Genomic DNA, 69000 nt, shown 5'->3' on the forward strand with positions numbered 1-69000 from the left:
GGCTTCTCTCTGTGGTTGCGTGGTTGCCTCCTTGGGGTGTCTCCATGTCTTTACATGGCCTTCACATAGGGACAAGGGCCCAAGCCCACTTCATTATTAAAGGTCACATCTTAACTAATTCCATCCACAAAGACCCTCTTTCCCAACAAGGACTGGCTCCAAAGGTGCAAGGGCCACGCACAAATGGGAGGGCACTGGTCAACTGGCTCCTCCATCGGGAATCCGCAGTGACAGAAGAGGGGGCTGCAACTGGGCCCCACCTCTTTGGGCATCCTTGCTCTGCTGTTGCAAGTGTGCGTGCCCAGCTCTGCTCCGTCCACCTGGACCGACGGGGGCCAGTGAGGGGAGCCATCCCCTGGCTACAAGGAGCAGCCCCTGGGGCAGGTGCAGCCACCTGACATTTCCACCCGGCCTGGCCTCACGCTGACGCTGTCTCCCCTAGCAGGACTGACTTTAGGCAAATCCGGGATCAGATCCCTTCCAGGTGCCTGGAGCTCTGCGTGGGCTCGGCAAATCCCGAAGCCCCGCTCAGGCCCGGCCGCGGAGGAAGCCGCTCTTGAGCGCATGAGGCATCTGCTGAGCCGGCTGGGCTGGAGGCTGCGTGGCTGAGGCTGGGGAAGTCAGCGTGAGGAGGGCGGCGGCAGGGCCTCAGCGGCTCTCGGCACAGATGGGCCAGGCTGCTGTTGTTTTTTTCAATGCACGCTGATTTCTCCCCACTTAAAAGCTAGCTCTTCCAGTGCATACCCTCCATGGAAGATCCCAGAATCCAAGGAAGCAAATGAGGTCAGACCCCGCCAGCCTCCTGGCCCCATCCCGCCCCCCCCCCACCACCTGCAAAGCACTGTGCCTGTTTCATTGGATCAGGTTCCACACCCTTTTCTCTGCCAGGCTGTTTATTTTCACATTACTGTAATTATGCCGTGCACACAAGTGTGTCATCTTTTTTTTCTTTTTTTACGGAACATAAGCATTTTCTTTATTAATGTAATCTTGTCCTAATGTTGTTTTTTCTCTTCAAGATAGATAAGGTTTCATTTTCTTAAACTCATGAAAGCACTAAGTTTTGCTTCTGGCAAAAAACAAATTTGAACTAGGAGAAGAAGAACCAACCTGGCGGGGCTCATTGATTCATTCATTCGCTCACTCCACAGCTATTTGATCAGCCCCAGCTCAGTGCGGTAATTATAATTTTTAATGGCTGACTAATATTCTCTCCAGAGAGTGTAATTCACTTAATGATTCGGCTATTTTTGGCGGATGTGTACGGGAGGCTGGGAGGAGGTCTGAGTACAGAAGGCTGCCCTGAACCCAAGACAGACCCTGCCCCAGGGGTCACCCAAAGGCGCTTTCCAGCACCCTGTCCCCCACCTTCCGCCCGTGGTCCACCATCTGAAGGTCTTCCACTCAAGCAGACTCTTTGAATTCTGTGGATGAATGTGAGCTGGCTTACAATTCTATTTCTTTAGTTACTGGCAAGGTTGAGCATTTAAGCATTTTCTAGTTCAGCTCTGTGTGTGTGTGTGCATGTGTGATTATTTGTTTTAATTCTTTCTAGGCTAACAAAATCTCCTACAGATATTTGAAAACTATTCACTTCTGGGGTTTTTCTGTGTGGGCGGCTGCATTTTAAAGAGCTTTAATCTTGAATCCAGGAACCGGTGATCTTTTCCTGTGAAAGGCCAGGTCACGCAGTCCCTCTCCTGATTATTCAGCATGAATGGGAGTGGCTGTGTTCCAATAAAACTTTATTCACAAGAATACAGAAGCTGCCAGGTGGCCCCTGCCTCCCTTGCCAGGCAGGAGTGTGTTGAACTCTGTCTAATCCTTAGGAAATCTGTCTTGGGGAGGGTGTGCGGAGGCAGTCAGGTACTCATCTTACTGCATGGCCATGAGACCATTTGGACTCATACAAAAACTAAACTCATGGCCATTGACGTGATGCTGCCTCGTAGGGACCCTATAGGACAGAGTAAAACTGTCCCTGTGGGTTTCTAAGAGTGCAGCTCCTTAGGGGAGTAGAAAGCCTCATCTTTCTCCCAAGGAGCGGCTGGTGGCTTCAGAGTGCTGACTTGGTGGCAAGTAGCTGAAAGTGTAACCACTACATCACCGACCTGTAGGGCTGCCCTGAGTTACCATCTACTGACAGCAATGGGTTGGGTTCTTTGCTTCAGGGTCATTCTACTGCTTTGCCGGTCTGCCCTTCCTGGTGCCCCTGCAGTGTCCCCTAGGCACTCCTGTGGTTTTAACTCTCCTAGTTTACAGTATGGGAGTCCTGGTGGCCTAGAGGGCTACTCGCTTACCTGCGAACCATCAGGTCAGTGGCTCGCACTCACCAGCTGCCCTGGGGGAGAAAGAGAAGGCTGTCTGCCCCTGTGAAGATATACACCCTCTGCGACTGAAGGGGGCAGTTCCACTCTGTCCTATAGTGTCACTAGAAGGCTGCCTGGACTCAATGGCAGTACATTGGAGTCTTGAGCTTGAAGCTTTCCCAGTCTGAAGGTCATTTGAGCTAACGTGTAGAGAGCAGGGCGCTGGGGCCAGTGTGTGCTTCCCTCCACCCGGCTCCTGGCTCTTCGGTTTTCCTTGCAAAGTCACGGCTTTTGACTTCCCCAAATGAACGTGTATTAAAAATAACCACTACGGTCACTTTTCCTGGCCCTGCCTGGGAAACCCATCCCCCTGGCAGGTTCACACAGGAGTTGAGATGAAGCCCTGAACCCAGGCACAGAAAGCTGGAGCAATATATCGTATAGTCCACGGCTCGCTGACCAAGGGGCGTGACAGAGGTGGCCCAGGAGCCAGGTTCCTCCAAAGGGACAGATGGTGGAGGGCGGTGGACAGCTCCGTTAGAACTGCCTGGCACCCATTTCCTGAGTCACTAGGCTGGGCCCTTCCTGCTCCCACAAGTGCCCTTCCCCCCCCCCCCCCGCCCAGTGTCAGGAGAGCTTTGTCCTGGGAGGGGTGGTCTGGGAGTCAGGGGGAACTTCAACCTGAGGAATGCAGGTGGAAACACTTCCACCTGCGTCTCAGCTCCTTTCGGGGCACCCCTCGCCGGGGTTTTACCCCTCAAGGGTGGATGGAGCCCGGGACTTCATCTACCCACTAGGGTGGCGGTTCTAAGTCACTGGCTGGCAGAAAGTAGTATTCTCTGGGGGTAGGTGTTATGGTTGGGGAGAAGGCAGAAGTGCGATGGCCCAAGAAATCCCCAGAGCCTGGGTGCTTTGAGAGGGCCTGACCAGTGTCCCTCTTTGGTCTTACTCACCTTGGACTGGCTCTGTGGGTGACTCTGCCAGGAAGAAAATGACAGTAGCTCCTCCAGGGTGGGTGCTCGGCCCTTTGCCAGGGGTCTCTGTCCCTAATGGTCCCCTGCCCCCTGATCTTGACCCCAAAGAGTGCCCCATCTCAGCCTGTTTGTCCAGAAACTGATTTGTCCGTCCTCCCCCCACCCACCCACCCCTGCCGCCCGTCAGAGCCTGTTCCCAGGAAGTTGAAGCTTGGGCATGTCCCAGTGGCTGGTCTCCTGCCGTTGCTGCCCGCCTGCGGCATCCAGCTGTCTGTAATTTCCTTAATTACCTGTTTAGGCCTGGGCCACAGCCAGTGCTCGGGGCTGGCACGGGGATTAGGAGCTGGCAGGGTACCATGGACAGGGCTGGGAGGCTGGGGGAGCTGGGCCCCCAGCTCAACTCACTGGGAGCCATTCGTCTGGCCACTAAAAATCTCATTCGAGATCTCCACTCCTTCAGGTAGGGCCATGGCCTTCGTGGGCTCCCCTGTCACACCCTGAGACCACAGGCCCGGCCCCACTTTGTGCCGCGGCTGGAGTCCCACTGCCAACTACCTGCTCTCTGGGACTTGGCACAGTCCCTTGGGTCGCCAGGATAAAGCTGTATGTGTGCAGGTGTGCTTGTGTGTATGCAGTTGGGTTGGGTGCATGTACACATGAGCATGCGTCCTGAGCGTGTGACGCTTGGGTGAGTGTGTGCGGGCGCCTGTGGGGGGGGGGAGGTGGGGGGCACCAAGGGGGGGGTGTCACGGTACCTCTGGCTCCCTGCTGCAATGCAGCTCTGCCCTCATCAGCTCGCCTCTAATTGGATAATTAGTGTCATTACGCTCCCGCTCTTCGCTCCTCGCTCGTTCCTCGTGTGCTTGCCCGCTGGAGCGTGCAGCCCTTCAGCAGCTCACGCCTGCGAGGGTGGCAAGCCCACGGCTGTTCCCCCTTCCTCAGTGTGGGCGCTGACTTTTCTCAGGGATCAAGGTCACCAAGGCTGGGAGGGCCACCTGTGTGGGAGTCGACTGCTCTCCAGCAACATCCTGTCGTGGGCTTGACGCACCTGAAGAGAGGTCTGCCCCAGGCAGAGTGGAATGTTCTGGCCTCCTGACCTGTGAACTCTGAGGGCCAGATGGAGTTGGAGGGGGGCTCAGGGACTCTTGCTATAGGCGGACTGCGCCGCCCAACTTCAAGGGGGAAGCTAATTTTAGTCAGAGGCCACCTGGTGGGTATGTGACCGCCACTTCTTCCTGCTTTGGTGCCACTGATTCCGGGGCAATGGGCAGCCATGGAACTGTCACCACATTTGCGGAGCAGCCATGTGTCTCCGTGGCAGAGGGGGATGTGGGAAGCTCTGCAGCCAGACCGCCTGACCTTCCTTCTACCTCTGCGCCGTGCTGGCCGGCTGCCTTTAAGTAAGCTTCTGAACCTCTCTGTGCCTCACCCGCTCCTCCTTCCGACAGTTGGCTTCTCTCTCCGGTTTCAGCTAGAACGTAGAGGACCGTGTCAAATGGTCCAGGTGAGGAGACCACTTCACAGCACCACAGGCTCCATCGAGGCTATGGAAACTTCCAGAAGGCCTCCTCGCTCTCCCAGAAGCAAAGTTGGCTCTTGGCAGACAGGGAAGCTTTTGTACCGAGGGCCCCAGCTCCATCTGGAGTTCTCAGGATGTGGGTTTGGCTTGCTCAACATAAAAGTGCCTTCCATAAGTGAGAAGGTGACTTCTCTCTTCCACAAAAGCCTAGATATCGCAGTCATCAGGGACCCAGTGCCATCGTCAATGCATGGAGTGCCCTGAACGATGCCTCCAGAATAGCACGCCCTCAGAAGTTGTCCCTATGTCCCCTTCGCTCTCACTCCATTAGCCAGAACTTCGTCACATGGTCATGCCTAGCTGCAAGGGAACTGGTGTGTGTGTGTGGGGGGGGGGAGTACTGTCAGCATTAGCTGAATGACAAGACAGCTAGCTGAACACCCCAGGGTGCCAGAGCAGTCAGCCAGCCTTGGCACCACGGCTGTGAGGGTGACGAAGGGACCGCTGCAATTGCTATTTCAAGTCAGGGTGTCACGCTGGGCCCAGCATCAACTGCAATCACTGGCTTGTGAACTGGAGGACTTTGGGAGCTGCCCTGGAGACCCCAATGGCAGAGAAATGTGCCCCACATGCTTGCCGTTTCCAAAGCCAACTCTCAACATCCAGTGCCCGGGCAGGGAGGGCCGCCCGCCCTCCTGAACCCAAAGCACTCACCCCGGGACCCTGCCATTTAGAAGTGACTGGTAGACTGGAGCATGGGCTTCCAGTGGCTGGCGATGGGCACGCCTCTGCTCTTCCCTTGGCTTTAGAGGGATCCTGGCCTGTGCCCTATGGCCTTGCAGACAACCCATGGGTCCTGGGGGTGGCCCTGTTCCCTCATCACCATGCAGCGGGGCGGGGGGGGAGGTGGAGAGGACTGACCCTTTCCCTCCCTCTTGTTTGTGCCCAAAGCTGCTCTGATGTGTGTATAGGCTGTACCTGTGGGGGGCGGGGGCATGGGGAGGGAGAGTGAGTAGTCCAGGTAGAGGGGGTGCCTGTCCCTTTAAATCTGTTTTCTCCGGTTTTATTTCCTTCTTTTTTCCCCATTCTCCTCCCTCTACTAGCACAAGTGGTGGAGCTGCAGTGAGGGTGCCTCTGAAATATTAATGAGGCTGCTTTCCGCTCCTTCGCCCCCCAGGCGCCCTCCTGCCCTCCCCCTATGGGTGGTCACCAAGGTGCATCAAACCGGGTGGGGAAGGGCCTGGTACTGGGGCGGGGCGGGAGATAGTGGGTGCAACAAAGGGTTAATGGGTCTCCAAGGTGGCCAAGGCAGTTGCAGGCCAGGGGCCCCACCTCCCTCTGCCTGTCCCACCTGCTCCCAGCTGGTCAGGTTGCTGGTCCCTATCAAGCAGCCAGCCAGGCGGCCCCACCAGTGTCTGCAGGTGTGTGCTGGGCCCCAGGTCGCTTTCCCCTCTGGCTGCCTGTGGTGGTGCGAAGGGGGGATGTTACTTTAAGAAACCCCACCTGAGCCCTGCTGGGTGAGTCGGCTGGAGAGATGCTGTTGGGTGGTTGGCCTCCAAAAGGGCGAGTGGCTCAGGTGGACCCTCCCCTCTGCCACCACCTCCTACTCTTCCTCCAATAGGGAACTAGGGGTTGCTCTTCTTGCTCGGGGGTACTCGGCCCTCTGGGAATCCTCCCCCACTACACAGAGAGGTGGGCAGAGGACCCATGATAGGGATGACATGGGGGCTAGGACTTGGACTGTCACCATCTACCTGGGGGCAGAAACCTGTGGGACAACATGTCTGTCCAGAGCCCAGCCCGTAGACCCCACCCGCTGATCACTCCACAGAGGGCAGGGGGGCGCAGCCATGGGTCCTGCTGCGAGAGTGAAGGACTGAGTCTCGGCCTGGCATCACCGAACCTCCTGAACCCTTAGTGAGAGAACCACCTGAAGGACATTCCATTGGAGCCACAACTCAAACCCAGCCGATTCCAAGAGCCTCCTTCCCTCTGGCTACACTGGAGTAGTGTTCATCCCGGGGGCTGGGAAAACCCCCTCAGAGGCAGCGGGAGGCAGATCATGAGGGAGCAGGCTGTGTTGGGCTGAATAGGGGGTGGAAGGAGCCAGGAGTACTGGTGGAGCTGCTGCTGTGCAAAGGAGAGCTACCAGCAGACGGCAGAATACGGGAGACAGCTCCCAGCAACCTCTGGGTGATGGCAGCTTCTCCATGCGTGCGGGCATGGTGACCGAGTGAGGTGGACAGGGAATCCAGCCTCCGACTCTGCTTTCCCCTCCCCTCCACCAGCCCCCTCGGTGGTGGTTTTCAATTATATGAAGCCAATTAAGGTCTGAAAGAGGAGTGAGCACAGAAATGATGCTACACGCCGCTCTAGGCAGCCAGCCCAGGCCTGCAGGACAGATAAAGCTGTGACATTGGGAGTGGTGGCTGAGAGGGAGAGTCACCCAGAGAGACTATCTCACAGCAAGCATGCCCCCACCACTCCCCACCACCCACCACTGCCCTAAATCTGACAGGTCCTGAGGCTGGATATGCATCCCTTGGGCCAGTGCCCTCTGAGGCGGATCCCCCGGGAGACTTCCTATCTGTCAAGGGAGGGGATGTGTAGGCCTTGCCCGGTGTACAGTAGGGCTGAATGGCGAGGCCTCAGAGGCTGAGATCCTTGGGGAAGGGTTCTGTTCTCTTGATGTGGGGCTGAAAGGGCAGTGGGTGGTCGGCCGCAATCTAGGGAACCTAGCACCTGTTGGGCAAGAGGTAGGGTGCAGGACCTGCATGGCAGGCAGCAAGGGAGAGGTAGTCTGAATTCTAAGGGATAGTGAGGCAGTGGTACCGGAGCTGGGAAGGAATGCAGCTGGGCTCTGCTGATCTACCTAGTTGCTGTACCATGAGTCAAGTTCAAGTCATAGGCCACATACATGGGGCAGGGGAACCCATCCTGGGTCAGGGTGGAGGGGCGTGGGATCCACCGACCTCGCCCAGGCCCCGGGCCAGGAGGGAGGAAACCAGCTGCCTTGGTCCTAGCCAGAGCCAGCCAGCATCACCCAACCCGTGTTTCCTCCTCCAGGAAGGTGTCGACTAGATTACAAATGAGCCAAAGTCATCCCGTGGCCGATGGAAAGGATCACGGGATGTGGGCCCCTCTGCTTAGCCTCAGCAACTGTTGTGCTGGCCGGTTCAATCCCGTTCTCTCCGGAGAGCTCTGTGCTCAGTCCTGGAGTCAGAGAGGCGGTCCTGAGGATGTGGGGGCACCTGGACGGGCTGAAGCACAGGGAGAGGGAGTCCAGATACTGGCTGTTTCAAGTGATTTTGCCACTTCCCCCGTTTGCCCTTCAAAAGGAATCTTGCCCAGTACCCCCACCCTTCTCTCCTCACTTCTTACTCCCTGACACCCTCATCTGACCATCCCAGGTGGCCCGCTTGTCGGCTGCCTCCCTCCCACATTCAGAGCCCCCCCCACTCCCCCCCCCAGGGGTGCCGACCAAGGCTCCGTCTGCAGAGCACATGGAGGCCTTTTGCCTTGCTTCTGGGCGCTTCTAGTTCCACACCCTTCTCTCTCTCTTCCTCACACCCGCCTCTCCCGGCCCCTGGGCCCACCCCAGGTCCCCTCAGGGCCGAAGAGACACTCAGCGTGCTAAGCCGTGACCCGGAGCCCAGCTGGCCCTGTCCATGGCTTGGCGCACTCCCTGGGCCCACTAGCCCTGAGGCCGCGCCCGAAGACTGCCAGGCTCTGTAGCATGCCCACAGCAGCACGGACTGAGCCTTGAGCAGGCAAGTGTGGGGCTGCGGGAGGGATGGAGCATGGGTCCTCACTCATGGGGGCCCCAGCCCAAGGGTTCAGTGGGTGCAGATGTGGACTGAGCTTTGGTTTGCCTGCTTCTCCCCCCTTCTCCACAGGGGTTCACACGCCGGCCACTCCATCACTGGCCTCTCTCAGCGGGGTGCTGGGACCTCAGGGGGTCGCCTGTCTCTAGTGGCTTGGACAGGCAGGATGGGTGACATGGCCAACAGTGCCATTGAGTTCTACCCCAAGCCCCAGCAGCAGCGGGAAGCCCCCCATGCTGGTGGCTTTGGGTGCACGCTGGCTGAGCTGCGCTCCCTCATGGAGCTGCGAGGGGCTGAAGCCCTGCAGAAGGTTCAGGAAGCCTATGGGGATGTTGGCGGGCTCTGCCGGAGGCTGAAGACCTCCCCCACAGAGGGTAAGTCTGTTGGTCAATCCTCAGCACTGAGGGTGTGTGTGTGTGTGTGTGTGTGTGTGTGTGTGTGTGTGTGTGTGTGTGTGTGTGTCAGGCCCGACCCTTGGCGTACAGTTAGCAGGCTCCTGATCCTCCCACCCTCGTCACTGGTCCCCTCCTGTAGTAGCTTCTCCAGGGTACATCCACTTGGAGAGAAAGTGAAAGATTCCACCAGCCTTGACTGTTCACTTGCAAATTCCTGGCCTGGGGACTCCATGGTCTCCTCAGCTCTCGCCTCAGCTGGTACCTCCACTCTTGGCAGCCCTTGCCCCATCCGTCACCATCACCGTCACCAAGGCTTGTGCGTCTCCCGCTGTTACTGGCCTGAGCCTGGCCCACAACAACATAGCCTCCTTCCCAACCTCCCACGCTCATCCTTGAAAACTCTCCTCACCAGGCTGGGTTCCAGAAAGTCCCTCTGTGGGGGGTGGGGAGAGTGCAGAGGGCCCAGGTGATGGGAAGGGCGAGTGCCCTTGCTGGGACCCACCCTGGTGTCCTCAGTCTGGGCAGGGGGCAGGTGGGGGGCAGCCAGATGGCTCTTCTGCCTCCTTCTCCCTCCCCCAACAGGATTGGGGACTGGGACAGGGGATGGGGAGGAGGGCCGAGAACAACAAGGGCGCTGACCTCTCCCAGATAAAAGGAAGCAGATGGTCTTTAGCTGGCTGCACTTCCCTCTGCCTGTCAGGCCTTGTTAAATATTGAAAATGTCAAGGCCCCTGGGAGCCCGCCACAGTGGCTGGGGCGCAAGCCTGCTGCCTGGCCCAGGTGGGTGGCCTGGCCTCTGACTGATGGGGTTCCCCTGCCCCAGAAAAGGGAGCCGGCCGGGTGACACAGGCCAGCTCTACAGCATCCAGAAAGCAGGCCCGGGCTAACGGGAAGAGATAGTAAGGTGGGGGTGCCCAGGAGAATGGGAGGACCTGGGATGGGGAAGACATTCCTAAAGGGAAGGCCTAGAGTGGCAGGGAGCTGAGTTTTTGAGACAGACTTGTTCAGGGACCTGGTCCAACCCTGTCCCCTCCCTGGTCTCATTGGGAACACTAGCTGAAAGCTGACATGATGTGGCCCTAATCCAATTCCAGTGGCATCTGTGTCCATGCCAGCCAACCAGCCCTGCCCCCAAGCCTTGGAACTGGGCTGCCCTGCTGGGCTTAGGAGAGCTCAACCAACAAGGGTGGATTTGGGGGCCGCGCAGACCCCTGACCACAGGCCCAGCTGAGAGTCACTGCCTGTCTAAGGCCAGGAAGGGGACGCATTGCAGGTCCCTCAGCCTGGTTTTGCCCTTGATTCTGCAGCTGGATAGATGGGAGGCAAGCTCGAGCAGGTCCTCTCCCCTCTGTTCCTGGGCTCCCTGCCCCCACCTGGGGAAGCTGCGGGCATCAGATAGAGGAAACCCGAGCCGGTGCCCAAGGGAGAGAGGCAGGGACAGCTGCTGCCCTTCTGGGTGGGGGCGGGAGGACACTATGTGGTCCAGTCTCAGCAGAGCCTCTACCCAACCCAGAAGCCTCCAGCCCCTTTAGGCACCAGTGTGGGCAGGGATCTGCCCCTTTGCCTGGTGTACTGTCCCTGTGAGGAGCTTCAGGAGTGGGCCCAGTACTCCAGTGGAAGCGGCTAGCTGCCAGCCATCCACTAGAGGCCAGTGTGGGGCTGTATGCACTCGGGCCTGAAGGGAAACAGATGCGGGAGGCCTGAAAAAGGGCCTGGTGGGACAGGGGGGGGAGGGATGCTGGGGGCAGGGCCAGGGGATGGTTGGGCATCAGGAGGAAAGCAATCAGATGAGGGAGGTTGAAGGCCTGGATGCCATTCCCAGCTGGGGAACCTTGAGTGAGCTTCGGCAGCTTCCAGAGACCATTGCTGCTTTAGCCCTGAAATGGAGCGTGGGATTCAAAGAGACTGGGAGGGGTGTGATCATCCTCAGGGCCATCTCTGTCTGGGGTTCCTTACTGGCTCCCACCTGGACCCTACAGGCCCCCAACCTCTCATCCACAGGGATTTCATGTGAGGTCACATGCTTGGATGAGGATAGGTGACTGGTGGCAGGGTAGGGAGGGTGAAACCACTTCCTGAGTTTGGCTGAATGTCTGCGGGTGTCATGCTGGTGGTCACCTACGGAATCGGGGCTCAGTGCCCCGTCCAGCTAAAGCTCCGCTGGAGATGGGAGAGGCCATGGCCAAGTCGAGGGGTTCCAGCATCTAGATTTCCCTCGGACAAAGCCAGAGAATCCCAACAGAGGCAGCGAGAGAAACCTTCCCACAGTTGCCCTGGCCTCCAGGAGCATGGCGGGCCATGCTCTCTCTTGAGTTCCAATCTCACTGGGCACACGATCTCTGGGCTCTAAGCCCCACTTTAGAGGTAGCCCTGGGTAGACTGGGCTTCCACAAGTAGACTCAGACAACCACCTTCTCAGAGCTCATGGTCCCCTTGCCCCTGTTCTGTGCTTCCCGCCCGCCTCCCCATCTGAGCAGGCCTGGCGGACAACGCCACTGACCTGGACAAGCGCCGGCAGATCTACGGGCAGAACTTCATCCCCCCAAAGCAGCCCAAGACTTTCCTGCAGCTGGTGTGGGAGGCCCTGCAGGATGTGACCCTCATCATCCTGGAGGTGGCCGCCATTGTCTCCTTGGGCCTTTCATTCTACGCACCACCCGGAGAGGAGAGCGAGGGTGAGGGGTAGTGCCAGAGGGGCAGTGCGGGTCAGGGGTAGGGAGCGGGCTGCCGGGTGGGCAGGTGTCATGGAGGGAGGGCAGGGCTTGAGGGGGTCCTCTCGACCTGGGCACAGCCTGCGGGAACGTGGCGGCCGGGGCCGAAGACGAGGGCGAGGCAGAAGCCGGCTGGATCGAGGGCGCGGCCATTCTGCTGTCCGTCATCTGCGTGGTGCTGGTCACGGCCTTCAACGACTGGAGCAAGGAGAAGCAATTCCGAGGCCTGCAGAGCCGCATCGAACAGGAGCAGAAGTTCACGGTCATCCGCAATGGGCAGCTCCTGCAGGTGCCCGTGGCTACGCTGGTGGTGGGAGACATCGCCCAGGTCAAGTATGGTGAGTGCTGGGCCCATCTGCCCCGTGGCAGCTGAACTCCAGCTGGCCAGGAGTGAGTTCAGTTAGGTGGGGTAGGGCGACAAAAGAAGGACACTGGGTGACAGGGTGCTCTGCTCGACCTCTAGGGGACCTACTGCCCGCCGACGGGGTGCTCATCCAGGGAAACGACCTGAAGATTGACGAGAGCTCACTGACCGGGGAGTCAGACCACGTGCGAAAGGCAGCGGACAAGGACCCCATGCTGCTTTCAGGTGTGGTGCCCGTGGCCCCACCGGTTTTGCTTGGCCTCAATCTCGCGGGGACCCTGGCTGCTAAATCCTGTTTCTGAGCTGCCTGGGATGGACGTTCCATGCGAACCTCCATCTCAGTCGCTCTCTGTTGTTGGGCCAGGCACCCATGTCATGGAAGGTTCTGGAAGAATGGTGGTGACGGCTGTGGGGGTGAACTCGCAGACAGGCATCATCTTCACCTTGCTCGGTGCTGGCGGAGAGGAGGAGGAGAAGAAGGAGAAGAAAGGTCAGCCAGTTTCTGGAGAGCCAGCAGCTCCCACTTGGTCTTTGCCGCAGGGTTCCTCCACTTCTCTAAGCTCCCCTTAGGCTTTGCCGTTGGAGAGGATCATGGCCCGCCTGGGGTCGAGAAGATAGTAGATTCCAGACCCACAGCAGCCAGGAAGATGGGACGGAGCAGCAGGCAGTGGGGAGGATGGCTCCCGAGTGAGGCCTGGACAGAGGCGGCAAGGACAGATGTCTTCCAAAAGCCCCGTGTCCCCCTCCAGCCTCCACAATGAGGGGAGCCCAGCTGGCTCTTCGGGGGCCTTCCTCGGATGAGAGGAGACCTTGTCCGCAACTAGCGTTTACCCGGCCACACTTCTGTGGGGGGCTGTGTAGACAAAGGTTCCAACAAATCATATGTCACCTTTGAAGGTGATGGGGGTGCTGGCTGCCACAAGGAAGGGTGCCCCAGATGGTCAGGGGTAGAAGACACGGAGTGTGACATTGGCATGTTCCCCCCGCCTCCCAATCAACCCAGGGAAAGTGGAGCCACACTGAACTTAGTTTATGCAGGGACTCAGTGTCCCAGCTCTGGGCCCTAGAAGCTTCCTGAGGCACTGTCCTAGAGTCGCCAGGGACCTGTGTCACTTTGTCTTAGCCACACCAAGCCCCCTCCCATTGAGTGACTCAGTATAGAGTCTCTCTGCCTGAGACCCTCCACTGGTCCCCGAACAGCTCCCCAGGAAGGCGAGGACAGCGACCAAGGGTCAGAATTCCTTTCAGTGACTCTTAGAGATGGAGATGTCCCACTTGGGCAGGGTTCCCCACCCCCACCCCAGAGCTCCTCCAGAATCCCACATAGAAGTGAACATCCTGCCCTTGGAGGTGAGTCTACCCATGGGGATCCCCAGCTTCACTGCCATCCTCCCATCAGGCCGCCCGGCCCCGAGGATGGCATTCAAGCCTTTCTCCTCCCTTTTCCATTGAACACTGGCTCTACCTTCTGTCCTCTGTCGTGTGTGCGTGTGCATGTGTATGTGCGTGTGCCTGAGCGCACGCCCTGTCGATGTTCTCAAGTCTCTGCGTCTGTCGTTCCTCTTCCGTTGTAGGCAAGCAACAGGATGGGGCCATGGAGAGTAGCCAGACCAAAGGTAATGCGGGGCAGCGGTGCAGAGGCCCAGTGGGGTGTGGGGTCACAGGGGCGGGCACCACTGTGGCCCAGGGACGCACACACGTCGAGAGCAGGATAGCTGGTGGCCCCCCAGGCTTAACATCGAAAGTTGGCACGTGAAGGGACAGTCTGGGCCAGTTCCCAAGTCAGCTTTTAACAAGTAGGGGGGGGGGCATTCACAGATGACTGGACTGTTTGCTGACATGGTCTCAGCCTTCCAAGAAAAACTCTATCCAGCCAGAGTGAGTCAGATGCAGGGACCCAGGAACACGTGGGGAAGCGGCAGTGGGAAGGAGTCGGGGAGACAGAGCTCAGCAGGCAAAAGGGGTCTGGACAGATGGACAGATAAAACAGGGAGGGCTGTGAGGCTGGCCCAGCAGCAGCCCGTTTCCCTGGCAATAGCCACCTGTAGTAGCAAGGACGTCCAGGAGAGAGCCTGCCCGGTGGGCGGCGGGCGGGTGAGAATGTGTCCAGCCCCTTGCTCTCAGGATTGGCCACTCTGTGCTGTGTGCCAAAGTGACTTGTGCTGTCTCTGTCCTTCCACCCCTGTGGCACCTGCCTGCCCCCTGGGGCTCTGGGCTGACCGGGGCAGAAAAGGGAGGTGGAGAGGCTGACTGGGTCCTAACCTAGGCTTGGGGCTTCCTCTTTGTGCAGCTAAGAAGCAGGATGGGGCTGTTGCCATGGAGATGCAGCCCCTGAAGAGCGCCGAGGGTGGGGAGCTGGAGGAACGGGAGAAGAAGAAGGCCAGCGTGCCCAAGAAGGAGAAGTCAGTCCTGCAGGGCAAGCTTACCAAGCTGGCTGTGCAGATCGGGAAGGCAGGTGCGTGCCACCTGGGCAGGGCACCCTTTCAAAGCTTCCACTCAGGCCTGGCCAAAACTGGGCGCTTCCAAGCTCCACTCATGGGCCTGCAGACTTGTCCCCACCCCCCGCCCCCACCAGTGCCACAGCCCTTCCCAGCGTCCAAGGAGGCCCCACCGTCACCCCATCATGCCCCACTGGAAGAGGCTTGTCCTGAACCTTGACCCCGACTCCCCTGCCCCCCCCCCAGGGCTGGTGATGTCCGCCATCACTGTGATCATCCTGGTCCTCTACTTCGTCATCGAGACCTTCGTTGTCCAGGGCCGGCTGTGGCTGGCCGAGTGCACGCCGGTCTATGTGCAGTACTTCGTGAAGTTCTTCATCATTGGCGTCACCGTGCTGGTCGTGGCCGTCCCGGAGGGCCTGCCTCTGGCCGTCACCATCTCCTTAGCTTACTCTGTCAAGGTAACGACGCTGATAGTGATGAGGCCAACGAGGTCACCAGTGTCGTATGTAGCCCCGACCACAACAAGAACAAAGAAACAAGAGCCCACGGAGGCTCTGCCGGGAAACCTAGGGTTGGAATGATGGAAGCAAAGCTAGGCCCACCAGATGTTTGGGATTTGGTGTCAGGTCATGGAGCCTCGCTAGTGTTGTGGGGTAAGCGCAGGGCTGGTAGCCTCAAAGTTGGTAATTCAAACCCCCCAGCAGCTCTGCGGGATTAAGATGACTCTGCCTGCTTTCGCAAAGATTGGTAGTCTTGGATACCTGCGGGAACAGTTCCCCCCTACCCCGAAAAGGGTCATTAGGAGTCCAAATGACCTCACTGCCATGGCGCCAATTCTGACTTCTAGTGGCCCTCTAGGACAGAGTAGAACTGGCCCTGTGGGGTTCTAAAAATGAAACTCTTTGTGGGAGCAGACAGCCTCGTCTTTCTCCCACAGAGCCACTGGTGGCTTTGAACTGCTAGCATTGCTGTTAGCTGCTCAACGTGCCAAGGAATTCCAGCAGGCCCCTCCCTTGTTATAAGTGGCGGTTAACTGGCCATCTGGCCAGGTGGCACTGTGGGAACAGCAGGGTTTCCCCACCCAGCATCCTGGACCCTCTGTTAAGCCCGAGAAAATGGGACTCTCTGGGCTGGCCCTTAGCAGGATGGAGGGAGGGCTCTGGGGTACATGTAGTATGGACAAGGGTGCTCTGGTGGCTTGGATTCTGTGGATCGGGTAGGCACCCACCTGGCATTGGCTGGGTCAGCCAGAAGGGTGGGTGGAACTGGCCAAGCAGGGGACAAGAAGTTGCACTGAGACCTGCATACATCGTGGCCACCAAAGCCCCCGTCTGTGCCTCTCACAGAAAATGATGAAAGACAACAATCTGGTACGTCACCTGGATGCCTGTGAGACCATGGGCAATGCCACGGCCATTTGCTCAGACAAGACTGGCACGCTGACCACCAACCGCATGACCGTGGTCCAGTCCTACCTGGGGGACACCCACTACAAGGAGGTCCCGGCCCCCACCGCCCTCACCCCCAAGATACTCGACCTCCTGGTCCACGCCATCTCCATCAACAGTGCCTACACCACCAAAATCCTAGTGAGCCAGCCGCCAGGACGGGCAGGCGGGTGGGCTGGGTCTTTGGCTTCACCAGAGGTGGGGGGGGGGGGCCTGGGGCCACTAATGGCCCTCTGTCCAGCCTGAGCCTGACTGGGTGCTCTTGATCCAGGCCTCCTGCCCTCTCAAGGTGAGAGGATGATGGGAATGTTGGTGGGATGTGGCTGGGCTGATGCCAGGGTCACAGGGCATAGGGGACCATGGCCACGGGCCCCAAACGCCATGAGTGCTCTTGGCTTGGCAGCCTCCAGAGAAGGAAGGAGGCCTTCCACGCCAAGTGGGCAATAAAACGGAGTGTGCTCTGCTGGGCTTCATCCTGGACCTCCAGAGGGACTTCCAGCCTGTGCGCGAGCAGATGCCAGAAGACAAGCTTTACAAAGTATACACTTTCAACTCTGTCCGCAAGTCCATGAGCACCGTCATCCGCATGCCTGATGGCAGCTTCCGCCTCTTCAGCAAGGGTGCCTCGGAGATCCTCCTTAAAAAGTGAGTGGAGCCATGGCGAGAGGAGACAGGCTTTCTTGCGGGGGGGGGGGGGGCTGGGGTTCTGAGGCATGGCCACCTGATGTGTCAACACCGATCCTCCAATGTGCCCCTTTGGAATGCACAAGTAAGCTATGCACAACTGCACTACGATAGAAAACTCCAAAACATTTCCACCAGCCTTTGCCCCCTGCCAAATTCTGCCAAGTTACAGCCTCCCCAGCCTGGCACAAAGACCATCCCTCTCTGGCCTAAATCCTACCAGCACTCATGGTCCCTTATGAGAGAAGCTACCAGAAGCTTCCAGGGTTAGCAGAATTTCTATCTCCTTGGTCACATTCCCAGATGAGACTAAGGTATGCCCACCCTGGGGACCCTCTTGATCTCAGTAGGGTTGTCCCCTGTTCTAGGTGCTCCAACATTCTAAACAGCAATGGGGAGCTGCGCATCTTCCGTCCAAGGGACCGGGATGAGATGGTGAAAAAGATCATCGAGCCGATGGCCTGCGATGGCCTCCGCACCATCTGCATTGCCTACCGGGACTTCCCTGCTGGCCAGGAGCCGGCATGGGACCACGAGAATGTGATCGTGGGCGACCTCACCTGCATCGCTGTGGTGGGCATCGAGGACCCTGTGCGGCCCGAGGTGGGCATGTTCTCCTCTGTGTGTACCACTGGGGACTTATCTGCCAGGGTCGCAAACTTGCCTGCTCAACAGAGGGTGGACACAAAGGGGCTCAGGAGGCGGGGGCTTGAGAAAGGAAGGAGTCAGAGCAGACTGGGGAAGGGGGTTAGCTCGGGGAGGCTGATTGAGGAACCGGTGAGAGACTTTAGTTGCAGTTGAAGCTTACAAAGCTCAGAGTAAAGGTTCTAGCCTGAGAAATTCTAGAATCATCTACCTCTTGGTGATGCCACTGGGGCAGGAGCAGACTCTCTAAAGAAGGGGCAGAGAGGGGACCAAGCCCAGAGCAGAGGAAGTGGAGTGAAGGGAGGGAAGGGGAGGGGAGAGGAGGGCTGGTTGGGTTTTACCAGTGGGAGAGCCTGGTCTAGATTGAGGCAACCACCAAGTATGGTGGCCAAGGGGAAGAGGCTCCAAGAGGGTCACATGATGGACAAGGTTCTACACGGCCACCTCAGGAAGACCCAGGTTGGGCTGTGCAGCTGAGCACTGGGGTGTGGAGTCCCAAGGCCACCAGCCTGCCTTCCCCTCCTTCGCTCTGCTGAGAGCCTTGCAACCCTATAGGAGAGGGTCGAACTGTCCCTGTGGGTTTCTGAGACTGGAACTCTTTACAAGAGCAGAGCAGCCCGTCTTCTGATCCAAGTCACTCATTTACAGAGTCCAGGGTGGGACAGAGGCCGCAAGGTGATGGATGGACGGGGTCAGACCAGGAAGGGTGCCTTGTGGCTGCTCTAGTAAAGGTCCCGGACTGCCCAGGCCTTTGGCTGTTCACGGCCACCTGGTGGCAGGAGAGGGCTGCTTTCCACTTGCTTCAGAGCCAGGCCAGAAGCTGAATCCCACATCCCAAGATCCTTTCCTCCACCCCCAACCCACCGAACAAACAGCAGCATCCCAGAGACATTTCTGGGGTGCAGAGGGCTCAAGTGGATTTTTTCCCAGGACTTGTCAGCCTGAGTGGGGCCCCTCTTTTCTCTGTTCAGCTGGGGCCGTACATGCCCCCTAGACTGCAGACCAGACCCACCTCTCCCACTGACCTGGCGTTCCTTCCTGAAGCTACTATTTGGAAATGAAAAGGTTTTGTGCCCAAACCAACAGTCCACTCCTCTAGCAAGAGCCGGTCCGGAAGCTGAAGATCTGGCCTCAGGCAAAGACAACTTGAGAGACTAGCAGGCAGACAGGCCAGGGCGGCAACTTCCTCGTTCTTCTCCAGAACAAAGACCCAGATGACGGGCACCCAGCCCCTGTGTGAAATGGGGCTGTCGAGACTGCCTCCCCTGCCTGTCCTCTTCCACCTGTTCGGGACTAGCCCATGTCTTGAGGGACACCCAAGTGGCTTTCAGGGCACTATTGCTACATTCCTGAGGCCTACTTCCCCATCTCCTCTAGGTCCCTGAAGCCATCCGCAAGTGCCAACGTGCTGGCATCACTGTGCGCATGGTGACCGGCGACAACATCAATACGGCCCGGGCCATCGCAGCCAAGTGCGGCATCATCCAGCCAGGGGAGGACTTCCTGTGTCTGGAGGGAAAGGAGTTCAACCGGCGGATCCGAAATGAGAAGGGCGAGGTAGGCACCCCAGGGACTGCCCCAAGCTAGTACTACCCACCCCCCACCCCCAATGTGGTGTCTGTGTCTTTAGCTCTGGAGGTCCAGTTGAGGTTCTGGGGGATCTGCATCTTCTTAGCTGGACCTCTGTATGGGCTGGCCCTTCCCCACCTCAGCCTCCTCCCTTGCTGACCACGCAGCCTGAACTCTACCACCTGTGTGTGCTCCCCTCCCCCAGATAGAGCAGGAGCGGCTGGACAAGGTATGGCCCAAGCTGAGGGTCCTTGCCCGCTCTTCTCCCACCGACAAACACACCTTGGTCAAAGGTAAGTGCCCACCTGTTCCCTGTCCCCACCTCCAGATCCAGCACTGGGGGACACGTGGAGCCTCAGAAACTTGATGCATGGGAGAGGGGTTTCTTCTCCAAGCTGCCAACCACCACATCTTTATTACCTCCTGTCCCTGCCCAGGCCCACGGGAGGTGGGGGGCTATGCAGTTAAGTCTTGGGGACTTGATTCCACAGGTAACAGGGAGCCACTGTAGACTGGGATGGTGGGCTGTGGTGACAGGTGGAACCCCCTCCCGACCCCGTGTTCCAGGGATCATCGACAGCACGACTGGGGAACAGAGGCAGGTGGTGGCTGTAACCGGGGACGGCACCAACGACGGGCCAGCCCTCAAGAAGGCCGATGTGGGCTTTGCCATGGTGAGCCGCTGTGGACAGCCCTCCTCAAAGAGTGGTACCACAGAGTGGCCCTCGCCACCGGCCCTCCCTGCCATCAACTCAGTGCTGAAAAGTGGTAGCTTATGGTGGAGGCAGGTGGTGCAGCGCTGGAAGGTTCGCTCTTCCACACCCTGGCTTCTGGGTCTCTGGTAGTCCTGCACTCCAAAGGACACCCATGTGCATCGTCTAAAGGCATTTGGTGTGGTCATGCCAGAGGATACAGTGGCCCCAGGCACATGGCAGAGGGAAGGGAAGTGGGGAAAGGCGTTTGGGGAGGGGGGCACATATCAGTCCTGGTGCCTGCTGAACAGTCCCGTTTCCAATTCACCTCAAGAAACTCCTGGACGAAGAAGACCCCTAGCCCCAAGTCTGACTAGTGGCATTCCTGAATATCCCTTCAATGACCTCACACACACATGTACTTCCTGTCTGGCCCGAAACTCCTGAGTTAGCTCTGAGTGTAGGCCTCCACACTCCCTCGTCTGCCCAAGATCTCAGATACCAGCACCCACACCTCCCTCCACCGCTGAGTACATCACTGCTATTGGGTCAATTCTGACTCACGATGTCCCTACAGGACACAGTGGAACTGCCCTTTGGGGATTCTCAGACTTTTCATCCTTACCAGAGCAGGCTACCTCCTGCCTCTCCCCCAGAGTGGCTGGTGAGTTTGAATTGCCAAGCTTGTGGTGAGCAGGCTGACGGTGCTAACTCGTCACCCATGTGGTTGAACTCAACCTTATGGGCCCACAAAGGCAGTCTCCTCTGCCCTCCCCACAAGACTTGTGGGCCACTAGGTGTGGCCTGGATGTGATGTGAGACAGCTTGCTGTTGGAGGGGAAAGGTGGAGGTAGCCCCTGGTGGGTGCTCTCTATAGGGACTGTGTGTATATGTGTGTGTGTGTGTGTGTGTGTGCCCTAGGGCATCGCAGGGACAGACGTGGCCAAGGAGGCCTCCGACATCATCCTGACGGACGACAACTTCACCAGCATCGTCAAGGCTGTGATGTGGGGCCGCAATGTCTACGACAGCATCTCCAAGTTCCTGCAGTTCCAGCTGACGGTCAATGTGGTGGCCGTGATCGTGGCCTTCACAGGGGCCTGCATCACTCAGGTGGGCACCCAAGACAGGCCAGCGGAGCAATTGTTTGTTTGTGTTGGCTGCAGTTTTATTTCCATTCAGAGAAAATCCACATACCCCAAAGTTTTCTGTTTGCAAGTGGGCAGTCCCTCCCCATGCTCCCTCTCCTTCCAACTCACAGGGACCCTAGCCAGGGTTTCCCAGGGGCAAACCACCCAGCTATCTCCTGCAGAGCAGCTAGTGGGTTTGAACTGCGGACCTTGCAGTTAGGGATCCAAGGCTTACCCCATAACGTCACCAGGGCGCCTTCACCTCTCCTCTGCCTGTGACTCTGTTGCCTTGCTATGAGTGGGGCCGCCGTCGCTCCTCCCTGCAGCACGATGTGGGTCCTCGTTGTGACTAAGACCACATGGTGTCCCTCCAGCCTGTGCTGGGAACTGCTGGGCCAGCCGGCAAGTCCATGTTTCACTGTGTGACAAGCCTCCCCCTCTTTCCGAATGGCCCCCTTGGCCCCATTGCTGAGCGCCAAGATTGATTTCTTTTCCGTTAACGCGTGACAGGTCGTTTTTCTAGCAGGCTGTTAATTTAGTTACTGATCAACTCGATCCTTACAAGCTTTCTTCTTCTCCTTCTTTTTTGGATGGAGGTACAGTTCATATGACATAAATGTCACCAGTTTCTAGTGAACATTTTCAGCGACACGGTGCAGGCACCATGTTGTGCAGCCAGTGCCTCATCTTGCCCCCAGAACTTTCCTCACGCCAAACAGAAAGCCTGAACTCGGCCCTTCCCCCCAACCCCCCCCACCCCCGCCACCCCCTTTCCAGCCCCAGCAACCGCTCACCTCTTCTCTGTCGCTTTTGTGTCGGTCCCTTCTGGGAAACATGCAAGATGCGGGTGGTTTGAACCAACAAAGCAAAGGTGAGGAAGAGAAGGCCAGTCGAGCCATTTCTGGCCTCCAGTCACTCAGTGAGGGAAGACTGGGCATGGGGCACTTTCCCCTCTTTCTTCTTATGATTCCTGTGAAATTCACATCGACTCGCTGCCCCCTACACTTCTCATGCCACCTTTAGAGTTATCCTTGCCAATTTTCTAGATAATTCTTTAAAAGAGCTGAAGGCTCAACACAGACGTGCTTTACAGGTGACATCAAGGACTGGTTGTGACGTAAAGCTTGACGTTTTTAAGATTATTGCCTCCGAGAACAGTCTCAGGGGGACTCTTAACCTGTGTGGTTCTAGGAAGTCGAGAATTAATGAACATTTGAAAATCTGTTTTATACTTTCCTCCTTTTGATCGGCAGTCTTCTATAGACTCTGCTCAAAACCTTCAGGAACGGTAGCCGGGCACATCCATTTCCTCTGGCCTCTTGGGAAAGGAGATGGCTGTTCACGGAGGCAATAAGACATGCGTTTCAGTTCCTCCTTCTCTTCCTAGAAGAAAGGCCAACAGTTGTTCCTTGGGTGGAAGTTGAAGCTGTCCAGCCAACTAGAAGGTAGCGCAGAAACATGACAAGCATTAGGCCCTTTGACTGGAATGTCACCCCAAACCATGATTTTTTAAATCATTTTTTGGGGGGACTCGTACAACTCTTACCAAAATCCATCCATCCATCCATTGTGTCAAGCACATCTGTACATGTGTTGCCATCAACAAACCATGATTTTAAACCTTCAAATGAAGAAAAGAAATCCCACACAGAGGTGTTTGGTTGTTAGCTAGGCAGCAGCCGCTGCTGCTCTTTCTGTTGTAAACGTAGAGAGTGCGCATTTGGCAGTGGAATCAACTACACCAATCAAGTGGCACAATCATTGTACTGACTTAGTGGCAGCTTCCCATCACCATGAACTCACTGCTCCCCAAACCATGGCTTCCCCCGTCTCCCTCTTTCCTGCCCTGGGTCACCGCTAATGAACTGTGGTCTCCATGCACTTGCCGATTCGTGTCATTCTACATGACTGGGATCACACAGTGCTGAGCCCACTGTGTCTGGCCGGCCATTTGAAGATCCTCTTTGGTGAAATGTCTCTTTTGGGTCCTTTGTCCATATTTCAATTGTGTTCTTTGTCTGTTGTTAACCTGTACACGTTCTCCATATTGGGGGGGGGATATTAGACTCTTAGCAGATACACGCTTCCTGAACATTTCCCCCCTAGATAGGTTAACTTTTTCACTTCGTTGATACAGTCCTTTGAGAAACAAAAGTATGGAGTTGTTGCATGAGGTCCCATTCATCTCTTTTGTCTTTTGCCATGTGTGCTTTGGATGGGTCAGATACCTGATACTCCATTCTTAAAAACTAGGCCCACAGTCATCTCCCCTTGGGTTTTCTTCTAAGGCGTTCAAGGGGTTCATTCTCATATCTAGGTCCTTGAACCCTTTGGGTTTGGTTTTCACGTGTGGTGTGAAACGTGGATCTTGACTCATTCTTGTGTGGGGCTGTAAAAATGGCATCAGGGCAGTGTCTGACTTCACAGAGGGTGAGATCTAGACTCATCATCAGCACCAGCCCAGAGCCAATTCCTGTGAGGTGGTCAGCCAGTCCCCTAGCCAACTTTCTTGACCAATTCTGACACCACCCTTCCCTCCCATGGCACCCTCTGCTTCTCAGGGGATTGGATTATTTGGTGCAACGGCCACACAGGACTCACAGACAGACTGTCAGTTGTGGGGTTTATTAGGGAAGTCTAACATTACAATTCAGGTTCAAGAATGACCCAGAATACAGTTCTTCCACAGGCACAGCTTTCTCTCAGTCACATGGCCCCTTGGCCTCTGCCTTGCTTGGCCCAGTGTTACTAAGCTCTTGAAACTCTCCTGATATATACTTGAGAGACACTCCACCAGTAAGCCTTGACCAGATGGCACTCGACTCTTGCTCCTGGGATCAGCAAGCCTGGCTCCCCGGACAAATGCTTGGGAGGCACCCACTGCACCAGCAAACCCTCCTTCCCAAGGCTACTGAGTTCTCTTACTCCTTGGGCCAACAAGGCCCCGTACTCTGTCTCCTACCTCTGCTGTCATCTGTGGGGTCACAGCTCTCTGTCTCCTTGATTGACAAGGTTTGGCACACAGATCTAGGGTCCGGAAACTGTGCTCCCCACCTGGCTCTTTGGAGGTGGCACAGTACAAAATTGACCCATGCCCACGCTAGAGTTCCATACACTGACTGTATATGCACTGTTCGGTTCCGATGGTACCAGCTGCCTTACTTACATTATTAACAAGTTATCCATTCCCCTTGGTGGGCCATAAACACCTCACTCTGCACAGTCTTCCCCCACCATTTGGTGAGAGTGACAAACCCTATAACTAGAAGGGCCATGCTGACAAATGCACTGCTGCTCTGTGATGTGGAAACCCAATTTTCCCAGCACCATTTACTGAAGAGACTCTTCCTTCCCCATTGACCGTAGATAGTCTGGGTTTGTCTCTGGATTCTCAATTCTATACTATTAGTCTATGGATGTCTTTGTTGTTCTTCTTCCCTTTTGTTTAATAAATCATTTTGTTGGGGCTCATACACTTCTCACAATCCATCCATCCATCCATATTGTCTCAAGCACATTTGTACATTTGTTGCCATCATCATTGTCAAAACATTTCCTTTCTACTTGAGCCCTTGATATCAGTTCCTCATTTTTTCCTTCCTCTGCCACCCTCCCATCCTTATGAAACCCTGATAAATTATAAATTATTATTTTCATTTCTTACACCATCCACTGTCTCCCTTCATCCGTGTCTCTGTTGTTCAACACCCTGGGGAGGGGTCTATGTCAGTTCTTGTGATCAGTTCCCCTTTCTTCCCCCTTATACTGAACCCCTATTATACCGGTTCCAGGCTGGTTTGATTACTGTAGTTGAATAATATTTTCTGAAGTTAGGAAGTGTGGATCCTCCTGACTTTGTTCTTCACAATTACTTTAGTTAGATGGAACTGCTTGCCATTTCTTAGTGAAATAGGGGCTCTTCTTTAACTGTGAAGAAGCCTGTTGGGATGTTGATCAGGGTTGTACTGACATCTTGATAATCCAGTCCGTGAACGCAGAATGTCTTTCCATTTATTTGAGTCTCCTTCAATCTCCCTCTGTTTGATGGTTTTCATTGCATAGTTGAGTCCTGAGTACTTTATTCTCTTTTTTTGTTTGTTTGTTTTTACTTTATTCTCTTAGATGTTCTTCTAAGTGGAACTTTCGTAATTTCCCTTTCACATTTCTCACTGCTGGCGGGCATATGGAAACCCACCTGGTTTCTGTGGTTTGAGCTTGCAGCCTGCACCCTTGCTAACGACCTCTATCAGCTCTAGAGGTGTTCTTGAGGGCTTTCTGGGATTGTCCATATAAAAAGTCACATGAGACCGGTCACATTTTCAAAGCAGGTATCTGAAAGCCCCAGACCCAGCCGGTTACGCATTTGACAACTAGCTGTAAGGCCAGGAGGAGGAGTCCAACCCTCCCCAAACGGGTCTCAGATGCCAGGCCTGGTGATAGCCTGTGAAAAGTCACCGCCTTGACAACTCCCACGAGGACTGGACTGAAGGCTGGAGAAGCCACACGTCTTTTGTGTTTTGGTTTTTTTTAATCGTTCTCTTCTTTTGTTCTTGTTGTTTAAGATAGACACAGCAAAACCTATACCGAGTCAACCGTTTCCATAAGCGCTGTTCCATGACACGCCAATCGCATTCTTCAAGTGCGGCAGCTTTTCTCCTCCCTCCCCCCCCACCCCGAGAACATCAACTCCCTGCCCCCAAAGCTTCCCAGTCACCATGGTCCATGTGATCGTGAGAGAGAGTCTTTACTGGAGCGCAATGCGCAAGGCAGACGTTCCTTATGATTTCAGCCAAGTCTTTGATTTCAGTCCACAGACGGTTCGTTCCACATCCTGCTCTAGGATTGACTAGGATTGCTGGTCATTTCTTGCTCATAGATGGAGAAGCCACATTATAATGTCATGTTTATAACTGTTGCAGGTTCATGTAAAACCAGCCAAAGCTGAGTTTCTCCCTGGGAGCCCAGGGGCTGTTGGGTGCCGGCCCAACAAGATGGGTGACTGCCTTCTCTCCACAGGACTCTCCTCTCAAAGCCGTGCAGATGTTGTGGGTGAACTTGATCATGGACACATTTGCCTCCCTGGCCCTGGCGACAGAGCCACCCACTGAGTCACTGCTGCTCCGGAAGCCGTATGGGCGGGACAAGCCCCTGATCTCGCGCACCATGATGAAGAATATCCTGGGTCACGCCGTCTACCAGCTCACCATCATCTTCACGCTGCTCTTCGTCGGTAAGCTCAGGGCCCAGGGTGCCCACGCTTGTCTGCTGCAGCCATCACGGGCAGTGGGCCCTCCTGCAGCCACAGCTGCTCCTCTGAGACTCTGAGTTGTGCTTGGAGTTGTGGGAGGAGAGGGAGGAAGGAGAGGGAGAAAGAGCAAAGAGGAGCAGGGAGCAAGGGGAAGGAAGCTGGTGATGGCCAGGTCAGCTGTGCAGGGCAGAGGCAAAAGGGGTCGAGACCACCGGAGCAGAGAGGAGGGCTAAGTCCAAGCAGGGGCGAGGCAGCCGCACGGGGGTGCCTAGGCCTGCCCTGTTCCTCGAGCCTACCCTGCAGCCCCTACCTTTCAACCCTGTGCCCAGAGACCCCAAGAAACATAGGGCATTGGTGGAGAAATAGGCATATCGTCCCGACCCCAGCGTCCCAGCAAGCTTGTGGCGTCATCTGTCTCCAGGCTACTGAGAGACCTAGGCGGGACCAGCCATGAGGGGTGCGATGGGGTCCTCTGGCTCACTCGCCCCCCCTCTACTCCCAGGGGAGCTCTTCTTTGACATCGACAGCGGAAGGAACGCGCCGCTGCACTCGCCGCCCTCGGAGCACTACACCATCATCTTCAACACCTTCGTCATGATGCAGCTCTTCAACGAGATCAACGCCCGCAAGATCCACGGCGAGCGCAACGTCTTCGACGGCATCTTCCGCAACCCCATCTTCTGCACCATCGTCCTGGGCACCTTCGCCATCCAGGTAGGAGGGCGGCTCCTGGCCGGGCAGCACCGAGTAACGGGGCAGTGGTTTCCACTCACCTCCTGCACCCACCCACCCTCGCCCTCTGTACTTGGCCTTCAAAATACCCTTAGGCTTGCCATGGTTCACCTATTGGGTGCCAGAGGGGTATTGTGGTTAGCAATCAAAGGGGACTCTTCTTCTAGATTCAAGAATTGGCCCTGCCTGGCTCTCTCCAGCTCGGCTGTTTCCATTTCTAGAACTCAATTCTTGGCATGAGGCCACTGAAAATCCAGAAAGTTCTTTAGGAGATGTTTTCTGCCCCGGTGCTGACACACTGCTATCTATAAAGGCGCCATAATTCCAAAAGGTTTGGTCAAAGATGCTCTCTTCCCTGAGTGAGGGGTTGTCACTGTGGACATCCTACACTGTGTTGTCAGCCCCTCTGAGGAACATATGCAGGGGAGGAGCCCAGAGACTGGAAAAGCAGAAGACTTCCAGGGTGTGCCCAAGCGGCCTGCTGAGCAGAATGGCTGGTCCCCAAGGCTAGAGGAGGGGGCACAGGGCTAGGCCTTGCTTGGGATAGAGGGTGGCCTAAGGGGGGCTTTGAGCTGGCAAAAGGAGTCCCACAGCCACCCACCATCCATATTCTACAGATTGTCATCGTCCAATTTGGCGGGAAGCCCTTCAGTTGCTCCCCATTGTCCACAGAGCAGTGGCTCTGGTGCCTCTTCGTTGGTTTCGGGGAGCTGGTCTGGGGACAGGTGAGTATCTGCCTTGATGGTTTACTCAGCCCACCTTCCAGCCACCCCACTCTTTCATTGGCGACAGGCACCACAAGGAAGGCTCCAGCCCTACTCCTGGGAAAGGAAAGCACGTGGGCACATGCTGTGCACATCAGGCAGACGGCCTCTTTCACCGCTGACACACCAAGGCCTAGGTCCACGCCACATGTAACAGCATCAAGCAGAGGGGATAGCAACGGCCATGGCAGGAATGCCCCATGGCCCAGGAACACTACCTACTGCTTCCCATCTTCCCATGATAGGAGCAGAACATCACACCTTAGACCTGAATGGCTTAGGAAACCTCTAAGTGTTTGAAGTCAAACAACACACCACTAAATAATCTACACCTTAACGAGACCATCTCAAGGGAAATTACAAAACATGTTGACCTGATGGAAAATGCAAATACAAAACATCCAGATCTGGGAATGCAGCCAAAACTGTGCTTAGAGGGAAATATATAGCCTTAAATGACTGTGTTAGGAAAGAACATACTGGGTGGCTAGAGATTTGTCAAAACACAGTCCTTTACTTGGGCCAGGCCAGGTGCACACAGGAGGCTTCTGAAAGCATTTCTGCAGGTTTCTAGAGCATTCTGCCCCTCTTCTCCCTTCTTCTTCCCAACCAAACTACATCACTTCCCAGTTCCCCCCTCTCTGTGCTCCTCCCTGAGCCTTCCCTCCCTAACCCCCATCTACCTGCATGCCCGGCCACCTCCCCACCCTGACTGACTGCCTGCCAAGCCAATCAGCGCCCTCTCCTTGGCAGCCAGTGGCCGCTGTGGCACCTCCTTGCTTCCCCAGCTCTCTGCTCAGCTCCAGAGCTGTGTGTTCAGGCCAAAACCCTGGCAACGTGGCCCAAAGAACGCCAGAAGATATGCTTCTCTGCTACCCACAAGGCTTATAAGAGTTGGTCCCTTCTGGCCTCGAGGACCATTGCTCTCTCTCCCCTTCCTTCCTCTCTGGCCTCAAGCCCCAGTGCTGTCCCACCCGCTCAGGCCTGCCCCACATTCACGCAGCTCCTTGGACTCATCCTCCCCGGCCAGTGTAGTGTCTTCTCCTCCAGGGGTTGGCCTCGGCTCTGCCCCAAGCATCCGCACTTCCTTCTGGCTGCTCTCCTGGTGCCCTGGTTGTCTGGCTATGGCAGCAACTTTCCCATTGTCCCATTGTCCCCGTGGCAGACTGTGAGCCCTACCCACTGAGGGGCTCAGGTGCCAAGGAGCATGGCTTCTGGAGCAGTTTGCACCCAAGGGTAACATTTGACATAGCTGGCCACTCCCAGGCTGCCCGGCCTCTCACAACCACAGCCCCTGATGCTCAGACTTCAGCTTGGAGGAGCCCAAGCTCAGTCAGTCCTGGGCACTCCAGAGTGTACACTTCAGGGACCCCGGACAGCCCCCCAGCCTTCATACTTGGGGGTGGTGTGGCAGGTATATGGGGAAGATGCCAGTAAGCCCTTAAGTGGAAGTGGTGTGGGGAGAAAGAGGATCTGCCTGCAGATCCGACCAGCAACACCTCGTCCAGCTCCTGCAAAGCAAGCCCTTCAGAGGGAAGACGCCGGCCCCAGGCTAATGTACCCAGAGTTCACCTTGGGGGCCAGCAGGAGCCTCCCCCCCCTCCCCACAAGTCTGGCCACAGGAATGAGGGTCCAAGAGGCCTGGAGGGGCGGGAGGCCGGACCTAGCTGAGGGTACCAAGACACTAACTAAAGTCACGTTGGCTCCGGTCCTCAGGTCATTGCCACCATCCCTACCAGCCGGCTCAAGTGCCTGAAGGAGGCAGGACACGGGCCTGGGAAGGACGAGATGACCGATGAGGAGCTGGCTGAGGGGGAGGAAGAGATTGACCATGCTGAGCGGGAGCTCCGCAGGGGCCAGATCCTCTGGTTCCGAGGCCTCAACCGAATCCAGACACAGGTAAGCGACTCTCGCACCTGGCCTAGTAGGAGGGGGGCATGGGAGAGGGCCTGAGAAGAAGCAAGGTTTCTGGTCTCCCTGTAGCTGTCCCCCCACCCCCTGGGAAGCATTAGCCTGTGAATTCCATGGAAAGTCTTGTTTGTCAAACTGTGTCCTTCCTGATAGCCTCGAGCTCCAAATGTTAGGGCTCTTGGAGGCCAAGGCCGTCAGCCAGACGTGCTCTACCCTCTCTGGGCCTCAACTCTGCCTAGCCACCTTTCCAGAACATTCCATACTTGCTGCTGCTCCCCATCCTTCCCTCCCCCTCCTCCCCATCCCATTGCAGCTGACCTCTGTTCCTCATTCTTGCCTGGATGCCTCAGGCTACCCCACCCTCCTTGCTCTCTGCCTTCTGCTCAGACCTAGGGAAAGTTCCTCCTTGTCCCTCCTTGTCCTGCATGGCCCCTGTCACCCAGTCAGGGACCCTGGAGCCTGGCCCCAATGCTCCACAGGACCTTCCCCTTACTGCCCCCGCCCAGTGAGTACCCCAAGCTGTTCCTGGAGCATGCACCCCAGGTCAGGCTTGCCCCCTGGGCCCGATCCCGCCCACTGCCAGTTCATCCCCAATCCACCCTCACCTTTCTCTTGAGCTTTCATCTCCGCAGCTTGAGGGTTAGCCCACCCACTTGGCTTCCTGCTCCTCTGTCACCTCTAAGTGCCCGCCTGCTCTGCTGTCTGACTCCCCCGGCCCCCTTCTGTGGGGGACTCTGCTTGCTTCCTTCCTCAGGGTCACCCGAGGGTCACCTCCGTCAGTCACGGGCTTGCTCACACTCACCCCCTCCCGTCCCATCACGCATCAGTGTGGCCACACCAAGTCACCTGGAAGCTGCCCAAGGCAGCATGACCCCTGCCCGAGCCCAGAGAGTGAGGACTGTGTAGGGTGGCCAGGCAGGTCCCTTAACACCTGCCTGTCCCAGCCAGTGGGTTGAGCTGCCGTCACTGGACCCTGAAGTTCTTGGCCTGAGGTCAATCTTCCTGCGCAACATTAAGAGACCCACGCACACCTCCCTGCGAGCCCTCCTGGCCACTCTTCCCGTCTCAGTTGGCCCCCTCGAGGGTACGGAAGGCAGTAGGGTTCTCCCTGATCCTGTCGCCGCCTGGTGTCTTTCGTCTTCCGTGAGCTCTTGGAGTCCTGGCACCCCCCTGCTTTCCTCACGAGGAAGCGGGGCCCCCAGGGGAGGGCCTCATCCCCGGTCATACAGTCTCCCTCATCCCACAGCCCGCGAGGGGCCCCAGCACCGACCATCCTTGCACTAAAGGCACTTGAATTCCTTCCCAGAACCCGTGACTTTATCAGGCTGCATTCACCGTGCTTCTCCGGAATGCTGAAACAACCCCCTATTTGAGCGCCACTGGTTCAGAGCGGCCCTTTGGATTGCAAGAAGATGCTCCCCGCCTTGACATCCCATGAAAGCCATGCTCTAGACTGGCCTGGCCCAGGCTTCTGGATTTGGCAAGCCACACAAATTTTCCACCCCCAAAACTGGGCAGCCAATGCCACTTCTAATGGTGCTAAAAGTACAGTCTGTCTGAAACAGCTAGCTACTCTCACCATCATTTCCCGAAACGCTAGTCCTTCAAGTGGAGTATCTGACACCCTCAAAGAACTCACACTCCTGTCTTTAGGGGAGGAAAGGGGTCCCCAAAGAGATGGTGACAGCACAGTGTAGGCTCCAGAGCATCCAGCCTGCAGCCCCGCGTCTCCCCTCCCCACAGACTGTCTGAGGGGAATGAGAATGCTCCTTCCCATTGGGAGACAAGGGGGTTTGGGCACCCAAGCTGCCTTCCAGTCAATCCTGGGGGGGGGCCTTGGGGGGTCCAGACTCACTTTCCCGCTCACATCAGTCCTCCAGTTCTATTGTTCAACAGTTTCCACAGGTCAGCTCCACCCTCAAAGTCCAGAGACCTGCCCTCACCGTTAGGACAGTCCCCCAACCATGTCAGGCCAGCCTGGCCTGCCCAGTTCTTGGCACATGCCGACCCCAGGGAACCGTTGATAAGGCTTAGTCACTCTTCCTCGGGATGTGCCCCCTGAGTCTGTCTGCTTGGCCCCTACTGCCTAGTGTGCTGAGAAAGAAGTTCCCACTGTGGGAAACACAGAGCGCCTTGGTGAGGCCCCACAACTCTAGAGCAGTCTCATTTTTCTGCAGACGTAGACGAGGCGATCCTGGTTCTCACAACCTTCCAGCGCTCCAGCCTTGCCAGTGGGTTTCCTGCTGTGCATGGCGGAGAATTCCACTGCTTGGCCTCGCTTCTAATAGGCGTGTGTCATGTCCCTCAGGTGTGTTGGGGCGGAAAAAAGGTTGAGAGCTACTGACCTAGGATAACAAAGTATGGCGGACACAGGTATTTACTGACGAGTGCCTTGTCCTGAGCATATTGTGAATGAGTCTTCCTAAAACGTTTGCAGTGTGTCCCTGAGTTCAAGCCCCCTGCTCGTGACCACTAATCCTTTGTTCAGAGTGGGCAGGTGGGCGGGTGGCGCTTGAGGAAGCTTTCTGCCACGCTGCGTGCCCAGCGTGGCGCCTGCGCTCCCAGCCCCACCCCTGCTGCAGTGGCCGGAGAACAGTACAAGCCAAACTTTATCTCATTTTCTCTCCCACAGATGGAGGTAGTGAGTACCTTCAAGAGAAGCGCTTCATTTCAGGGTGCTCTGCGCCGGCGGTCTTCGGTCCTCAGCCAGCTCCATGACGTAACCAATCTTTCTACCCCTACTCACGTAATTCTCTCTGCTGCCAATCCCACCAGCGCCGCTGGCAGTGAGTCTTGAGTTCCCTTTACTCTCCTAAATGGCATCTCGGGGGGAGAAAAGGCCTCCCCCTCTTTCTTCTCTTTTCCAGTCTTGCATCCCCCTCCCCATTCTTTCTTTACTCCCTCCGGCCCCTCCCGGGCAGATGGTGTGCGCTCCACGCCACTTCTGGATCTGCCTTTCTTTGCGTTGGTGGGGTTTTTGGTTTCGCTTTAGCGCTTCTCTGTCATTGGTTTTCCTTTACTGAGCGGGTCTTCACAACCTGGGGCTGCTCTGGGGGAACTAGCAGGAGCCCGGGGCTGAAGACCAGCTCCCAGCATCCTCCTTGGGGTGGGGGTGGGGGGTTACTCAGGCTCAACAGAAGGCAGAGGGTTTCCAGAACAGGCCTCTGGAGCCAGGAAGTTTCCAGAAGCACCTTGCTCTTTCCAAACAGCCCCCCCCCACCAAGCTCCTTCCTCCACCTCTGTTCTCTCTCTCTCTCTCTCTCTCTCTCTCTCTCTCTCTCTCTCTCTCTCTCTCTCTCTCTCTCTCTCCTCCTTCTTCGGAGAAGCAGGAGGTCCTCCGTATGTGCCAATGACCACTCCCCACCATTGGGGTTCTGTTTCCAAGAGAACCCAGAGTCTGCCCTAAAGAGGTACAAACGTTCGGAGATGGCTCCCTTTTTTTTCCCCTAAAGGCCAAGGTCCCCGTCCTTCCCCCTGATTGTACCCCACCCCCACCCCATCCCCCTCGCAGGGTCACCTGCTTGTCATAATAAATGCAAGAGATGGCAAAACCAGCAAGTCCACCTCCGGCTAGCAGCCCCAGCCCCGGCGGCCATGTTCACCGCTGCTCTCTCCACAGCTGCGCTCACTTCCACACAGATGGGAGGGAGCCTTCAGACAGCTCTCCCGCCTCAGAAGCTCGGAGTTGCTTTTTTCTCTTTTTGTTTCTTTCTTAGGAACTGGTGTGAGAGCCTTTGAGTTGTGTCAAGGGGTCGGAAGTCACTACCCCTTGAGCCAGGGATGTATGTAGGTGGCATGGGTCCCCCAAGCCACCACGTGCCCTCCACATGTCCTCTCCAGGTCCCACCGTCACTGAGGCGCCCACCAGCCCCAAGAGTGACCACCCTTTGTCACTTCCACCTTGCCTTCCTCCATGTGGTTGGCCGTCTTGCTCTATGTTTCCTGTCTGTCTGTCCACCTGCCTGTCCGCTCCCCCCACCCCTGCCCATGGGGCCTTACAGCCCATTGCTCCAGCCCCAGAAGGCCTACCACCTCTCCCCATTCCCTTCACTTCCCCCTGTGTCCCACCGCCTGGTAAGTATGCTAGGACAGACTGTCCCCTCCATCGTCTCATGAACCATCTCAGTGGGGGCTGAACTGCAGGTCCAGGGGAATCACAAACCACCCCTGATGGACCTAGAGCTCAGAGCACTACAACTCCAAGCTGCAAGGGCCCCTAGAAAGGATGAGGCCAGGGGGTGAGCGCTGCCTACGAGAGCCAGGTCCAGAGAGAAGGAAGAAGGAAGGCCGAGCTTGGCGCACCCCAGTAAGGTTCCTACCCAAATGAGGCGAACAGTGATGCCCAGATCAGGGGACACTCCCGTGAGGGCAAGTACAGGCTAGAGTAGTAGAGGACATGTGCCCGGGCCACAGAGAGCATCCTCGGAGCCACGATGACACTGGAAGTCCCCACCTGTCACAGAGCCATGTCTTCCTCAAGCCTCCCCTCCTTTCTTTTCCAGCTCAGCCCTCCTGAGTCAGGGCGAGACAGGACGGCCAGGCTGCTGTCACCTCCGTCTTGTGACTGCCTGCTATCACGTCATTTCATTTCATGTGACACTGGCAGTGGCTCAGGAAAGATGTTCGCTCACTCATGGTCACATTAAGCCTTGGAAATTAGGGATCTGTGAAACACCATCCCCCTTGCCACCCCAGGGCACGCTCCCTGCCAGGCTCCACCAGGTCTGTGCACTGAGGAGCACCCGCCGGGGTCTGAAGCCTCCTGTGTCGCTTTTCCTCCCAGTGACCCAGACAGACCAGCCCCCCATTCAAAGTCCCTTCCCCACCAGACCAGCAAAGGGGCGGCAGACATTGAATCCCATGCCAGAGTGGGGTTTGTTCTGTGCACTGGCTTCCTGGGTTTGAGAGTCCTGTCCCACCGTGTGTGTGTGTGTGTGTGTGTGTGTGTGTGTGTGTGTAAGTGTATTGAATTGGATGCTAGCAACAGAGGTAGCCCCTCCGACAGGGCCCTACCCTGCGCTATGAAACACACACACACACACACACACACAGGCATGGGTGTGCCCATCTGCAATGTGCTATTGGCCCCACCAGGGAAACCAATCTCCCAGAAAATTCTGAGGCTCAGGCTGGACCCTCACTGAGAGCAGAACCTAGGATCTCACAGGGCCCCTGAGATGAGCACTCAGGCCCAGGCCGACTCTCGCCCTAATCCTATCCATCTTCCCACCAAAAGCCTTGGCACCGCCTCACTTGCTGGAGTGGACACCGTTGCATGTCCCAGGGTTGGAGAAGGGGACCCTGACTGACCTGACCCGTCCTCTCCTGCCCCCACCCTCAGCCACCACAGTGTGGCTCTCCAGCCGTGATTCGACCTCACATCACCAGAGGGGCTGCCTGGGCTGGACCTCCTGCCATAGGCTCTGGAGTCCCTAGCTGGGTGCGGGCGCAGAGGCCTCCATGGAGGGAACTGGCAGTTAGTTCTCCGTGGCGCTGTCATCATCATTTGGACCCTTTTTGGTTTCCTGTTCTCTTCTTTTCTTTTCTCTCCCTTTGTTTTGGCTGGGCACTCCTCGGCCCTTTGCTTCTCTCCCGGCTTCCATCTTCCTCCACCGCCACCGCCACCGCATGCATCACACACTAAGCGACAAGTGGATGACTCCTCAGCCCCACAGCATAGTGGCTGGGACGGGTCTTTGTTGGTCTCGACTCAGGCCAGGGAGGGGCAGGCCAGGGCAGCCTGGCCGAGGCGCTGAGGGCATTAGTGTCCAGGAGGCGCATCTGGGGGCACCGCCAGGAGCAGGTGGAGCAGCCCTGAGGAGTAGGGGAAGGGATGGTGGCAGGGTGGAGACATGGAGACAGGAAACGAGGCAGAGGGCAGACTGGGGTTGGGGGATGGGAGAGTGGAAGTCCAACGAAGGCAACCACTTGGGGGCCTATGAAGAGGTGGCGAGCACTCCGGTAAAGCTAGAGGAGGACTTTGCTAGGACTGGGGAAGGGGTCACTGAGTCACAGGAGCCAGAGCGGAAGGAGGGGACCTGGAGAGCAGGGTTGATAAAGGTGGTGGCTGAGGAGTGTGGTAACAGTGAGTACAGAGGGCAGGGGGTTGGAGACTGAGAGGAAGTATCTGGGAGCCATGCCTACTCTGGCCAGCTAGTGGGGACTCATGTGGTGGCTCCCTGTGGGGCTGTGTCCCGCCTCCTACTTGAACCTTCGTATCCCGGATATCAGCTGTACCCTGGCGCCCCCATGCCGAGACCAGTTGGGTCCATTTTGTAAAAGCTCAAGATTTACAGCGAGACCTTGGGGACAGGCAAGTAAGCACCAGCTGTGTAGGACTTGGGCCGTGGTCCTCTGGCTGGAACCCCAAAGTGCAGATTGTCCCCTTCTTGCCATCCATGTGGGTTTGTGGAGCGACATGGGCCAGGCTCAGGAGTGTGTGGAGACTTAAGCTTAGGCTTCAGGAGGGGCCTGGTCTGGTAATGGAGACGATCGCCTGGCGAAGGTGCTTCCTCCTCTGACGGCCGGGCGGCTTCCATCCTGCAGCCACGGAGGCCCAACTCACGAAGGCCGCCACTGCGGTAGTGCCAGAAATTGGATTGTGTCGCTTTTCATTAAAAATGTAAAACAAGATCAACTTCTCAATTTCTGTGTGACCCCATCTTAGAAGCCCATGTGGCGGGAGAGAAGCTATAGCAGAACAATTTGACCACCTGGAATGGGACAAAACGAGAATCCAAAGTGGATTGGCTATACGGGGCTAGAAATGACTGGCTTTTCTGGGGGTGTTTTGCTCCCTGTTTTGCCCTCCAGAGGGCCCGGACTATTGTCTGTGGAGACCTCGTAGCTCTGCCCTGAAGCAACAAGTAAACAGGGCGTGGTAGGGTGCCAAGAGGACTTTCCTAACAAAGACTGCAAAGGTGGCTAGATCTAGCCCGTGGGCCACAGCTTGCAAACAACTAGAAACCAATCGAGCGAGGACATGTCACTCCTGGGAAAAAAGGAAGCTCTCTGTTCCCGAGCAGAGGACAGCCTCGGAAATCCTAGGGGCAGAATCACCTCAACCGCAGCGGGTTGGGAAGAGCCTTAGACATGGAAATGACCTCCAAGTTCTTATCATGGCCTCCCTGAGGTGGGAGGCGGGATATGGGTCAATAGGAAATCCATTACTTGCCGTGAGACAGACCCCTGAGTCCCAAAGGACAGGATGGCTGGCTGGCCTGAACACCACCTGGAAGCCCAGCGTAGACTGGTAGAACCAGGAGCCTGTGTCAGCAGATGGACTTGGACAGACTGGAGAATTGAGAGCCTAACTGGTGGGCAGGGTTGGGCCACAGCAGGGAGGTAGGACACATCAGCCACAGGCAGCAAGCCAGGCTCCTCCAGGTTGTGAGGTTGGGGCTCGGCATGGGGGTGCAGCCTGGGTGGAGGGAGAGGGGGAGAAACACCAGGAACTGACAGAAACTGATGGGGGTGGGAAGGAGGAGAAGGGGGAGAACGGGCAGAGGGGCAGGTCCCTCCTGAAGCCCATCTCTGAAGGCAGAGCAGGTGCCCTGGGAGGGGCGGGGCAGTCAATGGGACTTCTCATCTGAGCTTCATGGCTACAGGTCCTGAGAGGGAGCGGGAGAAGAGGCGAGAGCCAGGCCAGAGCTATCAGTGTTCCAGGACAAAGGGAATGGCCACTAGGTAGGAAGGAGGTCTGGCAGGTGACATTACATTAAGACAAAGGCACAGAGTAGCAGGCAGGGATCAGCAGGGGAACTGGGGCTGAGGCTGGGGTCTGTCTGGGGCAAAGACCCAGGAGAAGCTGGGGAAGCCGGAGACAGAAGGGCAAGGGCCGCAGCTGTTGGAAGCTTGATCTGTTGCAGAAAACGCCCCAGACTGGCCCACCCGCCAGCAGTCTCCCCTTGCCGAACCACGTGTCTTTTACACTGACTAGGAAGAGACCCCAGGGCCCAGACAGCCACCTTCCATGCAGGGCCGTGAGAGGGGTGGGAGCATCCAGAGTCACCATTCCATCCAGGCCTCCAGTAGACAGCCCCACACTCATCCTCTCCTTCCTCTTCTCCCGCCCTGCCCGCCTTCCAGATCCGGGTGGTGGAAGCATTCCGTAGCTCGCTCTACGAGGGCCTGGACAAGCCTGACTCCAAGACCTCCATTCACAACTTCATGACGACGCCTGAGTTCCTGATCAACGACTACACCCACAACATTCCCCTCATCGACGACACAGACGTGGACGAGAACGAGGAGCGCCTGCGCGCGCCCCCACCCCCGGCCCCCAACAAGAATAACAACAACGCCATAGACAGCGGCATCTACTTGGCCACATCCGCCAGCAAGTCAGCTACCTCTTCCCGGCCCGGAAGCCCCCTCCACAGCGTGGAGACGTCGCTCTAGTGGGACTTCTCTTTGGGGCCGCGCGCGCACAGACTCACTCGCACACACGCTCTGACGCGCCCACGGCTCACGGATGTTCAACCAAGAGAAACACCTAGACGGGCAGTTTCTTTCCCCAGGACCCAAGGGGGAGGAGGGCGGAGTCGCAGCTGACTTGCCTGGCGCCCATGCTCCTGTCCCACCTTGGCTCCGCCAATGGCGCTGTGGCTTCTGCGGAGCTATCAAGTCAACAGCCCAGAGGATGACTTATCCGCCACCAGACAAGCGGACCCGTCCACAGTATGTGTGTGAGTGTGTGTGTGGAGATATAGGTATATATATATCATATATATATATATACATACACACACAGTATGTGTGGAGTTTTATATATACACATAGATATATATATGACAAGATGCATACTTACAGAATAAGGAGCTATTTATTAGCATGCTACGTCCATTCCTCTTAGCGGGCATTTCCATTTTGAAATTTCATTATTTATCGTAGCAGGTGGATTTTTGTTTGGTTGCATTTTGCTTCTCCCCACCTACCCCCGGCTAGCCACCCCCCCCCCCCCAGGAAACTAGTGTGCAAGGATACATTTGGGGCTCACATACTTTGGCCCGAAATCCCACTCACCCCCTGTGGCCCCCATCCTCTGCATCCCCTCCCCTCCCCTCAGTGCAGTTGGATTCCTAGGAGGGGCAGGGTGAGGGGGCAGCGGTTAGATACTTTGAGCCCCGCATGTTTTGGTGAACATGTGTCTCCTACCACGGTCCCACCCCCGGTTCCTGCTCCACACTTGCAATTTCAAGAGCAAGGTCAGGTCCTCTGCCTGCTTCTGACCCACATGAAAGGGTTGGATCCACAAAGCAACTGCAGACTGGATGTCCAGTTGACACACTGGAGGAACTTCTATGAATGCCAGCAAGTCCTCCCTGGCCAATCCCCAGGCTCTATCACAGGGTGCCAGGCACCCCAAAAGTGACTGGACACATGTCCTCAGATGCCACCACCAAAGCACTGAGGGTGACACTGTCTCCCACCTCACCCTAACCCACCCTACCTCCCAACCCATCCCTGTACCACACCACTCCACACCTCACTCGGTTTCCACATGCCCCCCCCCCCGCCGTCCTGGGCCACTTCTGAACAGGGTCAACAGAGCCCAGGCAGAAGCCGTTCTTTTGGACACAAACCCCCCACTTTCGATGCCAGCTACAGATCAATTAAAGCCATCCCTTTGTTTCTAAAGGGCACGTTGAGAATGTCACCCATCTGTAAATTGTTCCCTAATGTCCTTGTTTCGACAACAACAAAAAAGGCCACTGAGCCTGCAGAGGGACCCATGTTCTATGCCCGGTGAACGTTTGGCAGCCGAGGGGTTGAATGTCTGTCCCAACCCACTCTCGCCGCCATCGCCACCGCTGCCACCGCCATTGCTGCCGCCACTGCTGTATAAAGTCGCCTGGTGCCAGGCTGCCTTTCTGCTGGGGGAGGAGGGCTCGAGCTGCGGGGCCTGGGAAGGCCCTCTTTACACAGCACTATATTATATGGAATGGCTTGGTCAACTGTGTTCAGTCATTAAATATGTTTTACACTTTTATCTGCCTGTTATAAAGACAAACAAAATATCGTAATGAGAAAGACCACAGATGCATCACACTTTAAAGTCTGTAGTTGAGTTTCCTTATTTCAAGAATAGAAGCAACGTTTCTGTGTATTAAAAAGGAAAGCCAAAGCAAGCCTCCTGCAGTGCCGTCTGTGTGACAAGAGGTGTCTCAGCGTTGGCGTCGCCCTCCGGGCCAGGCTTCAGAAGGCCAGTCTGGCCTGGGGTGGGATCGGGCCCTTCAATCCCCCCCCCACAGGAGTAACCCAGTAACCCATCCCCATGAGGGAAAGACCTAGGCAGGTGTCCAAGCCAGTGACAGCCGACAAGAATGGGGAGCCCCCACACCCCGCCAGCCCATGCCATCCACACAGACATCTTCCCGCGCCCAATGCCAGCCGACTCAAAGCAACTCTATACAGAACACAGTACAAACAGTGACTCTTGGCTGAAACGGAACTGAAACTGTAACTCTCTGTCATTTGTTTAATCATTTTATTGGAGGCTCTTACAGCACTTATGAAATTGTAACTCTTTAACCGGAGTGGAAAGCCCCTCCTTTCTCCCCGCTGAGGCTGGTGATTTTGAACTTGCAGTCAGCAGCCCAAAGGCAGCAGAGACCCCAAGATTACACTCATTCTCTTCCCCAGAACTCTTCAGGTATGCATGTGAGCAGACTCCCCCTCCTCCCTCTGCCTGCCCCCGGCCCCCCGAGTCCTGCCCAGTCCCCCTGCTGCCAATAGATGAGGAAAAGGCATCCTCACAGATACAAGGACAATTGCCAGCCAATCTGAAAGCCAGGGCTGAGGGACCATATGGGGCCAAATCCCACACAGCAATAGCTGCCACCTGGAGTAGCATATGGTGTCCCACAAGGAAATGGGATTTGGGGCTCTTCCGCAATCTGATACAGCTGCCCACAAGGAAGAATGTCAGCCTTTTAATCTCATGGCTTGGGACAAGGACGTGGGACAAGGTCCAGCCTTCCACAAATAGTATCATGTTCCCCATCTACCTAGATCCCAGGAGGGGAGAGCAGGTGAATGGGAAGAGGCTGGTCAAGTTCTTCAATCATTTCCTGCAGCCGTGTCCACCTCAAAGGGCGCACAGTGAGTGGTTGGGGGCCTCGCAGGGCCATACTCTCTTAGAAGCTCTGAGAGTGTGGGTGCTCATTCTCCCTGTGTGACTGTCTAAAGACACCACACAGGGCCCCCACATCCAGTGGGATCTCATACTAACATCTACAATGACCCCACTTCCACACAGTCAATTCAGGGCATCAGGGTTAGGCTTTGCCGTAGCTTCTAACAGAAGGCCTGTCCACAATGTGACACAGGTCCTGAGAGACGGGCCAGATGGTGTCTGATGGTAAATGGCTCTTACAAAGCAGTTCCCAGCATATAAGGGCTCTGGGCAGCCAAGGGTTAGTCTCGGAAACCCACAGGGGCAGTTCAACGTTGTCCTATAGGTTGCTGTGAGTCAGACTCCACACGCTGGCAGGAAGTTTGTGTTTGTTTGGGGGTTTGATCAATTCGCAAACCAAATCTGCTGAGCCCCTTTGTCCACCACCGAAGCACCTATGTCCCGCGAGTCTAGAAAATGCTTCATGTGGAGCCGGGGCAAGGCCTCGATCGAAGGTAGACCCCTTCATTTGGTTTGAGTCCCAAGTCAAGACAGGTCAAAGGCAGTGACTGGGCACACCAAGCAGCTGAACATTGAGCCAGAGGTCTCCCAGGCCCTGGGGACCCTAACCCTCCACCCTCGCTGGCCCAGCCCTGATTCAGTCCCCCACCATCAGCTCCCCAAGATGTGGGGAACACAGGACACTGTCGAGATGAGCAGGGATGCCCCTTGAACAGCCTGGACGTGTGGGCCTGAGGCAGAGGGTTCCCTCATCTTGTGCTAAAGTGTCCTCACATAGCTCCTTACACACATCACTGTGTCCCAGGACAATGTAACTTGTGTCCCTGAGTCAACGGTGCCACTCTGCCTTGACGGCAACCTGGAGGAAATAGGGAACTTCCACCAGGCCCCAGCAGCAAAGTTCCAGAGGCGAAGATCAGGCTAAAGGAAGTTCCCACCCTCTGCCAGGTGCCTCTCAGTGACAGGCAGATTCCAAGAGCCGGCAGGGGTCACAAAAGAGCTGGCTGGGCACCTGGTTCACTTCCTCAGTCAACAAAGCTGGGTCCCAGTCTCCTTAAGCAGGTGCTCAGCTAAAGCCCTTGCCCCCAGGAGAAAGGAAGCATCTCACAGCAGGGGGTGGGTCTGTCACTATATTGCTGGACTTCTAGCTTAGAATAGGCTTTGGTATATAGCTAGTGCTCAATAAATACTATTGGGGAAAGTTCCAGAGGGTAAGGAAAGGAAGCAGGATGGACATGGGAAAACAGATGCAGTGGGACCCATGATTTCACAAGGAGTGATTAGGGACATGAAGTCAAATGAGCAGGAATTGTTTACTCACAATGTAAGTAGTTCCATTCCACCTCCTTACCTGTAATGAGACCCAGCAACCAACAAACAGGGGCATCCCGAGACCTGGATCCCAGGGGGACACCTGGCCCAGCCAGCCCTGGCAGCTAGACTTTAGCCGCCTACAGTTCCTGAGTGGCAGACTTCCACCTGTCATGCCCACCCCAGGGAAACCAGCCCTCCAGGCCCTCTGAGCCCGAGGCAGCCTGATGGCTCTAGTCATGTGCGCTGGGCTGCTGGCTGGATTTGCTCTTTGGGAAAAGTGTGCTCTTGGTGGTTGGGGTGGGGGGTGTTCTTTGGAGAAGGGGGTCTACATTCTCTGGACCCCTCCAGTACACTTGCTGCCTGGTGGTTGCACCCAAATGGCCTCCCCTGGGCCTGGGCCTGCCAATGACTGTGCTCTCTCCAGAAATCGCAGGCAGCTCGACCACACCAGGCGAGGGAACAGAGGGAGGCCACCCAGGAGCCGAGGCAGACACCTCACCAACAGGGCTGCCCACCAGATACCAGAGACTGGACGTCAGGTTGGTCTACAATGCCTTTTATTACACAAAATAAAATTCCCTCTTTGTTGACAAAAATCCCAGGGGATCCAGTTGAATGGCAACTTTGATTTCCTCCCTTAGTGAAGACTCAGCTCCATCCTCACCAAGCAAGGGTCACGTACACATTTGGCACGTGGCTGGGAGGGGCTGTGCAGCCTGTGGTCCAAGCACCATGTCCAGCCACACAAAGCCACTGCTCCCAGCCAGTCCTCTGAGTGTGGGCCTGTGTGGCACTGTGGCAGAGCCATCCCCAGCTTGCCTGGCAAGTCCCGTCTGCAGCCACGCCTTACTTTGGAGGGTGCCTTAGGGCACCTGTGTGTCCAGGGTATAAATGTGAACAAGATCGGACACAATGCTGTCAATGGCTGGCTTGGTCAGGTCATCACTAAACACCTGGAAAGGAGAAGGAAACAGGCTCCAGTTAGACTCTGGCTGTGGCACCAAGAACTGAAGCTTCTCTTGCCAAATCAGTTCCGTTTCAACCCACTGGAGGCCCGAGACTTAAAGCAGAGAATATCCCAGATGGAAGACTGCTAGTCATCAGCCAACCAAAGAGGAGAGGCCGCATCAGAGAGTCTATGCCAACGATGTGATGTACCCCCCAAACAAGCACCTTGGACAGCAAAGCTTGGCTGAGTTTCCCTGCCTGGTGCCGGGAGCTTGTTGGCAGCTCCCGCCTGGTCTTCCCTTAGCTGACTTTAATCTGTCACTATGATGCATGGCATCTAAGGGCTCTACTGAAGCCCGTGAGTCCTGCAAGTGAGTCACAGAGTGGGAGAGTGGTCTCCAGGGCCCCTGATAACAAGCCCCTGGAGAGTTACTGCCACCGCCCCAGGGCAAGTGACTCCGCTCTGAGGAAGCAAGGGCCCCTGCTCTTCCTCCCCACAAAGCAAGGGTCTGTGAGAAAGTGATCTAGCTTGCCCATCTCGCCCTGGACTCAGGCTGGAAAAGAGATTCTGAAATCTGGGACCTCTCACTACCTGTGTGGTCCTAGACACCGTAAGACAAGCAATGGCTATTCAAAAGTAGTCTAGAGCAGATGACAACCCCGCCGGGGTCCCTGGCAAGAAAAGGGCCATCAACACAGGCACATGGAGTGCCAGGAAAACCGTGACTTCAATCACATGGCCAGGGGGAGGTGGCGCTGTGTCGCAATTTGTAGGAGGGGTCATCAGGGAAGAGCTTCCAACCAAAGGGTGGTCAGCAAAGGGTTATTGCGCTCTGACCTGGTTCAAGGGCCCACTCAATGCTCAGGAGAGTGTCCGAGAATGACCCTGCCCAAGCGCTCGCTGTGCTAAGGAGGAGCCAGTAAAAGACCCACTAACAGACCCAGTGTCCCACGAGTCACAGATAAGGAGTGACAGGGAACAGGAACATCTCGGGAAAAGGGAGGGTTCAGCCACCTCACCTGCCACCACGGCTTCTCAGCCTCGCTATCGGCTGGCACCTCCACGCCGTAGACCTGCAGGGCCAGGTGAAGCACAGCCACGGCTATGTGCTGCGCCCGGAAGCGGAGGCACAGTGCTCCGTGGTAGCTGTCCCGGAGCAGAGCCCAGGCTGCCACAGAGATGGGAGTCCGCTGCCAGCTGTAACGGTTCATCCAGTTTTTGATCGCGATCAGGTAGTGGAGCAGGTACTGCAAAGACACACGTGTTCACCAGAGAAGCGAGCCACTGTCCCTCTTGGTTGTGCCCTGGCACTGCACTGTGGCTTTGTCGTCACCCATCTGCCCCCCTGCTGCTTTCCTGAGCTAATGGGGTGACAGCTACAAAACACAAGCCAGATAGGACCACCTCCCAACTCACTGAGAAAAACCCACCTCACCTCCCTCCACCTACCCCAGGCCCACCCCACCCTGCCTGCTGCCCCCATTCTCCCACAGGACCACCGATTCCATCCCTGAGGTCCCTACTGATCGTCTCGCTCTGGTCACTATCAGAAGTCCCTTGCTTACTATTTCACATCTAAGCTATCACAGTGGAGGGCACAGTTGCTGCTACAACCCCACGTGCCTACACCCAGGCCACCTGCTTCCAAGTGGACTAGCCTGGTGCTCACTGCCATTCAGGCATGAAACTCGCAGCCTGCGGGCATGAGACCACTGCTGCCAACACTGCAAGCTGAGTGAGAGACAGAACAGGCATGCGTGTGCGTGTGCTCGTGCTCGAGTGCGCAAACACTGAGTGGTTACAGTCCCAATCCCCGGGTCTGCTGACTGGATTCTCAGGCGTCCTAGTAGCATAGTGCTTGCACATTGATTGGGCTGCTAACCAGCAAGTCAGCAGTTTGAAACCACGAGCTGATCTACAGGAGAAAGAGGGGGCTTTCTACTCCCATAAAGAGTTAACAGTCTCAAACACCCACAGGGACAGTTCTACTCTGGTCCTGTAGGGTTACTCTGCGTCCGGATTGAGTCAACAGCGGTGGGGTTGGTTTACTGGAGTAGGGGGTCCTCACCAGCATGACTGGTGTCTGTCTAGAAGAGACAGAGGGTAACGACAGCCAACAGGGACCCTCTGCTCTCACCTGCCACTCAATCCTTAGACTCCCGTCCTAATTAAAGGAAGGAGAAACAAGGCTGCCCGACCAAGGCCTCTGCTTTCCTAGGACTCCAGGTGAGTGTCATAGGTGAATCCAGGCTAGCCCCAAATTCTAGTCCCCTTAGGGAAGCAGGGTGGCACGGGGCAACTGGCACAGACAGGCTAATGGGGCACAACAGCAATTCTTGCCATTCCCAGTGCCATTCATCCCACTGCTGGACTGATGCCCTAGCTTGCCTGCTTTCCCACTGGGCTTGAGACCCCAAAGGCTCATCTCCGAATGTTGGTTGTCCCCTTTTGCTACTATTCTAGCTGATTTGACAGACGCTTATTTGTCCTGAGAAGTGAATAGTCTACTCCACAACTCTAGCTACCTCCTTTTCTCATGCATTCATTGCCTTACACAGCGGGTCCCCAAACCGGCCCTAGAGTTTAGTCTTCATAGTGCCCCAGTCAAGGGCCAGGGGACCTGCAATGGCTTCCTAGGGTCGTGCAGACCCTTGACACAAATGAAAAGGCATGCACTGACCATGAAAAATACCCGGGAAAGCAAAAAGGCCACCAAGAGAAGCCGTGGGACACAGAGCACAGACTGGCTGGGCCACCATGGCGTCGCATACCTTGTGTGGATGCTGGAAGGAGACCTGGAAGCGCAGGACCCGGAGGATGAGCAGCTCACACTGCACGATGCTGTCCCGGAGCTCCCAGAAGCGAGCGTCCAGCTCCAGGGGCTCGCTGCCTGAGTTGAAGTACCTGTGCAGAGAAGTGACTGGGTAACCTGGGTGGCGGGCCTCCAAGGCACACACTGTCCAATCCAAGGTGTCACTGGCTTTTCTGGAGCAGGTGAGCAAGCAGATGATTATATTTGACTTATTTTTTTGTCCGTCTTTGGCTGCGTGTCTCGCATTCAGGGTGAAGCACACAAGCGACAAATGGAAGAAGTCGCTGCGCAGCACCATCCAGCAAGATGGAGAATGGAAAGGCTGGCCAGGGATTGAGGGCTGTCTTGGTGGCCTGGATAGCCACGCCCAGGGCTCATGCTATGGGCCCCAGGGATGGTACTGATGCAGGCCAGAGGGGACAGAGTGCTTGGAAAAGAGTATTATCTATTCCGGCGCCCTTCTCCCCACACAAGCTCTCCAACATGAGACCGGGAGGTTGTGAGCAGAGTACTCACTGATGAGGTCCTTGCTCCCCGCTCTGCCCCTCTGCTAACTGCCCCCATGGCTCCACCACCTAGTCAGGAATGTGAGGTGGCTCTCCTGGCCGGGACCAGGAACCTTCCAGAAGTTCCTTAGTAGGAGACTTCCCTCAGGTTTCCTCCGCCCTGGCCCACAGCATTAGCAAGCTGTTTGTGCCAGGGTGTAGGCTTGGTCCCTGGTCTCTGATACCATTTTACTATGACAACTCCCCCCACCCCATCCCCGACACCTGCTTTGCCGTCTTCACCTACCCTTGCCCTCCACTGGGTCCACCAGAGGCCAGGCTGCCCACCTCGGCCCTGGGCACCCACACCTCAGCTCCGGTCCAGGCCCAGTTCTGTTGCCTGCGGGCCCTTCATGGTTTGGCAAGCTGACCACTGTGCGCAGCCCTCACCTGTTGGACACGTTGATGATGTCCCGTGTGCGCAGGTGCTGTTCCTCCACTTTACCAGCCAAGTAAATGGCAGACATGGCAATGAGGTAGGGATCATAGGCATCCAGGGCGGACTCACCAACAAACTTGTGGTAAATGGTGCAAGCTGTGGCGATGGGGATGGACTGCAAGCCCAGCTTGACGCCTGCAGGGAGGGCACACTTCAACATCTGACCAGGTGAGGCAGAGAACCGTCACCCCAGAGGAAAGCTGCTGCTGGGCCATTTCCATTGCCCCCTGCCTAGGGGGTTGAGAGCCAGGCTTGGTGGCTTCTACCAAGCCCCAGGGGTCACTGGGACCCCTGCCTGACTGCAGGCCACCCTCCAAGGACTTCAGCTCCGTGGTGAGTGGACCCCAGATTGGCATGGTTGTCCTGCATTAAGAATGAGGGGAAGAGTAGAGCCCCTGAGCCTTGTACTTGTGAACAAGGTCCTAGAAGGTGGTGTCACTTACATTAACCAATGGTCTTTACTGAAGTAGGAAGAATTGATGCAGCCAGAGTCATCATGCCCCAAACCAAGGCCCACCTGCAGCTCACAGAAGCTGGGAAAGAGTAGGGTGGACTTGCCCCCAGAGCCTTAAGATTCGAGCACAGTCACCCGATTCTGTTTAGCATCCTCGTCCTAAGAAGTGACCACACTGTAAGTGTTGGGCCATGCAAATGCATTTTTACAGTCTTGGCGGGCCACAGCCTACAGTGAGTCTCCAAGGGCTATAGAAGGCTGGTTCTCACAGTCCTTGGCTGTGGCCCCTTCATTTACCTTTTTATCATGCTTCTTTACCAGTAGCATCTAACCACTCTGCCTGTATCACCACCTTCTCTTCTCCTCTGACTCTGACCTCCTGCCTCTCTTCAGGAGGACCCTTGTGATTAGCTCCCCACACCTCAAGATCCCTGGTCACATTTGCAAAGTCCCTTTGGCTAGATACCAGGTCACATCCACAGATTCTGCAAGCTGGTCATATTCGGGGGTCTGCTATCACTCGTGCCCAGAGGGCAAGCTCATGTGCACTATGTTTTAGGATGAATCCCTGCAAATGTAAATGACCGCTGCACCTCTCTGAGCTGCTTACTCCCCACACCGTCTACTGTCTGGGATGCCTGGTCCGGTGCTGTCACCTCTGGGATGACAGGTGGCAGGGACATAACGCCACGTGGATGTCCTACCAGGGCTCAGGACGCGAATTCCCTGGGGACCGGACCTCGCCAGCAAGACTAGTGCAAAGGACCCGATGCGACCTATGCCAGGGGCAGGGGGGCCAGGTGTGGCAGGAAAGCCTGGGTGCTTCCTGAGCGCTGGGCGCTGCACGCGCTGGGCCTTCCCGCCGCGGTCCTGTCCCGGCCTGAGAGGCCCATACCTGGAGCCCACGGTTACCTGCCTCCATGATGAACCTGGTCACTCGGAAGTGGACCTTTGCCGGAGGCGCCAACTGCCCCTCGGCCGGGTTTCCACCGCTGTCCCGGAGAGCGCCCTCCATGAGGCTCCGCCCTGCGGCGCACGCAGCCCGCCGGAAGGAGAGCAGCCCCGGCCGGCCGACCCTGCTCCAGCACGCCAGGCGGTCGGCGCGGCCCAGGCTAGGGCCCGCCCGCCCCGCCCGCCCCGCGGTCCCACCCCGCGGTCCCACCCCGCCTTGCCACCCGCCGGCCGGCCGGCCCCGCCCCAGGCCGAGCGCGCAGGCGCACGCGCAGGCGCCCAGGCCCAGGGCCCCGCCCCGCTCCCCTGCGTTCGCCCGCTCCGCCCAGAGCCCAGAGCCCCACCCCCGAGCCCTCAGCCCCGCTTCCAGGAACTGTAGTCCCGCCCCTGGGAGCCGCCAGCCCCGCCTCCGGGAAACCCGATCATCAGCTCCGGCCCCGCCCCAGGGAACAGAGGCCCCTCCCCGGGAACCCATCCGAGGCCTCTCGGAGAGCCTAGAGCCTCTCCTGAGCACGGGAAGAGGAACATCCGCCACCAAATTCCCTGTGGTCGCACAAAGTGGCCAAGAGTGACCGAGGGAGTATGCTTCCCTGCTGGCCTTGCCTCCTTCCCAGGACAGAAAGCTTAGTGACAACAGCCTTAGCTGAATGAGTGAAACCAAATGCAGGGGACCTATGCTCACACCGGGGCCCCAGGCCAGGCGGTCCCGCCTGGCAACCAGAACCCAAGACCAGCAAGTTCTCGGAGCCTTCCGTTCCCTTCAGCAGTCCCAAACGTGTCTTCCAGTGCTTCCTGACTCTGAGGGCCAGAGGGCCCAGCAGGACTAGCCCTGTCCCCAGGCCAGTAAAGACTTCCACATGCTTGGAACCCTTCCGCCTCACGATGGAATTATTGGTTCGTGAGAGAGGAAGCTCCGTGGAGGGGACCTTTCACTCCAGTCCCTGCCTGCTTTCACGTGGGTGTTTTCCCTATAGGGCAGGGTAGAACTACCGCTGTGGATTTCCGAGGCTGTCAGTCTTTATGGGAGCAGAGAGCCTCCTCGTTCTCCCGAATGGATTCCATCTGCTGACCTGGCCAGGTAGCAGCTCAACACCTAACCCGGTACCCCCTCCAGAGCTCCTTACCTGCGCCCAAACAATCGAAAATCAGCCGCTCCATCCTGGAGCCTCAGCACTCGTCCTTGACAACTCCTGGCTAGCGGAGACCTTTGTTCCAGCCTCAAGCCCTCTCCCACACATATCCTATCTGCACTGGTGTCTGCTGGGTTGGCGTGGGAAGCTGCTTCAGGCTTCTCCCTCCCTGCCCCCCTCCTGGTGGCTCAGCATCCCTGACCTCCTCTGCCTCCCATCCCCGCCTCCAGCGTCTGTCTGCAGAGGCAGGAGACGGAGACGGCCCCTCTCCTTCTCAAGGTCATGGCTGGCTTCATCACACTTGACCACCCTGCAATAAAGAGTCGGCCTTCTGGTTTGGATGTCTGACTGCTGACAGCTGCTACGCATCACCCTCTCCCCCCCCCACCCCCCTCTGCCCACATCTGAGCAAGCTGATAAGGTGCTCCCCGTTTGGGCCTCAGTGGGAAGTTCAAACCACACACAAGAACCCTCGCCCCAGCCCCATCCTCTACCCAAGGCTGTGCCAGTCTCTTTGCCTCACCCTTTCACTCTGGTTGCAAACTTGGCTCTTCCCTTGAAAGCCTCATGATGCTTTTCCTAGCATCTTGTCTTCTTCAACCAGAGGGACTTTGCACTGTGTGTATGTTGAGGGGGGACGGTGTTTCCTGTGTCTGCAGAGTATCCACACCACTCCATCCTGCCCCAAAGCCCCTCTCCTGGCCACTACTCAGCCTTCCCTTCGGGCCCCTTCCCGGCCTCTCTCCTTGTGCATCTGTGGCTGCAGGGGCCCTGAAAGCTGAGGCCTGGCCCCACATGCCCACGACTCCTGTCCCATTCATCCCACCTGCAGGCAAGACCTAAGGCTGGGAGTCAGTGGTGAACAGAGCAGACAGGGTCGCCCTGCTGCAGCCTTGCCCTCTTTCCACAGTCCACCTTCCAGCCAGAGCAACGTTTGCGAAGGTGCCCCATCACACTGGCTCCCTGCAAACAACTCTGTTTACCTGGTGACTCAGGTTAGTGAGCCGGAACACTAGAGCTAAGAAGATTGGATGTGGATGTCAGAAAAGGCGCCGAGGCAATAGAAACCTAGCTCACTGCCATCAAGTCGATGCTGACTCAGAGCAATCCTTCTGAGACTGTACCACTTTAAGGGAGTCAAAAGCCTCATCTTTCTCCCACGGAGCGGCGGGTGTTTTCAAACTGAGGACTTTGTGTATGGCAGCCCAACTCGTAACCACTGGGCCCCCAGGGTCCCATCCTGGCACTACATGGGCCAGAACAGCTGCTGTGGAATTAGATTAGTGATCGCCAGGGCAGGAGGGCATGGAGCCCTGGGACATCGTGGTTATGATGGAGGGAGCGACTCAACGGCAGGAAACGGATTAGGAGCCTCTTTTTGAGGTGACAGATATTTTCTGGAAGTACAGTTTCCCACATGTGGGTTATATGTCAATAAAGCTCTTTTTTGAAAAAAGCAAAACCGCTTCTATGGACCGTTGTATTTCAAGACCGGCCCTTCCCAGGAGGATCATTCGGGAGGCAGAGACCTGAGGCAGGAAGTTGAGGGCCCTGGGGATTGGCAGGAGTACAGCTGGCCTCAAGGTTGGTTCTGACCCATACCAAGCCTGTGCAGCAGCATCACAATGGTCCACCCTTCTCATCCTTTGTTGCCAGAGTCGCAGTCCCTCCAGTTACCTCCTCAAGCCCTGAGAGAGTCCTGCTTCCCACAATGGCTGGGTGGGATTCCTAACCCTTCTGGCACTTTCTAGAGAGGCCTGGCACCTGCACACTGTGCACATACTGTCAGAGAACACAGGGTGCTCACTGTGGTGGCGGGCGCAGGGGTAGCACTAGAGGGTTCCATCCCAGTGGGCCTGGCTGCAGAGCCTCCCAGGCTGTGGGGACAGGGATGGCAGGGGCCTGTGGGACACTGATGGACAACACTGAGACCCCGGTAGGTGGGGCCCATGGCACCTTTCTCTCAGATAAGGCTTGGAAATACCCATAATTCAAAGCTACAAATATCGAGTATGTAAAAGGAAGTCAGGTGCAAGACTGGAAGAATAGGCAATGAGGAGGGATCGTACCCCAAGCACAGCAACTCCACACAGTAACTGGGATGATCTCCATTTTGGGGAGTCTGGAGGCTTGGCTTAGGGTCTCCCAGGTGGAACCTAATGACCTTGCATGATGGAGACACAGCCAACAAAGACCCTCCTTCCCCCAGGATCTGAAGTGACCCTGGGTTAGCGGAGGTGCTAGGCAGGAATTAGGCTGAGGAAAGAAGAGGTGAAACCCACTGTCCATAAGTTGCTCCTGACTCAGAATGACCCTCTTTATAAAGAGAGTGCTTCTGAGACTGTCCATCTTGACGGGAACAGAAAACCTCCATTTTCTCCTGAGGAGCAGCTGGTAAGTTTGAACTGCTGCCCTTGTGGCTGGCAGTCTGAAGTGTGCCCAACAGTGCCAGGAAGACTCTTTAGGAGACCCTAGAGAATCCAGACACATGCGAGCTTGTAGAGCTCAGAGCTGAGCTCGAGTTTGGGGAAGGGTGGACTTGCCATGGGAGCTGGTCAGCACTGGCCCGGAGGCATGAGTCCATCCAACTCAGGCCCCTGACTTCACAGCAGCTCCACTGGTCAATCAGCAGCGCCCCCCCCGCCACCACCCCCCGACACAGTGGGACAGCTACCCAGGGGAATGGCCCTTGAATGTCAGTCAGATGATGTTGACACATGGTGTGAGTCTGGCAATGACGAATGATAGCTAGCTGTGGGGGGCACATTCATGGTTGCCAGGGACTAGAGGGGTAACAGATGGTCCTTGTGATAAAGGACATGCTGTGTCACAACTGTGGTGGTGGCAGTGACACACACATACCCAGTGAGTCCTATGGATCCCATTGATATCATTTCCTGGTTGAGAGACTGTCCTGTTGGGTCAGCTGAACCGTGGCCATGTGGGACCTCCCTGGGCTGTCTTTGGAAAGTCCTGGGGTGCTGTGCTGAGATCGTTTCCACGTACAACATCTTGTGGCACGTGACTTCCATCCGTTCTCAGACAATCCCCCTAGCTTCTAGTCAGTTGTTTAGTAACCTTAATTACATCTGCAAAGCCCCTCACCAGCTAGTGTCACAATCCACAGGTGACCTCTGGGAGCAAAGGTCCTGGGGGCCGAGTGCCCAAAGCTGATGGAAAGGCCAGGGGTGAGTGGGGAGGGAGGAACCCCTTTCCAGGATGGGGACATGTGGAGTTAAAGGGGCCTATGTCATGTAGGGAGGGGAGGCAGAAAGGGAAGCCTCAAGGGGGCTCAGACTCCTTATAGGTGGGAGGCAAGTGAAGAGAAGCTGCCCTTGAAGGGGGGAGGGGGAGGCTCTCCCCAGATCCAGTCACTGATTCAAAATGCAAACCCCAAGTCACTGCCATCAAGTGAGTTCCTAACTACTCCTAGCGACCCTGTAAGACAGGATAGAGCTGCCTCTGGGGACAGGTAGCTCCTTACCAGAGTTGAAAGCCGGCTCTTAGTCCCACGGAGCACCTGGTGGTTTTGAATTGCTGCCCTCGAAGTCACGTAGAGGGAATTCCACCGAGTGGGCGATGGCAGCTAGTCTGGGTCCTGCGTCTTGGCCTCAGCCTCCCACTAGAGGGCAGAGTCGTCGAAGCGCTGTGCCGAAAGCGCTCAGTGCGCAGCGCGCAGTATGCTGACTCATGGAACGTGGCCTCCCCACCACGCCTGAGCCACCCACCATCAGCGACCCCACACAGCACCCCTCCAGGACACAGCGACGCAGGGCTCCCATTGTAGGATGGGAAGAAGTCCTGTGGTGAGGGGGAGTCCTTCACAGTGCTGGAGCACCCACAAGCACCCAAAATCCCTGTCTGGCTGAGAAAGGAACCAGCAGAAACCCTACAGAAGGCGCTTTGTGGGCGAGCAGGTTTTGGTGATGGGGTCACAGTGGAATCTGCTGCGGAAAAGGGGGCAGCAGGTCACCTCTCCCTTACCCACCCAACCTCTCTCAAATTGAAATTCACAGCAAAATGCAGAACCAATGAATAACTGGGCTCAAGGCCCAGAAATAGGCTGCCCTTTCTAAGGGGTGCCGGGAATATCCTCCCAGCTTCCTGTTGCCATGGTTTCCATTGAGCTCCCAGGCATCTGCCCGGCAGTCAAAGCCAGAGCGGTAGGAAGGAGCCAGTCCTCAGGATCTAGGCAATGTAGAAGCACGTGTGAAGATGGACGCAGCGAGCCTCAAGGTCTCTCCCCACATCCCACGGCCGGGCTCAGCACCCCTCCGTAGGAAAACAGCTGCGCAAACCATGTCCAGTGGGCCTCTAGACCCCCAGTAGGCCTGCCCACCCACTCCTCTTTCACTGCTCTGGAGTCCATGCTGACTCATGGCAACTCTGCTGGACAGAGTAGAGCTGCCCCTGTGAGCAGAAAGCCTCATCTCTCTCCTGAGGGGCGACTGGTGGTTTCCAACCCCTGACTTGGGAGTTAGCAGTTCAATTGGTAACCAAACGCTGAGCTGCTCTGGGACCCCAAGCCACAGATTCCCTGGGGCGAAGGCAGGGTTTCCTTGCTGCTATCTCTGGGTGTTAAAAGGCTCACAGTCTCCTGGGGTCAGCTCCCCTATCCTTTCCTTGCTGCCTTGCTAGGGAACAGGGGAGAAACCCCCACCTGGAGCTGAGCTCACAAACAGGGTTAGGCTGGGGCCTGCTACCCTCCCCACCCCCAACCTCCCACCCCTGTGCCCTCGGACACTCTCCAGCCACTGTGTGTTCCGGCTACCCCACCCCCAGCCCGGTCGCCCATTAACTTTTCTAGTCCTTTTCAAGGATTAAAATTCAGGCCAGACTTAACTCCTGTTTAAAGCTGGAATGGGCTGGAATGGGGGTGGAGGGGTGCACTGACTTAACCCCTTCACCCTCCTACCACCAGCCCCAAGGTCAGAAGGGGACCAGTAGTCCAGTCTTTGCCTGGGTTGGATAGCGCCCAAGTGGTACCTACACCCCTTTCCCTGAGGGAGAGAGAAAGGGGTCCTTCTCCCTGGAGTCAGCCCTCCAACATGGACAAGCTTTCACTGGGAAGGACAGGGGCCTGTGGGTGTGGGATAGGAGGGCTTGGGCAAAGCCCAGAGGGGTCATGTGGCTGCAGGGCTTCCACGACTGGGAGTGGTTCACTAGTCCCTCTTGAGGGTCCTGAAGGCAGAGAAAGGCCCTAGTGGGAAACACTGGTGGTCGGGCTGTGGGAGGGGGGAGGGGCGTGTCCAGAAGACAAGAGAAAGACACTTGAGTAAGTGGGTATATGACGACCTTGGTCTTCAGTTCACAGTGAATCTGGGGTCTTCTTCCCCTGCGCCCCCTGCCCCCAGCCCGTGTCTCATTCTCTGGGCCATTCAGCCCACTCCCCCCACCAGTCACTTCAAACTGCCAGGCTCAGCAGAACCGCCTCCCCTTTCTGCCCCGGCTTCGCCCCCAACACCGATAGGACCTTACTTTTTCCCAGCTTTCGTGTTTTTAAGGACTATAAAAGAAAAAGAAAAAAGAGAGCAGGAGCACTCACAGAGGAGTGCAATGTGAAAAATGTCCTGACACAGGCTCTGGCCCAGATGACCCTCGGGGACAGAAGGTTGAGCAAGAGAAACCTCACAAAATGCAGAACCGGAGGACGCAGAATACCTAGAGGCCAAGGCACACCATGTCAGCAAAGGGGAAGGGAGTTCAGCAAAAAGCAAAGCAGGGAGCGTTCCTCCCTCTGGGCAACCAGCTTCTAGAGCAGTACTGAAGGCGGACAATGTGTTAAATTACTTCCCCTCCTGTGGGCCCCTGCATGGATGAGGAAGCATATACCTGCCCAGGACCCACAGTGAGCAGGGGCTGGAGATGGGGGTGCCTGATGGCATAGGCCACCATCACAGCTCTACTTCCAAGACCCGTTCCCATTTCCAGATCTCGCTGGGCTGTGCAAAGCACATGCCTCACCAGTGAGCCTTCGGTGTTGGGCAGAACCATACGGCCCGCCTTGGCCCTTCCCTGAGTGGAGCAGATCTGAGAGCACTAGAAACCATTTGTGGGGCAGTTTTTGGTTTACAGAGAAATTGGGCAGAGAGGCACCAAGCCCCCGTCTCCCAATACCCAGCTTCCTCTTATTGATCCGCTGCAGTCCTGATGAGCCATCGATACGAAGTACAGCCCAGAGTTTACCTCCAGATTGGCTCTGTCTGGGTGGCACAATCCCATGGGTGTTGCGATTTATTTATTTCCGTTTCCTCGCCCCGCCCCCCTTCCCGCAGGCCCTGGTAACCACTCTGAGGACTTGGGTGGATTCTGGAGGGCTGCTTTAAGGGGGATCTGCCAACCTTTTGTGTCGGCCCTTGGTCACGCAGCACCACACAGTCTGACGTGGAGACCAGGTTTCCTGCTGGGCAGCTTGCTTCTACCTTTTGCTACTTCGGCTGCAGGTTTGATGTAGCCATCCCCTCAGTGACCGCGTGCACGGTGTCATGTGTCTACCCTCACAGTTTCACACAGACTCATTCTACCATGTGCCCCCTGCCCCCTCCTCCCACACCCCTGGTGACCACTGATCCAAACAGATACCTTAGAAGCAGAATGAGGGCTACCAGGAGAGGGACACCCTGTAGTCAGGAGGTCCCAGGATGCTTGATTTGGGGTGTGTTTCGCTTTTTTAAAAGAGCTTTAATCAGGCAGATTGCTCATTAGGGAACAGGGTGGCACTAGAGCCAGCCTCAGAAGAAAAGGTGAAGCTGATATCCCATCATTTGAATTCCAAATGTGGGTCTGGACGTGACTTAGCGAACTGGCTGAGGGTGGACAAGAGCAGCTGCTGTGAACTTGCCTTTTCCTTTCCTTCCGGAGCGCATGACGGTGGCTGCTGAGCCGTGGCGCAGGCTCGGGTCCTGGGCGGCCCAGCCTGTGTTCCCACATGGCCCCAGGGTGGCTCCAGTCTGAGCAGGGTCTTTCCTGGATCAGGAAGAGTTGAGGGTCCTTTAAGATTGCTTTCCCGGAGCCCTGATGGCATAGTGGGGGGTTACCTGTGGGGCAGCTAACCACGAAGTCAGCCGTTTGACACGACCAGGCAAGACTTTCCACTTCCCTAAAGAGTTACCGTCCAGCCGCCCACGGGGACCTAGAGTGACAGTCCGGGAACCCACGGGAACAGGGCAACCCTGCCCTCCGATGCACTCAACGGCTGTCGTTTTGTTTTGTGTGCCGAGCCCACATTTTGGTCACTTGACTTGTCCCCACCTTTGGGCGGACCCATAATTGTTTGCATGCCTGCTTTCAGAACTTGAGGTCTCACGCCAATTCCTGGCTCCCGAGAGGACCAACCATGATCATGTCAGTGCCTTGTGCACCTCCCTCACGAGCAGGCCACTTACGTGGGCCTGTTTGGAACGCTGTGCCTGTGGAATGGGCTTTTCCTCTCAACGGCGGGATCCCTGCCACAATGGAGCTGCTCTTGGCTCAGTCCGTCTGGGGTCGCCGCAGAAACCCTGTCTGGGGCACTCGGAGGCAGTCAGTTTGTCCTGTGACTGACTGAGGGCTTGCAATGGCCCCTGGTTGGAGAGGCGGGTGTTTCTGAGCTCCGAGCCAGGGCCTTGCTCGGAGGGTCTCTCCTGCTGCCTGCTCACACCGGGTGGGGTGCTGTCTCCGTAAGATTCCTCCACCAAAAGTGCGGTGACAAACCAATGGTTCGGGGAGAGTGCGGGGCTGGGCACTAGCTCCCTAGGACAACACCTCAGAGCCACCACGGGGATGGATGCAAAACTGGACCCAAGGAACCGGAGCCCTCCTATCTCACCGGGGGAAAGAGGTTCGGCTAGATCTTACTGAGGAACCATTTACCTACAAAGGAGCCTTGAAAAAAATTGACACACACGTACACGTAGTGGAATCTGGCTTCGGGTCCCCGTGTCTGTTTCCTGGTCCGGATAGCGATCTATCGCTGTGCAAGATGCTAGCCCCAGGGGAGGCTGGGGGAGGGTGAACATTTCTGACAACTCCCTGGGAATCTGTAGCATTTCACCTGGTAAAAATTCCAGGAGAAAACAAGGGTATGAACGCAGGAGACCTGCCAACAGTCCCATGTCGTTGCGGCTGGCAGATCACTGTCCTCGTAATTTTGTGCGCCTTTGAACTTTTTCCTGAGAAGCAGTTTTGTCCAGTTGGATGAATGAGTGGGGTATTAATGAATAACTCGAGGCCAAACCTGCCATTCCATAGATAATGGCGCTAAGACCCAGAGGGGCAGGGACCTGGTCAAGGTCACACTGAGACAGGGAGGCCAAACAGGATTCCTGCTCAACTACTGGAATCTATTTTTCAGCCTTTGTCCAAGGGCTGCGTCGACACGGACTTGCTGTAAAACGAGGAAGGCGCACAACGGCTCTCTCGGTGAGGGCTCATTGGAGGCAGGAGGGGACCGGGTGCCCAGAGGCCCCATGAGACATTTTGCTCAAGAAACGATCAATGGAAGGTCTGGTGTGTTTGAACATCTTGAGAAAAGATTTACACAAGCGGACGATAAGTGCAAGCCCAGCGCCAATGATTAACTCCTGAGAAAACATGGGCTGCGCAAGGAAGACACGTCAGCTTGCTCCGCGTGGCCCCCGGGCATGACACGGAGGTGGCTGGGTGATTTTCAATGAGGGGGGGATAGGAAGTGGGGGTGGGGAGAACAGCCTCCTGGGTGACAAAGGTCTGACAGATGTCCCTGCTCACCCTGCTCTTCATCCATCAGCCTCTGCTTCCTCCTGTCCCTCTGGGTGGCCTGTCCTTGCCCCACCGTCACGCCGCCAGGTTTTCCCCGACACCACCCTCTCGTCAGGAGATGCCATCCTTACCCTCACGACCCGTCCAGCTCCTCTTGGCAGTCAGATCTTCCACCATGTTGCCCCATCAGTCCTCTCATCAGCCTGCCTGCCCCACAAGAAACCAGGTTCACTGTGTGGCCTTGTCCCACAATCCTTCCTCTGCCCTCGCCTTGCCCGCCTCTGGGCAACATGCCACCCACTCAGCAGCTGCCTCCCCCCTTCCACCCCCGCTTGGCGTCCCAGGCCCTGCCTTCTCTCCCTCCATGTGGATGCTATTTACAGGCAGGCAGAAGACGAGCATTGCCTGGGGAGCACACATCCCCCTGGACCCCCGGACTCAGGGGTCTCACCTCACGCTTTAGTCACCTCTAGTGACACTCAGAGACAACTCTGAGGAGAGACTCTAGGACAACAGCTAGGTGATAGGAACAAGGACATTCAGATTCCCAGAGTCAGAGCATGTGGTTTTCGTGGCTGAGCACAATGACTGCTGGAGGACGGCGGGGCGGGCAGGGGTGGGGGGTGGGGGGGCAGCGCAGTATATGCTGTGGACTGAATGGTCTCTCCCTGTCCTGGAACCTGTGGGTGAACATGGGAGGGTAAGGGTCCCTGCCCAGTGATAGGTGAAGGATAGACATCTAGATGATGGGAGCAGAGCAGCCTTTTGTCCTCTGAGGGGCTGAGACTCTCTCTCTCTCTCTCTCTCTCTCACACACACACACACACACACACACACACACACCAGCAGGGGGGTTGGGAGCTGCTTGACTGAGGCCCTGGGTGTTCCGGAAAGCATGAGAGTAAAGCATGGAGCAGGGCTTTGAGAAGCCTCCTTGGGCTCTTTAACAAAGGGGTCAGCGTCTGTCTGGCCATGTTTCCAGTGTCCTTTCCACCCCCAAGCTGCACAAACATATATGCCTGGTGGCCTCGTAATGTGTCCTTCCCTGCTTCGTGGACTTCCAGACTCGGCTCAGTGCTTCCGGGCACCACCACCCCCAGCCCCTCCAGAGCTGCTGCCACAATCCCACTACCCCTCCCCACCCGGCACTTCCCCTGGAAACCAGCGACAAGGCGCCTACTCAAGTATGCTTCCTTCCTAAAGATAACTCCTCCTCAGTCCTCACTCTGGGACAGGTACTTTGGGAAAACTTGTGGTTTTGAGCAAGGTTTAAGGACATGCCATGAACCAGGGCTGGTTTCAGAGCCTTGGTTTCTTTTCTGTTTTCTTATTTTTTTTCAGAGCCTTGTTTTCAATGCCCACTGTGAACCCGCTCTGGTTTTCACCTGGATCTGTCCCCTCCTGGAGGTCATGAATGGCTTCTTAGGAAAGAGGCCTCGGCTGTGGTAGAAGTGCGACTTTGTGCTGGTGGCTGCACCCTTTGCCCTGATGGACAGAGAAGGTACAGGCTGTTCTTTTGCATACATCTGGATCTAGAATAGCCTCAAATGGCAAAATTCTCTTTCTATACAAGCCCTTCTATTGCTGTCAGGCCCCAAACAACAGAAAAAGTATAGCTTGCAAATATATTTTTTTTTTCAAGAAAAAAAGTCCTCAAAAAAAGCAAAGAAAAAAAAGCCCTCATCTGCATAAAAATCTAAAAGTTCATCTCAATCACACACACACAAACACTGCTGATCAAAGGGTCAACCCACAAAGAGACAAAGCCATCTTAAGTATATATGTACGGAATAACAGAGCTTCAAAGTATGTTACCACAAAATTGATAAGACTCACCAATTTTATATGACAGGGAAAGAAATCTAGGATAAGCAAAACAGTACTAACCAGCAAAATCAAAATATGAGGCCTCTCACTCCCTGATCTCAAAGCCTAGTCCACAGCCATGGTACTCAAAACAGCTCGCTATTGATACAATGATAGCTGCACAGGCCAATGGATCATAAGAGAAAACTCAGAAACCAAATTAAGTACCTATAGACACATCATTTTTGATGAAGGACTAAAACACATGAAATGGAGAAGAGACGGTCTTTTCAACGAATGGGACTGGAAACCGTTACGTCTCTGTCTGCAAAAGAAGGAAGCAGGGTCCATACTTAACACAAAATGAGCTCTAGGTGAAGTAAAGACTCACATGTAAACCCAAGAACTTTAGAGATCAGCAAAGAAAACCTTGAGGGTCCTAACGCAAGGCACAAACACACTACTAAACATAATGAAAACACCCCATGTAATTTTTTAAATAAGCCCTAGAACCTGCTAAAATATGGCATTTTTGTACACCAAAAGAGTAAGACAATGAAGTGTGGTGAAAGAAGCAGACAGTGCCCGGCTATCAGAAATAGTGTTTGGGGTCTACTCAGTGGACAATGGAAGCCCAAAATCCATATGCAGATTCCTCACGTGGGTGAGCAGCTCAGGTGAATCCCTACCCTGGCAACATAGTGCAGGGAAGAGAATGGCCTTGCTGTTGGACAAAGAGCACTGTAAATCGATGGTGGCAGGTGTAGGTAGGTACAAATGCAATGTCTTATGGTTTCATCTCCCTACTGATCCATTTTCAAGTTGTTTTAGTTTTTAATATATTCTGATTTTTTTTTCCACTGAGATTTTTCTGTTTTGTTTTGTTATTGTTGGCTGGGGTTTTTTGTGTGTTTTTGTGGGGTCTTTTTGGTGCTTCCTGATTGTGTTTTGTGTGATTTTCCACATATGAAATCCAGGCTGGGTAGCTCTATAAAGACACTAACTGGGTTGTTGCTGGTCTAGGGGCATGGCAGGGGAGGATGGGGGGAATGGGGAGCTGACAACAAGGAGCATGAGAAGAGGCTGTTCTGAAATGGATTGTGGAGATGACCGCACAACTCTTCTTAATGTGATTGAATGATTACATTATATGTCATATATATGTCGAGTTTATGCCAATAAAACTAGTTTGAAAAAATAAAAAGAGAACCCACAGATTGGGAAAGAAGTTTTGACAAAGATATGCAGGATAAAGGGCTAATCTATAGAAAACTACGAGACAAACATAAATAATACAGTTAAACCATGAGCAGAAGACAGGCATATATAATTCACCAAAGGTGACATCCAGGGGACCAACCATCCTATGAAGGAAATACTCGTGATCACTAGCTATAAAAGAAATGCAAACTAAAACCATGATCACCACAAAAAAAAATCTAGTCTAATCACTTGTGTTTTCCCATTTAATTCCTGGCAATAAGATTTCTATGTGATCTGAATTTATCTTTGTTTCCTAAATGCACAGTTCAAAGAAAATATTTACTGAAGTATGCAGAAGAACCTATGTATTAAAAGCCTTGAAAGACATACTGCCTAATTGAAATATATGGACCTTATTTAGAGCATGATTAAATAAACAAACTGTCTAGAAATGTATAAGATCACTAAGAAAATTCGATGATCTGATGCTCTTTAAAAAAAACCCACCTCACTGCCATTGAGCTGATTGACTCATCGCAACCCTATGGGATGGGGTTGAATTGTCTCTGAGTTTCTGAGACTGTACCTGTGGTTGGTGGTTTTCTCTCCAATATAACACTGGTATTAAGTTTGGAATAAAGAGTCTTTATCTTTTAGAGATACATGCGAAGTGGCATGTTGTCTGACATTTGCTTGAAAATCATCTGGGACAGCAGAGAGAAATAGGCAGGTTGTAGATGTCCGAGAATTGGCCTTGAGTTCATGATCAGAGCCAGTGATGGGTCCACAGTCCATCATACTAGGTCTTTCTGAGACAAGACTCCGTCTCACTTACTTTGGACACATGGTCAGGAGAGACCAGTCCTTGGAGAAGGACATCAAGTTTGGTACAGTGCAGGGGCGGTGCAGGAGGGGAAGACCTTCAACAAGGATTGACACCATGGCTGTAGCAAGCATCTTGGGCACAGGAACCACAGTGAGGCATGTCCTTCGGCTGTGCACAAGGTCGCTATGGTTTGGAACTGACTCAATGACCCCTAACAACAACTATTTTTCAAAACAAAACAAATTTACTTCCTGCTATTTTCCCAAATGTTTTCTGAAGCAAAAAATAATAACATATTTAGTACTTTTTGTTCCTTAAAAATATAAAATAAAATGAGAAGATACCACCCCACCCAGCACTGATAGCAACATTTTAAAAAACAGAAAATAGACAGTGTAACATATGACAAAATGATAATGATTTATGAATTATGAAGGGTGCATGAGGGAGGGGGGAAGGGGAAGGGAGGGGGAAATGAGGAGCCGATATTAAGGGCTCAAGTGGAAGGCAAATGTTTTGAGACTGATGATGGCAACATTGTGTGCTTGACACAATGGATGTATGTATGAATTGTGATAAGAATTGTATGAGCCCCCAATAAAATGATTTAAATTTAAAAAAAGAAAATAATAAATGCTGGGGAGGATGTGGGGAGATGGGAACCAATGCAGATGGGAACCGTGCAGTATGGCACTTTCTTACATGGTACTAGAAATGCCATGTGACTCTAATGGCCCTACTCGGGATGTCCCCCAAAGAAACAAACAGGTACATACACATCCATGTGTATCACAGCCCTATCCACAATAGCGAGAAGATAGAAACCACCAAAATGCCCCCTCTGTGGAGGAATGCAGAAATCAACTGAGGTACATTCGTGCAACGACGTACCACGCATCCCTAGAGAAGAATGATGACAGCTCATGCCGTGGACCAATGTGGAGGAGAGCATGCTCAGCAACGTCGATCAAGCTCATAAAGACAAACGCTGCAAGAGACCACTCTTATGTAAAAGAAGAAACTAATAAAAAATGCTTTTCACACCAAAGCTTTGAAGGCTGCTGTGAATCCTGGGGAGGAGTGGGGTGGTGGGGAGGAGTGGGGTGGTGGGGAGGAGTGGGATGGTGGGGTGGTGGGGAGGAGTGGGGTGGTGGGGAGGAGTGGGATGGTGGGGTGGTGGGGAGGAGTGGGGTGGTGGGGAGGAGTGGGATGGTGGGGTGGTGGGGAGGAGTGGGGTGGTGGGGAGGAGTGGGGTGGTGAGGAGGAGGGAAACAAAAAGACAAAGAAAAGAAAAGGTGGGGGGCTACATGCCTGGGGGAGGTTAGCAGGTGAGGGAGGCTTTCTGAGCTACTATTCGTGTTCTCAGGAACCCTGATGGGGTGGTGGGTGAAGTGTCGGGCTGCCAACCACAAGGTCAGCAATTTGAAATCATCAGCTGCCCGGTGGGAGAGCGATGAGGCTGTCTACCCCCATCAAGAGTTTCCACCTTGACAACCCACAAGGGCAGTTGGGGCCATTGATATGGAGCAGCGATGAGTCCGAACTGACCCGGAAGCAATGAATCTTTCTCAGTGAGTCAATGTGGTTTGTGGGCCTGGGTGGTAGAGGCCTAGGTATTGACTTTCTAAAAGTGAATTGCGCAACTGTTTTCCATAATTTTCCTTCCACGGGGTACTTCCCACAATCAAAAGACAAGGTTTACAAATAATCTGATCGGACTGAAAGGAGAAATAGATCATCACAATCATAATTGAAGACTTCTACATCCCTCTCTGAACAATTGACATAAAAATCAGCGAGGACATAGCTCAACATCGTCTGATGATCCTTTTAGAAAACTCCACCCAACAGCCAACAGCAGAACCACCAAAGGCCACATCTTCCAGGATTAGGTTCACCCAACTCTCTCTAGGGCGCTCGGCATAGGGAGACAGCCAGTCTGCCTCCTGGACTTCCAAGCCCTCCTTCCCTCCTTCCCAGGTGTCCTGAAGGTCCGGGAATGGGGCTTCTGAAGACAGGTGACTGGGCCACACCAGAGCAGGCAGCTGATCTGATAGGTGGAGCTAGAGGTGGCAGCAGTCAAGGAGAGGGTGCATAGGTGGGCCTTGGTGGGTGGGGGTTTCCAGTCTTCATTCCTCTCCACTCTGCTTCCCAACAAAGGCCCCTGAGGCTACCAGTGGACTAGGGTGGGAGCTACACAATGAAGGGGACCCCCATTCCTGCCTGGAACTGTCTCTGCAGAAGCCAGGCCAAGGACCCTGGGTAACAGCCTCCAGGCCACCTATCCCTAGACAGCGGCCTTTCCAGAGCCCCACTTCAGTGGTGCCTGGGGCCCTACTATGGGCTGAGGCTGAGACAGGGCAGCACCATTTGCATTGGCCCGTCTGCCCACAGGGCCCAGTATCAGCCCGGGGAATGGCCCTGGTGGACCTCACCACTGGACCAGAGAAAGTCCTCATTGCTTGGAGCTTCCATACTCTCTCTTCCGCCCCTCCGGGTCTATAAGGGAGGGGACAATAAGTTCTCCGCTGGGTGACAGGGTGCAGCAGAGAGGTTTTGATTGCTAGAGACAAGTCTAGTGGCCAGGTCAGTCAAAGGTGACTCCAGTAGACAATACCCAGCCTGGAGGTCAGCCACCCTGAAGACAGGAAGCTGTCCCACTGTCTGAGGCTACCTGCTTGCTCCTGAGTCAAGGGTCTTGTCTTGGTGGTCCCTTTCCCACCCCTGTCTCAGGTCCTGAGGGCACTGGCAGTTCTAACATCCATGGGAAATCTCTGAGAGTCGGCAGCACTACTTTTGAGCCTTCCTCGTGGCAAATCTCTCAAAGGGCCCTCGGAGGGTGACAGAGGACAAGGGCCCTCCGGTGGCCTGGACTCTAGGGCAGACAAGGCCCTCCCTAACGCCAAGGTTGTATCGAGTTTGATGAGTTCATACCTCATGACTTAGCAGCCTGGGAGCTGAAGGCAGCATGATGTTGATGAAGCTGCAGTCCCTCTCTGCAGGTCACTGCCCAGCCCAGGTCCTGGGGGCTTCAAACTCAGTCCTGGGCTGCTGTGCCCAAATCTGCATCTCGCTGAGCCCTTAGGGTCAGCAGACGGCAGAGGGGGAAGGAGGTCTGTGGTGACTAGGAGGTCTGTGGTGGGAAGTCACCGGAGAGCAGCAGTCGACCTGCCCCAGGTCCTGACCCTGGGGGCCTACAAAGGAAGTCTCTCAGCAAACATGGATCTGAACCCCTTCCCCTTCAGGAAACTCTGACTTAGGAATGAGGGTGGTCTGCTAGGCTGTGGTAGTGGCTGGGGATTCTGGCCCACCGAGGGGACTGCAGCAGCAACGCCACCCCCCCTCCCCCCCACCACCACCAACACAACCCTGCTCTGGGTCCTGTCCCCTGGGCCTCACTTGGGCCAGGCTGGCCAGGATGTGCCCCCCTCCAAGCCAGAAGGTGCTATCTAGTTCACTGCATGTGGGGGCAGGGTAGAGAGAGCAAGACTATAGGGGGCCCCTTGCCACCAGCATCATCCACAGAGGCTGGGAGCTCCGTGCTGGCCCCTCCATTCCCCCAATCGCCAGCCCTGGCTCCCCTCAGCCCTGAGGAGGCTGTCTCCCTCCTGTCAGCTGGCCAGCAAAGAGTGGCTTGGGAAGAGGGTCTAGGGCTGGTACTGGACATGGTACAGGCAGATGGCTGGAGGAGTTCTTAACCAGGTTAGTGAACCTGACCCTCCTAGCCAGGAGGCATTAATGGCCCCTCAGAAATCAATGGCTCCCCAGGCTGGCTCCCTGCCCCTGCCCCCTGCCTTGTCTCCCTCCCATCCCTGCATGGCGCTTACCCCCTGGGGGCTTGGCTGGCCTGTCTATGACTGTGACCACTAGATGAGATTTGGAGCTGATAAGGGGCCATTCTAAGTGCCAGGTGTCACCCAAGGGGCACCAGCTCTTGGTAGGGGAAGCAGGAGTTAAGGGCATTGGGGGATCCTGAAGGGATGCAGAAGCAGAGGTGAGAGGAATATGGCTGAACCAGACCAAGACAGTCCCCCACAAATAGTCTCCCCACAAATAGTCTTGGACAGGCATGCACCCATGTGCCCAGCCCCTCGGTTTGGAGTGCAATTCAGTTGGGTGAAGAAAAGGTCATATCAGAAGAACCCCGAGGTCACTGACCCACTGGGAGGCCCTGGTGCCTTCAGCTGGGCCAGGCCTTTGGCTTTCCTGAGAAAAAATGCACCTACTAACCATTCTCGTCTCTGCTGGGGGTTCCAGGGGATGGCTTCCGGGTTTTCTTTGGAGAAGCATCAGGGGTTCCAGAGGACGTGGCATCTGGGTAGGGAAGGGCCTCTGTTGTGCCACCCTGCTGAGGGCCTTGGGATACAGGGGGAAGCTGGAACTGGTCACTCCCACTCTGAGGCTTGGAAGAAAGACAGACCTGTAGGTAGGCAAGAGGGCTGGGGTGGGAGCTGTGCTCCGGAGGGGGCAGCATCATTCAATCCAAATGGTCCTCCCCCAGCCTTTCAGCTCTGAGTCACTTAAGTACCGGGGGTTAGTGAGTTACCCCTTGAGAAACTCATCGGAATCAGCTCCATGAGCCTCCCCATGTGTCCCCCCATCTCTTTCATTGGAGTGTGCTTTCTCCTTCCAAGTGACAAATGGGTTGTGTAGAGTCCCATAAGATAGAGGCACAGAAGGAGGGACTGGCCCTGCTCCAGCTGTACTGGGTGTGTGTGGGGGGTGGGGGTGTCCCAGCCCCTGCCCCCCCACTATTTCAAGGAGCTAATGTCCCAGTCCAGTGGATCTTACAAACTAGGCATGCCCAGAAGTGTGACCTGTAAGGAGTGTGACCTGTAAGGAGCCACTCCCTCAGTTCCCCTACCTTTCACAGGGAGACATTTCTGATGGCTCGCCCTTGAATGGGGGTACAGCTCGGCTCCACCCCAGATGCGTGTTCTCAAAACGTGAGAGAAACCAGTGGGCGCTGGGGCGTGGGGTGGGGTCAGAAGAGTGACGAGGAGTTGCTGCCTAAGACCACCCAAGCCTCTCCGCTGGCAGCCGAGTGCCAGTAGGAACCCCGCACCGCAGGCCAGCCCACCCCGTGCCCCGTGGCCCCTCACGGCGGTTGAGCCAGGCAGGCCGCGCCCCTCCGTGCGCCCTCCCCGTGCGCCGCCAGCGACAGTGCCCCTCCTGGGCAAGGGAAGGAGAAGCTGGCGACGGTGGCGGCGGCGGAGGCGGCACTCGGAGTTTCCCTCCAGCGGCGGCGGTGGCAGCGGCTCCCGGGCTCCAGGAGAGGCCGCCGCCCCGGGCTCCGGTGGCGCTCGGCGGCGGCGGCAGCAGTGGCGTTTCCTGCCGCCCAAGCTTCGGAAACTTCCCGGCGGAGACGCGCGGAGCTGGCGCAGGGAGCCTGAGTCTAGCGGAGCGGAGGTGAGCGGAACACGCACGCCCTGAGCCCCCGTCGGGCGCGCCCCACCCTGCTCCCCAAAGCCTGGCGGCCCGCACCCACGGGCGCCGCGCGCCCCCCAGGCGCCACGGCAAGCTGCACACCCGCCCACAAACGCGCGCAGCCCACGCGGCGGCGGAGGGCGGCCTGCCATGCACACCGTAGCAGCCCCCCAGCCCACCACCGGGCCGGTGGAGCCCACAGCCCTCAGCAGCACCACACCCGGGACACACCCCATGGCACCGGCACTAACGTCGACGCCCCCACCATGCCAACTCCCCCGATGCCCAGTACAGACACCCCACCCACGTTGCCAAGTAGAGGCACTGCTGTACACCCACACCCCAACCAAGCCCCCACATAACCCCACCCACGTGGTCCTCCCACGGGCTGTCCCAGCTGCACAGTCCGTGTCCCCGCGCCCATGTCCACAGTCCGGAGCTGCCCGGGCACAGCCCGCACCCCACCCCCACCCCCAGCGCATCCAGTCTGACTGCCTCCCTTCAACACCCCTCTCGCCCCCATTTCAAATAACCTCCAGCGCCCCCCCCCCCCAGTCCCGGAGACGTTCCCATCACTTCCCCACCCTGTCCCGTCCCCCAACTCGCCCACCCACCACCCCGGGCCCTGGAGCTGCAGGCGCCCTGGGCTCCTACACGCACCGGCTTGACTCTCAGTGCCTTCCCTGGCTTTTCCCTGAAGAGATAAGGAAGGCGCTGGGGGCTCCCCCCCCCCCCCCGTCGTTACTGGATGGCGCGGGGTGGGGCGCAGAGAACAGGCTCAAGAGCACAGGCGGCTCAGCTGGGACTCTAGGGCCACCGACCTCACGCCCCACGTGGTAGGTGGCTCCGTGAGGGCCGGGGTCTGCGTGCTGTGCGTGTGGCTGCTGGGTGGGCACGTGTGCTTGTGCGTGTCTGGATGCGGGGGAAGGGGCAGGCAGCGGGAAAAGCAGGCGGCACCCTCCTGGACTCCCCAGTGCAACAATTGGTCGCACTCCTGCATGCCTTTCTCGCCGCGCTGGGCTGTGGCCAGCTGGGGTCGGCACACACTGGTCTACCTGGGATGAGCCAGCTCAGGAAGCCGCCCCCAGTGTAAGTGGCTCAGCTACCAGACACTGAATTTGGCAGCAACGCTGACTCTGAGACTTGCGCTCCTGGCCATGTGACCGGGTCGCGCGCGACAGCCGAAATCCAGCCACCTTGCCTAGTGGAAACGTGCGGGGCGCCGCTCTCCAGAGGCTGCGAGACCAGGGGCGCGGGCGGCATGCGCCTCCAGAGGATGCCGTACCAAGGGATACGGAGGCAGGGGCGCCCATCCCAGGGATCTGTCCGGAAGCCTGAGAGGGACAGGGTGGGAGCAGCGGGCGCTGAGCCCACCCTGCGGCTAGTGGCTTGCCCGCAGCATGGCTCCATCCACTCGAGAGGGTCTGGCCAGGGCGCTGCAGGGGGCCTGAGCCCCGAGGGGGCAGGGATAGGGGGGGAGGGACTCTTGGCTGCGCAGAGTCCCGCAGTGCAGAGATGGCAACAGGTTCCAGGCGGTCCAGAGCTGGCGCGCGCGCGCGCGCGCACACACACACACACACACACACACACACACACATTCCCCAGTTCTCCCTCCGGCCTGAGAGCCTCCAAGACGTCGCCTGCAGAGGAGGCTAGAAGATGCAGGCTCTGGGCTCTTAGGGAGGGCGCAAGACCAGGCAGTGTTTCCTTCTGTTGTGAGTCAGAACCGGACTGGACAGCACCTCACAACCGCAGGGGTCCCCTTCTTTCACTGTGAGGTCCCTCCTCCCCCTGTAGCTCCAATCACCTGCAAGAAGCACTCTCCAGAGAGCACCCCGACCCTTCTGGAGCTAGTTGCCTTCTCTCCATCCACACTGAGTGTCCACGGCAGGGCTAGTTGGCTAGAGGCCCTGTGAGGATCTGCTTGCT

The 69000-nt window shown here is 56.2% G+C and overlaps 2 protein-coding genes across 3 annotated transcripts; one reads left to right on the forward strand and one right to left on the reverse strand.

The window, feature by feature from the left end:
* Positions 1-8713: 8713 nt before the first annotated feature.
* ATP2B3 (ATPase plasma membrane Ca2+ transporting 3) lies at positions 8714-39399 on the forward strand. 2 transcript variants are annotated; one of them, XM_075539159.1, is made up of 19 exons: positions 8714-9000; positions 11499-11696; positions 11813-12070; positions 12196-12321; positions 12461-12586; positions 14387-14551; positions 14781-14995; positions 15884-16126; positions 16389-16630; positions 17038-17272; positions 18692-18871; positions 19089-19176; positions 19451-19557; positions 20497-20688; positions 25722-25935; positions 26456-26667; positions 27303-27410; positions 29166-29348; positions 37449-39399. In XM_075539159.1, the coding sequence occupies exons 1-19, from the start codon at positions 8793-8795 to the stop codon at positions 37758-37760; spliced, it is 3612 nt and encodes a 1203-aa protein (XP_075395274.1). In that variant the 5' UTR covers positions 8714-8792; the 3' UTR covers positions 37761-39399. The 2 variants fall into 2 exon arrangements, with proteins under 2 accessions (XP_075395274.1, XP_075395275.1); XM_075539160.1 differs by lacking the exon at positions 37449-39399 and adding an exon at positions 31993-32851.
* A 2952-nt stretch (positions 39400-42351) lies between these two features.
* CCNQ (cyclin Q) lies at positions 42352-48126 on the reverse strand. The gene is made up of 5 exons (XM_075538565.1): positions 47923-48126; positions 46508-46691; positions 45532-45664; positions 43780-44007; positions 42352-42764 (listed from the first exon to the last, which is right to left on the reverse strand). Exons 1-5 carry the CDS (start codon positions 48023-48025, stop codon positions 42675-42677), a joined length of 738 nt encoding a protein of 245 aa, XP_075394680.1. The 5' UTR covers positions 48026-48126; the 3' UTR covers positions 42352-42674.
* Between the last annotated feature and the right edge of the window lie 20874 nt (positions 48127-69000).

The sequence above is a fragment of the Tenrec ecaudatus genome, chromosome X, assembly GCF_050624435.1.
Source record: "Tenrec ecaudatus isolate mTenEca1 chromosome X, mTenEca1.hap1, whole genome shotgun sequence".
Taxonomy (NCBI): Eukaryota; Metazoa; Chordata; class Mammalia; order Afrosoricida; family Tenrecidae; genus Tenrec; species Tenrec ecaudatus.

Coding starts and splice junctions, on each gene's coding strand:
- ATP2B3 (XM_075539159.1), top strand. CDS start 8,793: ATGGGTGACATGGCCAACAGTGCCATTGAGTTCTACCCCAAGCCCCAG. Junction 16,631..17,037: donor TCGGAGATCCTCCTTAAAAA/GTGAGTGGAGCC, acceptor CCCCTGTTCTAG/GTGCTCCAACATTCTAAACA. Junction 19,558..20,496: donor CCGATGTGGGCTTTGCCATG/GTGAGCCGCTGT, acceptor TGTGTGCCCTAG/GGCATCGCAGGGACAGACGT.
- CCNQ (XM_075538565.1), bottom strand. CDS start 48,025: ATGGAGGGCGCTCTCCGGGACAGCGGTGGAAACCCGGCCGAGGGGCAG. Junction 45,665..46,507: donor ATCATCAACGTGTCCAACAG/GTGAGGGCTGCG, acceptor TTCTCTGCACAG/GTACTTCAACTCAGGCAGCG. Junction 44,008..45,531: donor CCTTCCAGCATCCACACAAG/GTATGCGACGCC, acceptor GTGTCTTTGCAG/TACCTGCTCCACTACCTGAT.